This window comes from Ambystoma mexicanum, chromosome 5q, assembly GCF_040938575.1.
Source record: "Ambystoma mexicanum isolate Mex_15411 chromosome 5q, UKY_AmexF1_1, whole genome shotgun sequence".
In the NCBI taxonomy this organism is placed as follows: domain Eukaryota; kingdom Metazoa; phylum Chordata; class Amphibia; order Caudata; family Ambystomatidae; genus Ambystoma; species Ambystoma mexicanum.
In genome coordinates this window covers 317,709,620-317,781,708 of record NC_090933.1, presented here as the reverse complement: position 1 = coordinate 317,781,708, position 72,089 = coordinate 317,709,620, and positions in this window count along the sequence as shown.

The following is a 72,089-nucleotide window of genomic DNA, read 5'->3' as shown; positions in this document are numbered from 1 at the left end:
AACAAGTTACTTGCACTGAAATACATTGGCGTGTTCAACAGGACATATACACAAAGCAGACCAACAAACATATAATCATGCAACATACAAATGCACTGCCTGCGCGCGTTTGTTCTTTCCCTATTCCCATTACTGTCCCCGGTTTTTCTTCTTCCCTATTCTACCTACTATTTCGCATTCACTCCCCACCTTTTCACCTTTATTATGTCTCAAGATTTCTTACTTCCACGGAAAAAGAATATTCTAAAACTACTCTGAGTCTACTCAATATACGAGACCCCTACTATTTTCTCTTTATCTCTATTCTGCACTTGGTCGGGATGAATGCTACGCGGCGCCGCCTTCTACCCTGTACGGGCTAGGATACCACTTCTCTTCTTCTCACTTCTTACAACACCTAATGGCCATATAAAGGATAGATCAGAAAAGCCTGGCCGTCACTCACACAGACCCTATTCTTAACTACCTTCCCTTTGTTGCTAATTCCCTTCTTCCCGTATTTCCCCTTACCTTCCTTTGGGGTCTTTGCAACCGGGACTCCACGTGTTCAGTCAGGTACTCCGAGGGTCGCCGCTCACGGCCGGACCTCGCTCAGGTCCGTCCCCCAACCAAGCCGTGGCCTGCCTTGGCGAGCAGCCTTTTCGATCGGGTATTCGTCAACCGGGAACCCTTGACCCTTTCTTCTTGATGTGCACAGTCTGGTCAACCGCGGAGGCGATGGTCTTGCTGAGGGCATCCTGGATCTGGCTGCCGGGCAGTGCAGAACTCGAGGCACCTCTCTAAATCACGCCGCGGGGGTCACCAAAAATGTAGGTGCCGTTCCCCGGCTTACTACATGTAAGAGAAAATAAAATAACCAACACAACCCCTGTCAGGGAAGGAGGCACTGAGAAAAGGCTGCAAGAGTTCAAAGGATGGTTTATTTCTCCAGCTAGGAAATAACCCAAAAGAAACCTCCAACCATTTACATCATCGCTCATATATATATCAATTAAAGTAACTCTAACAAAAAATACTAAATGGACCCGATTGGCCAGGCGGTGTGGTGCTGTAGGTGTGGGTGGCATCTCTTCCTTCTGATTGTCTGAGTGGCTGACGAGATGATGGACGTCAAATATCTTGTGCTCCACGCAGGTCAGGGTCCGGTCACTGTGGTCACTACCTAAGCTAATATGTTGCATTCGTAAAACACTAAATAACAAATTATCTAAACATTTTATACTTCTTTTCATATTTCTACACAAATCACAGTATTTATTGTTAGTACAATTGGGTCATTCGTGGCTTTAATTGGAGGCCATGACCTTTATTGTGCATGTAAAAAAGTCAAGCTGTGTTTCACATATCTCTTAAGCTTTAGACCTATTAGTATAAGTAAAAACATATATTGTGGCAAAGTGCTTAAGGATAATAGCGGGTGTGTTGGGTGGGTTTCGCAGCACAGGTGAGGGTCTGGCACTTGAAAGAAATACCTTACAGGGAGCGCAGGGTCAGGATGGCAATAAATTACTCTAAATGGGGGTGGGTGGCTTACTTGTTTATAGGGACGAACAAGCAAAAAGTGCTTAGCTCATCCTGGTTCACATGCTGGTTTTCATGCTGGCAGTGACCTCAGAGGAAGAAAACTGTATCATATTGGTTGTTGCAACTTTCTCCAGCTTCAGCGTGAGAATGGGAGCGCAGTGCTTTCCTTCGCAGGGGGAGTGCAAGGGTGGGGGCCAGCCAGCTGCCTGCACACCTTGTGTGTGCCTCTGTCCTTGGCTGTTGCGGTGGAAGGCGGAGCTGAGCCTTGCTGTACTATCGCAGTGAGGCCTGTTTACCCAAGATGGAGTCGAAAGGGGGCACAAAAGATGGATGCCCCGTGTCCTGCCCAGTAGTCCCATCTATGTAGCGGTCAACCGTGGTTAACTTTACATAAGGGCAAGGGGCAACTCCACTACCGAAGGCACGTGGTCCAAGTCATGTACTGAGGAGTGTACGGCGCGAGGGGGCCTGGGGGCCCCTCACTCCCATACAGTTTTCTGGGGATATTTTTGTAAGCAATATTTCTTGTTCCATTATGGTATTATTAGCTTTTTCATAACCTCGTCCACTGCTATGTATGGCAATTGTATTTGTTTGCTTTTGTTTGTATGCTTCTTCATTAAAATATGGTTATGTGCTTGTAGTGTGACTCCACTCACCTCCACAGATATTTAAGAAGTTATTTCTGTTGACATTTCGTTTATTGAGAAGTCTTTTTTGTAATTTAGTCATTAGTTTTGTTAGTGGTTTCATTTTGTTTAACACTAAAATAAATAACTTTCTTTTGAGAAGGATTGCACTGTCTATCAAAGCTTCTAAGATTAATTTCCTACGATAGGTTTTAAGGGTTGTGCCTGATTTCTCTCCTGTTTTTATAAGATTTTGAAGGATTCTGTGACAGAACATTTTTGCTAAAATACTTTTTTTGGTATGCTTACTTGGCACTATATCAAGATTTATAGGAGCAGTTTTATCTGTAGTGGTAGCTGGATTTGTGTTAATTGTTTTCTGGTTTGTTTTACATTTTGATAGAGGAGGCAACGTTTCTGTACTTGAAGCTTGTTTTGTTTCGCTAAATGACTGTATTAGCTGTTTTGTTTGAACTTTTTTTACAAATTCTGCTATAGATGGATGCTTATTTTGGACACTTCTCTTTTCATTTGCTCTGCTTCTGCATTGCTTTCTACGGACTTGATTTTTGGTAGGCATTCTTTAGGGTCTGTTGAAAGAAATAAAGAAGGTATGGGTTGGGGTGTTCTGTAATGTATGTGTGCTGTGTGCATGAGTGTCTGAGTATGATGATAAAGATGTATGTGATGGTGTGTGATTGTGCATTGGGCAACTACAACTAGTTGGGATGGGTATTCTTGAATTTATGTGCTACTAAACTGGGGTTCAGATGACAGTAGAAAGTAAGCTAGTGGTATGGAGAAGCTCAAATAGTAAATCTAATGGTATACAATAAAAACAGTTGTTTGTTCTATAATATCAAAATTCTAGGGGCTGAGTTGGGTCATTTGTGCACAGAAAAATAGGAATGTGTGTGCCATTCTGCCTGTAGATCTCTGTTTAAGAAATGGGGATTTGTGGACAAAATGCTGCACAATCTCTCTTTTTAGGCGCAGAAATAGCATGAATTAACCTTACAGTGTGTTTGAGTAATAGTACAAATATTATGGTGGTATTTAACTTACTTTTTTTCTGGAATGAGCAGGTTTCTTCTTAGTTGTTCTTTGTACTTCAAATGTGGCTGCTTCTTTTCAGGAGAGTGGTCTTCACTGCAATTGTAAAGAAAACAAATTAGTAATTTTGTTTGTATACAGCACTGTTTTGAATTTAGACATTGATTTTTATGTTTTTGTACAAGTATTGTTGTTTGATATTTGAACATACTGTGTGCATGCAATTTTGTTTGAGTATGTTAACTCTTTGTATTGTACTTTAAATATGTTAGTTCAACATGCTTTGCAAATGTGTGTGTAAAAAGAAATTAAATAGCAGATAGGTTTGGAAGTGACAGATGATTATAGGAGATGGAAAAAATGACAGTAAGTTCATTTTATAGGTTATACAAGCTTAACGTCAGTTAATCTGTTTATATGAATCTATAAGAATTGTACATGTACTATACAGAAAATATGCATACCTATAGTTTCTGTTCATTCATATGGATATGCATGCAGCTGCAATTAGAAGTCTTGGAGACTTGTACAGTATTTCTTGTGGAAGGTGCTTTCCAATGATATGACACTTGTACTGAGAGAGATTAACAGTACATTTGAAGTGCTGATCTATGATGATGCAGTTAGATGTAGAGGTCTTGGATGTGATTGGTGGATGGTCGTGTGATTGCTTAGCTATATCCAATGAGGAAATGGCACAGAAAGTGAAATGGAAATGGTAGAAGGACTGTCCATGTTACGATATGTCCGCGGACATGGCGGTAGTCCGCGGACATCGTGTGTTACATCCAGGGATTTTGGGGTGGGGAGGCATGCAATTGAGAATGAGCAAAGCAAGGGATTGGTCAGTAAAGTTTAGTGGGTGTGTTGTGCCAGGAGAGAGTTTCTCAGATACTCGTTTTACTGAGAGAAGAACAGATAGCTATGGCTGTGTGTTTCAGAAAACAGATTGTTTGGATTTTGGGAGAATTGTGGATACATTGGTTGAAGGTGCATGCAGAAAGCTGTGGATTAGCTGTAGATCTTGGATTCCCACTTGTGGAAGTGCACTGGCATGGAGTACGTGTAATGAAGTGGTTGGACTTGCTACCTCTCTGTGCTACTTTGGAGACAGAGCAACATCCAGACATAATTGTAATTCATTGTGGAGGGAACAGTTTAGGGCATGTGTCTGGAATTTCTTTGCAATTTGCAATGAAAGAAGGACTTGGGAAGGTCATGGACATGTTTCCCAATTCTCAAGTAATTCTTTCACGGATTGCGCAGAGACAAATGTGGCTTCGTTCTTCTTCATTTGGTCCACAAATGGAGAAAGCAAGGCGCAATGTCAACAAGGCTGTTTGTGCCTTTCTAAGAGATTTTGGCATGTCCTCTTTTCACAATGAAAACATTATGTTTCGTAGCTCATACATTTTTTGCAGAGATGTAGTCCATCTTACTTATGCTGGCAATCAGATTTTTCTGAGAAATGTACAAAATGCATTGCGACCTTTTTTGGAATTACAGCATCCATTTTGTAGTAGGTGTTGAGCATTTCAAATTTTTCAAACACAGACAAACACCACCAAAAGGCTCTTTTCAGAGCCACCGCTTCCTCCCAGGCAAAACTGCAATGGTTATGAAAGGGCAGCACCCCAAAATTTTAGATGTATGATACACAGGGCCCTGCTTCATTTATTTTCACTTCTATTTTTAAACTGTGAAAGGCGGCTCTGAAAGGAGCCTTTTTTATTTTTGTTGTTTTATATTTTATTAGTTGTTTATACACGACACACTAGGAGAGGAGGGAAAAGGATGGTAAGGGGGGTACACCAACCACGGGGATAAGAAAGGGCAGGAGGAGAGAGGAAGATGTAGAGTGGATCTTACTTGGGTAGTGAGCAGATCTTCTCGTGCTCTGAGACTAGCGTCTCAAAAGCACTTTGAAGTCTCTCCCCCCTGCAGAATACTGCGTCACAGTACATACACACAACTGTGACCCTCGAAAGGTAAGGGTCATCAGTATTGCGTATGGCCTGTGAGGCAGTTTGAGGAATACGCTGTCACACAGGAGTGTTCCTTGTGGTGACAGGATTAGAAACGGGGGATGGAGTAGAGGAAGTCAACCTACTATGCTCCTCGCAAGGTACAACTTTGTGAATGGCCCCAGTGTGGAATGACTTTAGGTGTCGCTTCATGGTAGTTGTCCCAAAGCTGTACGAACCAGGCCTCCCGCGACTGAGTACCATTTTGCACTCTTTGCAGGTGACTCGGTTCGCACACGCCTTAGGTACATTACCATGAATGGTAAATAACCGCCACACCCAAGACTCACGCCGAGTGCTGGTAGTAGGGACCTCCACTACCTCATTCTCGTCATCCTCCTCATCCTCCTCTGCATCCTCACTCCTGTTCCCCTCTTCAGGCCCTTGGGGAGGTGGTGGTGGTGGAGGTGGTGGGGGTGGTGCTGAAGCAGATGTAGCACCAGGTGGCAGTACTGCAGCCATGAATGCCATCAGGTTTCAGATGAAAATCTGGAAAGTTGGCAGCAAAATGCACTGTGTTCTGTAAGATAGCCAGAAACACAATGAGAATGAGTTCTAGGGTGTGGCCTTTTATAGGGGTGCTTGTGCGCGGTTCGCGGACACACGCGCTGTCCACGGACAGATCGAACACCAAAAAAAGGTTAAAAAAGTCCCAAGAAGTATGTAGAAACTCAGAATTACTATGTGGGACTTGTGCTATGGTGAGTTATTATTGAAAAATATTGTGGATTGCTTGAAAAGGTAGTTTTAAATTGTTCGGGGACACGAACAGTGTTCGCAGTCAGAACACACGCTCAGCATGGGTGCGGTCATATGATAGCTTCACGAACATGTCCGCGAAGGAAGCGGGTGTCTGCAGGACATCAAATGCACTGAAACTGTTTTGTGCATTCGCGCTGGTGTTCTACGGACACTGTTCGGGTCCTGAAACTAATTAAAAGTGTGTCACAAGAGAAACAAACAGTTACGAACAGGCGTTTGTTCTTAGAACAGTTTCAACTCGCTTGCAAACAATACCGACAGGTATAGAATCCCCCATTTTGTTTATTTGCAAACATCCCGGGACACTTGATGTGTTCTTAGAACAGTTTGAACATGCTTACAAACAGCACAAACAGGTCTAGCGTCCTCAGGAAACCCCCATTTTGTTTATTTACAAATATTTTAGGACACCGTGTGTGTTCTTAGGACAGTTTCTGCTTGCCTTCGAACAATACGGACAGGCATAGCCTCCTCAGGACACCCCGATTTCGTTTATTTATGAACATTTCAGGATACTGCCTGTGTTCTTAGAACAGTTTCAACTCACCTGCAAAGAATAAGGACAGGTCTAGAGTCCTCAGGACACCCCCATTTTGTTTATTTACGAACATTTCAGGACACCGCATGTGGTAGTTTGATTGCGGACATCCCAAACACCAGGTGTGTTCTTAGAACAGTTTCAACTTGCATGCGAACAGTACGGACAGATATACAGGCCGATTCATGGAATAATTAGCGTGGTGCAAGTGGGCAAAAACGTGCGAATCGCAGTGGAATAGCGAAAATCGCAGTGCAAGTGCGAAAATCGCACGAAAAGCAGCGCACCTCGATTCATGGAAGTCCGTGCGCGAGAAAACCAGCGGATGTGCGATAAAAAAGTGCGCCGCGCACGTTGGCGCACAGGCCATCTAACAGCGTGCGCCAGGTCACAGCGAAAATCGCACAGGCCACAGCGAAATTCGCACATAGCGCGGCGCACGCAACAAAAGTAGGCGGAACACGGGCGTAACACTCGGAATGGGGAACAACTTGCCAAAACGTGGGCGTCACGGGAGAAGTACAGGGCACAAGTGCGCGGAACGCCCACACGCTCGCCTACAACACGTATTCATGGAATAGAATAGGGCAAAAAAGCGCACGCTCAAACCAGCGCACAGGCACAAACACGACCGCCACAAGAAAGCAGGCGGTAGCGTCTCTGCGGCTGTAAGAAATGTGCGCCAAAAGGTGCGCCAACAAATAGCACCTATATACTGCCATGATGAATGTCCCATACTGTGGCCTTCCAGGAAAAATGACGTGCAAAGGGGTACCCACAAACACGGACACCCGCTGACAAAAAATACATGTGCGTGTATACCGGGGTGCGCGGGAAGTCTAACACGCGATTTCAGCAGGGTACGTGCATCACAGGGGTTCGCGTGAAGTTATTCACGTGATCGGGCCTGGGGGAGCGGGCTACGTGTATTTCAGGGGTTCGCGTGAAGTTTCACACGCGATCGGGTCTGGGGGAGCCGGCTACGTGTATTACAGGGGTTCGCGTGAAGTTCCTCACGCGATCGGGCCTGGGGGAGCGTGCTACGTGTATATCAGGGGTTCGCATGAAGTTTCACACGCGATCGGGCCTGGGGGAGCGGGCTACGTGTATTACAGGGGTTCGCGTGAAGTTCCTCACGCGATCGGGCCTGGGGGAGCGGGCTACGTGTATTCCAGGGGTGCGCGGGAAGTTCCACACGCGAATAGCCTGGGGGCGCGTGTATTCCAGGGGTGCGCGTGAAGTTCCACACGCGAATAGCCTGGGCGCGTGTATTTCAGGGGTGCGCGGGAAGTTCCACACGCGAATAGCCTGGGCGCGTGTATTTCAGGGGTGCGCAGGAAGTTCCACACGCGAATAGCCTGGGGGCGCGTGTATTCCAGGGGTGCGCGTGAAGTTCCACACGCGAATAGCCTGGGCGCGTGTATTTCAGGGGTGCGCGGGAAGTTCCACACGCGAATAGCCTGGGGGCGCGTGTATTCCAGGGGTGCGCGTGAAGTTCCACAGGCGAATAGCCTGGGCGCGTGTATTTCAGGGGTGCGCGGGAAGTTCCACACGCGAATAGCCTGGCCGCGTGTATTTCAGGGGTGCGCGGGAAGTTCCACACGCGAATAGCCTGGGCGCGTGTATTTCAGGGGTGCGCGGGAAGTTCCACACGCAAATAGCCTGGGCGCGTGTATTTCAGGGGTGCGCGGGAAGTTCCACACGCGAATAGCCTGGCCGCGTGTATTTCAGGGGTGCGCGGGAAGTTCCACACGCGAATAGCCTGGGCGCGTGTATTTCAGGGGTGCGCGGGAAGTTCCACACGCAAATAGCCTGGGCGCGTGTATTTCAGGGGTGCGCGGGAAGTTCCACACGCGAATAGCCTGGGGGCGCGTGTATTTCAGGGGTGCGCGGGAAGTTCCACACGCGAATAGCCTGGGCGCGTGTATTTCAGGGGTGCGCGGGAAGTTCCACACGCGAATAGCCTGGGGGCGCGTGTATTTCAGGGGTGCGCGGGAAGTTCCACACGCGAATAGCCTGGGCGCGTGTATTTCAGGGGAGCGTGGGAAGTTCCACACGCGAATAGCCTGGGCGCGTGTATTTCAGGGGTGCGCGGGAAGTTCCACACGCGAATAGCCTGGGCGCGTGTATTTCAGGGGTGCGCGGGAAGTTCCACACGCGAATAGCCTGGGCGCGTGTATTTCAGGGGTGCGCGGGAAGTTCCACACGCGAATAGCCTGGGCGCGTGTATTTCAGGGGTGCGCGGGAAGTTCCACACGCGAATAGCCTGGGCGCGTGTATATCAGGGGTGCGCGGGAAGTTCCACATGTGATTTGACAGTGTGGGTCCTCCCAGGTGTACCCTGTACACCCTCCATGGCCCCTGCAGGCAGCCCACACCACAGGGGACTACCCTGCATCCCTGGTCATGTCCCGCAGGCAGCCCACCCACCATGGGCATGCCCCCCAGCAAAGGCACATGTCTCATTGAACTAATGAACACCAACTCATGTCCCCTTGCACCCCCACCCCCCAGCACTGTGGGGCACCTGCCAGCAGGCCCCCACCCATGTCCAACTCATGTCCCCCACCACCCCCACCCCCCAGCACTGTGGGGCACCTGCCAGCAGGCCCCCACCCATGTCCAACTCATGTCTCCCACCACCCCCACCCCCCAGCCACCAGGGTCACCCTCCACCAGGCCCCCACTCATGTCTCCCACCACCCCCACCCCCCAGCCACCAGGGGCACCCTCCAAAAGGCCCCCATTCATGTCTCCCATCACCCCCACACCCCAGCAGTGCAGGGTCACCCTCCACCAGGCCCCCACTCATGTCTCCCACCACCCCCACCCCCAGCCACCAGGGGCACCCTCCACCAGGCCCCCACTCATGTCACCCACCACCCCCACACCCCAGCAGTGCAGGGTCACCCTCCACCAGGCCCCCACTCATGTCTCCCACCACCCCCAAGCCACCAGGGGCACCCTCCACCAGGCCCCCGCTCATATCTCCCACCACCCCCAAACCCCAGCAGTGCAGGGTCACCCTCCACCAGGCCCCCACTCATGTCTCCCACCACCCCCACCCCCCAGCCACCAGGGGCACCCTCCACCAGGCCCCCACTCATGTCTCCCGCCACCCCCAAACCCCAGCAGTGCAGGGTCACCCTCCACCAGGCCCCCACTCATGTCACCCACCACCCCCACCCCCCAGCCACCAGGGGCACCCTCCACCAGGCCCCCACTCATGTCTCCCACCACCCCCACCCCCCAGCCACCAGGGTCAGCCTCCACCAGGCCCCCACTCATGTCTCCCACCACCCCCACCCCCCAGCCACCAGGGGCACCCTCCACCAGGCCCCCACTCATGTCTCCCACCACCCCCAAACCCCAGCAGTGCAGGGTCACCCTCCACCGGGCCCCCACTCATGTCACCCACCACCCCCACCCCCCAGCCACCAGGGGCACCCTCCACCAGGCCCCCACTCATGTCTCCCACCACCCCCACCCCCCAGCCACCAGGGTCACCCTCCACCAGGCCCCCACTCATGTCTCCCACCACCCCCACACCCCAGCAGTGCAGGGTCACCCTCCACCAGGCCCCCACTCATGTCACCCACCACCCCCACACCCCAGCAGTGCAGGGTCACCCTCCACCAGGCCCCCACTCATGTCACCCACCACCCCCACCCCCCAGCCACCAGGGGCACCCTCCACCAGGCCCCCACTCATGTCTCCCACCACCCCCAAACCCCAGCAGTGCAGGGTCACCCTCCACCAGGCCCCCACTCATGTCTCCCACCACCCCCACCCCCCAGCCACCAGTGGCACCCTCCACCAGGCCCCCACTCATGTCTCCTACCACCCCCAAACCCCAGCAGTGAGCCCCCACAGGGGCCTGCTACGGTGGGAGACTGTGAGGAGCCATCCAGTTTGGTGGTTTGCACAGAGGAGGAGGAGGCCGCCACTGGGGCACACATGGGGCCTGGTGGGGGCATCCCTGCTGGTGCAAGTGGTGCAGTCCAGGGCCAGGGGCAGGAGGCAGCACAGGTCACCGTGGAGGGGCCTGTGCATGTCGCTGTCCCTGACCCTGTCAGTGCACCACCATGCACCAGCAGGGAAGCCCCGTCCCAGGCCTGTCCGCAGGTAGAGGGGATGTCCATGTCACCTGACTCCCCTCCACCTGCGGACGTGGGAACCCCTGGCCGTGCGGAGAAGGTCCTGATTGGGGTCGCGATGCGCACGGCTGTGATTCGTGATGCCGTGCGTGCTTCCCGGGAGGAGCACGCACGTCATCACGAAGTGCACCGTGCCGACGTGGCCCAATTGGGATCGGCCATGTTCGGGGGTTTCCTGCATGTGTTGGCCAATGTGGCGGCCCTCTCCTCCTCTGTGCAGGCTATCCACCAGTCGTTCTCCTTGCCGTCTTCCAGCCCAGATGCCACCAGGGCCCCCTGTGGACCTGCCCCGATCAATGCAGCCAGCTCGGTGGGGATCCCATCCCTGCCACAGTCGGGAGTCAGAGATCCAGCAGGGGTGGACACCAGAGCAACTGGACCCCAGCAGATGGAGGATGTGACGGCATCATCGGGCAGGGCACGTGCACGACGGCGTCGGTGGTTTCCATCAGCCTGGATGCCGTCGTGCTGGCACAGGCAGTTGCGTTGGGGGCAGCAGCAGGTTCAACGTGGGAGGCATCATGGCTCGGGGCCATCAACATCAGGGGTGCAGGCATCGGCCGGAGGGCAGGAGAACCCTGGAATGGGAGTGGCTTCCGTGTGGGAGCGGTTGTGCCAGCGGATAGGTGCGGAGCGGGCAGAGGAGGAACGGCTCATGATGGTCAGGGCGGAGGACTCCATGCGGAGGGCGCTGAGGCGGGCTGAGTGCCTCGAGGGTCTTCGCAGGGAGTTTGAGCTTGACACTGCGTTATCCCTGCGGGACCTCAGGGCCAGGGAACATGCCCGCCTCCAAGCCATTGACCAGGAGTTCGATGATGCCCTGGCCCATGACAACAACCAGTGAGCCGTCCGAATAGCCCGCTGCCTTTGTATATAGTTGTATAGTTAGGGTTAGGTTTCCTTTGTTTTTTTGATTTTATTTTTGGTTGCGATTGGACAATGCACCACTTTTTTGTATATAGTTCAGTTTTTAGTTAGTAGTCATAGTTAGGTTTAATTTGGTTGGGCTCATGGACCCAGGATGATCTTCTTCATGGTTCTTCATTGGCTTATTTTAATTTTTCAGATTATTTTCTTGGACATTCATCTTGTTTTGTTTGATTTGCTTTGTGTTTTTTCTTATTTCATTTCCATTCTACTTGCTGTTCAATACATTTTATTTTTTTAATCTTCAATGTGTCGTATCATCTCATTGCTTTCAGGCATGTCATGTTGGGTGTTTTGTCATTCACTTGCAGCCATTGTGTGTGACAGACATGTGTTCAATTGCATTATTTAAATTGGGGGTGTAACATGTAATTGCCTTTGATATGTGGGTGGGTGTGATAGTTGGTTGGGCCTTTTGGCAGGGGAGGATGGGCATTACGGACATGATTGGGGAATGTTGGGACCCAGGTGCAGTGGCGCATGGATTGGACTGGTGGAGGGTGACCCTGCACTGCTGGGGTGTGGGGGTGGTGGGTGACATGAGTGGGGGCCTGGTGGAGGGTGACCCTGCACTGCTGGGGTGTGGGGGTGGTGGGAGACATGAGTGGGGGCCTGGTGGAGGGTGACCCTGGTGGCTGGGGGGTGGGGGTGGTGGGAGACATGAGTGGGGGCCTGGTGGAGGGTGCCCCTGGTGGCTGGGGGGTGGGGGTGGTGGGTGACATGAGTGGGGGCCTGGTGGAGGGTGACCCTGCACTGCTGGGGTGTGGGGGTGGTGGGTGACATGAGTGGGGGCCTGGTGGAGGGTGATCCTGCACTGCTGGGGTTTGGGGGTGGTGGGAGACATGAGTGGGGGCCTGGTGGAGGGTGCCCCTGGTGGCTGGGGGGTGGGGGTGGTGGGAGACATGAGTGGGGGCCTGGTGGAGGCTGACCCTGGTGGCTGGGTGGTGGGGGTGGTGGGAGACATGAGTGGGGGCCTGGTGGAGGGTGCCCCTGGTGGCTGGGGGGTGGGGGTGGTGGGTGACATGAGTGGGGGCCTGGTGGAGGGTGACCCTGCACTGCTGGGGTTTGGGGGTGGTGGGAGACATGAGTGGGGGCCTGGTGGAGGGTGCCCCTGGTGGCTTGGGGGTGGGGGTGGTGGGAGACATGAGTGGGGGCCTGGTGGAGGCTGACCCTGGTGGCTGGGGGGTGGGGGTGGTGGGGGACATGATTGGGGGCCTGGTGGAGGGTGCCCCTGGTGGCTGGGGGGTGGGGGTGGCGGGTGACATGAGTGGGGGCCTGGTGGAGGGTGACCCTGCACTGCTGGGGTTTGGGGGTGGTGGGAGACATGAGTTGGGGCCTGGTGGAGGGTGCCCCTGGTGGCTGGGGAGTGGGGGTGGTGGGAGACATGAGTGGGGGCCTGGTGGAGGGTGCCCCTGGTGGCTGAGGGGTGGGGGTGTGGGTGACATGAGTGGGGGCCTGGTGGAGGGTGACCCTGCACTGCTGGGGTGTGGGGGTGGTGGGTGACATGAGTGGGGGCCTGGTGGAGGGTGACACTGCACTGCTGGGGTTTGGGGGTGATGGGAGACATGAGTGGGGGCCTGGTGGAGGGTGCCCCTGGTGGCTGGGGGGTGGCGGTGGTGGGTGACATGAGTGGGGGACTGGTGGAGGGTGACCCTGTACTGCTGGGGTGTGGGGGTGGTGGGTGACATGAGTGGGGGCCTGGTGGAGGGTGACCCTGCACTGCTGGGGTGTGGGGGTGGTGGGAGACATGAGTGGGGGCCTGGTGGAGGGTGACCCTGGTGGCTGGGGGGTGGGGGTGGTGGGAGACATGAGTGGGGGCCTGGTGGAGGGTGCCCCTGGTGGCTGGGGGGTGGGGGTGGTGGGTGACATGAGTGGGGGCCTGGTGGAGGGTGACCCTGCACTGCTGGGGTGTGGGGGTGGTGGGTGACATGAGTGGGGGCCTGGTGGAGGGTGATCCTGCACTGCTGGGGTTTGGGGGTGGTGGGAGACATGAGTGGGGGCCTGGTGGAGGGTGCCCCTGGTGGCTGGGGGGTGGGGGTGGTGGGAGACATGAGTGGGGGCCTGGTGGAGGCTGACCCTGGTGGCTGGGGGGTGGGGGTGGTGGGAGACATGAGTGGGGGCCTGGTGGAGGGTGCCCCTGGTGGCTGGGGGGTGGGGGTGGTGGGTGACATGAGTGGGGGCCTGGTGGAGGGTGACCCTGCACTGCTGGGGTTTGGGGGTGGTGGGAGACATGAGTGGGGGCCTGGTGGAGGGTGCCCCTGGTGGCTGGGGGGTGGGGGTGGTGGGAGACATGAGTGGGGGCCTGGTGGAGGCTGACCCTGGTGGCTGGGGGGTGGGGGTGGTGGGGGACATGATTGGGGGCCTGGTGGAGGGTGCCCCTGGTGGCTGGGGGGTGGGGGTGGCGGGTGACATGAGTGGGGGCCTGGTGGAGGGTGACCCTGCACTGCTGGGGTTTGGGGGTGGTGGGAGACATGAGTGGGGGCCTGGTGGAGGGTGCCCCTGGTGGCTGGGGGGCGGGGGTGGTGGGAGACATGAGTGGGGGCCTGGTGGAGGCTGACCCTGGTGGCTGGGGGGTGGGGGTGGTGGGGGACATGATTGGGGGCCTGGTGGAGGGTGCCCCTGGTGGCTGGGGGGTGGCGGTGGTGGGTGACATGAGTGGGGGACTGGTGGAGGGTGACCCTGTACTGCTGGGGTGTGGGGGTGGTGGGTGACATGAGTGGGGGCCTGGTGGAGGGTGACCCTGCACTGCTGGGGTGTGGGGGTGGTGGGAGACATGAGTGGGGGCCTGGTGGAGGGTGACCCTGGTGGCTGGGGGGTGGGGGTGGTGGGAGACATGAGTGGGGGCCTGGTGGAGGGTGCCCCTGGTGGCTGGGGGGTGGGGGTGGTGGGTGACATGAGTGGGGGCCTGGTGGAGGGTGACCCTGCACTGCTGGGGTGTGGGGGTGGTGGGTGACATGAGTGGGGGCCTGGTGGAGGGTGATCCTGCACTGCTGGGGTTTGGGGGTGGTGGGAGACATGAGTGGGGGCCTGGTGGAGGGTGCCCCTGGTGGCTGGGGGGTGGGGGTGGTGGGAGACATGAGTGGGGGCCTGGTGGAGGCTGACCCTGGTGGCTGGGGGGTGGGGGTGGTGGGAGACATGAGTGGGGGCCTGGTGGAGGGTGCCCCTGGTGGCTGGGGGGTGGGGGTGGTGGGTGACATGAGTGGGGGCCTGGTGGAGGGTGACCCTGCACTGCTGGGGTTTGGGGGTGGTGGGAGACATGAGTGGGGGCCTGGTGGAGGGTGCCCCTGGTGGCTGGGGGGTGGGGGTGGTGGGAGACATGAGTGGGGGCCTGGTGGAGGCTGACCCTGGTGGCTGGGGGGTGGGGGTGGTGGGGGACATGATTGGGGGCCTGGTGGAGGGTGCCCCTGGTGGCTGGGGGGTGGGGGTGGCGGGTGACATGAGTGGGGGCCTGGTGGAGGGTGACCCTGCACTGCTGGGGTTTGGGGGTGGTGGGAGACATGAGTGGGGGCCTGGTGGAGGGTGCCCCTGGTGGCTGGGGGGCGGGGGTGGTGGGAGACATGAGTGGGGGCCTGGTGGAGGGTGCCCCTGGTGGCTGAGGGGTGGGGGTGGTGGGTGACATGAGTGGGGGCCTGGTGGAGGGTGACCCTGCACTGCTGGGGTGTGGGGGTGGTGGGTGACATGAGTGGGGGCCTGGTGGAGGGTGACCATGCACTGCTGGGGTGTGGGGGTGGTGGGAGACATGAGTGGGGGCCTGGTGGAGGGTGACCCTGGTGGCTGGGGGGTAGGGGTGGTGGGAGACATGAGTGGGGGCCTGGTGGAGGGTGCCCCTGGTGGCTGGGGGGTGGGGGTGGTGGGTGACATGAGTGGGGGCCTGGTGGAGGGTGACCCTGCACTGCTGGGGTTTGGGGGTGGTGGGAGACATGAGTGGGGGCCTGGTGGAGGGTGCCCCTGGTGGCTGGTGGGTGGGGGTGGTGGGAGACATGAGTGGGGGCCTGGTGGAGGCTGACCCTGGTGGCTGGGGGGTGGGGGTGGTGGGAGACATGAGTGGGGGCCTGGTGGAGGGTGCCCCTGGTGGCTGGGGGGTGGGGGTGGTGGGTGACATGAGTGGGGGCCTGGTGGAGGGTGACCCTGCACTGCTGGGGTTTGGGGGTGGTGGGAGACATGAGTGGGGGCCTGGTGGAGGGTGCCCCTGGTGGCTGGGGGGTGGGGGTGGTGGGAGACATGAGTGGGGGCCTGGTGGAGGCTGACCCTGGTGGCTGGGGGGTGGGGGTGGTGGGAGACATGAGTGGGGGCCTGGTGGAGGGTGCCCCTGGTGGCTGGGGGGTGGGGGTGGTGGGTGACATGAGTGGGGGCCTGGTGGAAGGTGACCCTGCACTTCTGGGGTGTGGGGGTTGTGGGAGACATGAGTGGGGGCCTGGTGGAGGGTGACCCTGGTGGCTGGAGGGTGGGGGTGGTGGGAGACATGAGTGGGGGCCTGGTGGAGGGTGCCCCTGGTGGCTGGGGGGTGGGGGTGGTGGGTGACATGAGTGGGGGCCTGGTGGAGGGTGACCCTGCACTGCTGGGGTGTGGGGGTGGTGGGTGACATGAGTGGGGGCCTGGTGGAGGGTGACCCTGCACTGCTGGGGTTTGGGGGTGGTGGGAGACATGAGTGGGGGCCTGGTGGAGGGTGCCCCTGGTGGCTGGGGGGTGGGGGTGGTGGGAGACATGAGTGGGGGCCTGGTGGAGGCTGACCCTGGTGGCTGGGGGGTGGGGGTGGTGGGAGACATGAGTGGGGGCCTGGTGGAGGGTGCCCCTGGTGGCTGGGGGGTGGGGGTGGTGGGTGACATGAGTGGGGGCCTGGTGGAGGGTGACCCTGCACTGCTGGGTTTTGGGGGTGGTGGGAGACATGAGTGGGGGCCTGGTGGAGGGTGCCCCTGGTGGCTGGGGGGTGGGGGTGGTGGGAGACATGAGTGGGGGCCTGGTGGAGGGTGACCCTGCACTGCTGGGGTTTGGGGGTGGTGGGAGACATGAGCGGGGGCCTGGTGGAGGGTGCCCCTGGTGGCTGGGGGGTGGGGGTGGTGGGAGACATGAGTGGGGGCCTGGTGGAGGGTGACCCTGCACTGCTGGGGTTTGGGGGTGGTGGGAGACATGAGTGGGGGCCTGGTGGAGGGTGCCCCTGGTGGCTTGGGGGTGGTGGGAGACATGAGTGGGGGCCTGGTGGATGGTGACCCTGCACTGCTGGGGTGTGGGGGTGGTGGGTGACATGAGTGGGGCCTGGTGGAGGGTGCCCCTGGTGGCTGGGGGGTGGAGGTGGTGGTAGACATGGGTGGGGGCCTGGTGGAGGGTGACCCTGGTGGCTGGGGGGTGGGGGTGGTGGTAGACATGGGTGGGGGCCTGGTGGAGGGTGCCCCTGGTGGCTGGGGGGTGGGGGTGGTGGGAGACATGAGTGGGGGCCTGGTGGAGGGTGACCCTGGTGGCTGGGGGGTGGGGGTGGTGGTAGACATGGGTGGGGGCCTGGTGGAGGGTGACCCTGGTGGCTGGGGGGTGGGGGTGGTGGTAGACATGGGAGGGGGCCTGGTGGAGGGTGCCCCTGGTGGCTGGGGGGTGGGGGTGGTGGGAGACATGAGTGGGGGCCTGGTGGAGGCTGACCCTGGTGGCTGGGGGGTGGGGGTGGTGGGAGACATGAGTGGGGGCCTGGTGGAGGGTGCCCCTGGTGGCTGGGGGGTGGGGGTGGTGGGAGACATGAGTGGGGGCCTGGTGGAGGGTGACCCTGCACTGCTGGGGTTTGGGGGTGGTGGGAGACATGAGTGGGGGCCTGGTGGAGGGTGCCCCTGGGGGGTGGGGGTGGTGGGAGACATGAGTGGGGGCCTGGTGGAGGGTGACCCTGGTGGCTGGGGGGTGGGGGTGGTGGTAGACATGGGTGGGGGCCTGGTGGAGGGTGACCCTGGTGGCTGGGGGGTGGGGGTGGTGGTAGACATGGGTGGGGGCCTGGTGGAGGGTGCCCCTGGTGGCTGGGAGGTGGGGGTGGTGGGAGACATGAGTGGGGGCCTGGTGGAGGCTGACCCTGGTGGCTGGGGGGTGGGGGTGGTGGGAGACATGAGTGGGGGCCTGGTGGAGGGTGCCCCTGGTGGCTGGGGGGTGGGGGTGGTGGGAGACATGAGTGGGGGCCTGGTGGAGGGTGACCCTGCACTGCTGGGGTTTGGGGGTGGTGGGAGACATGAGTGGGGGCCTGGTGGAGGGTGCCCCTGGTGGCTGGGGGGTGGGGGTGGTGGGAGACATGAGTGGTGGCCTGGTGGAGGGTGACCCTGCACTGCTGGGGTTTGGGGGTGGTGGGAGACATGAGTGGGGGCCTGGTGGAGGGTGCCCCTGGTGGCTGGGGGGTGGGGGTGGTGGGAGACATGAGTGGGGGCCTGGTGGAGGGTGACCCTGCACTGCTGGGGTTTGGGGGTGGTGGGAGACATGAGTGGGGGCCTGGTGGAGGGTGCCCCTGGTGGCTGGGGGGTGGGGGTGGTGGGAGACATGAGTGGGGGCCTGGTGGAGGGTGACCCTGCACTGCTGGGGTTTGGGGGTGGTGGGAGACATGAGTGGGGGCCTGGTGGAGGGTGCCCCTGGTGGCTGGGGGGTGGGGGTGGTGGGTGACATGAGTGGGGGCCTGGTGGAGGGTGACCCTGCACTGCTGGGGTGTGGGGGTGGTGGGAGACATGAGTGGGGGCCTGGTGGAGGCTGACCCTTGTGGCTGGGGGGTGGGGGTGGTGGTAGACATGAGTGGGGGCCTGGTGGAGGGTGCCCCTGGTGGCTGGGGGGTGGGGGTGGTGGGAGACATGAGTGGGGGCCTGGTGGAGGGTGCCCCTGGTGGCTTGGGGGTGGTGGGAGACATGAGTGGGGGCCTGGTGGAGGGTGACCCTGCACTGCTGGGGTGTGGGGGTGGTGGGTGACATGAGTGGGGGCCTGGTGGAGGGTGCCCCTGGTGGCTGGGGGGTGGGGGTGGTGGTAGACATGGGTGGGGGCCTGGTGGAGGGTGACCCTGGTGGCTGGGGGGTGGGGGTGGTGGTAGACATGGGTGGGGGCCTGGTGCAGGGTGCCCCTGGTGGCTGGGGGGTGGGGGTGCAGCGGGACATGAGCAGGTGTGCAGGGTAGTCCCCTGTTTTGTGGGCTGCCTGCAGGGGCCTTGGAGGCTGTACAGGGAACACCTGTGAGGACCCACCCAGCCTAATCGCGTGTGTAACTTCCCACGCACCCCTGTAATACACGTACCCAGCCAAATCGCGTGTGATAATTCCCGCGCACCCCCGTAATACACGTACCCAGCCAAATCGCGTGTGATAATTCCCGCGCACCCTTGTAATACACGTACCCAGCCAAATCGCGTGTAAAACTTCCCGTGTACCCCTGTAATACACCTACCCAGCCAAATCGCGTGTGATAATTCCCACGTACCCCTGTAATACACGTGCCCTGGCTAATCGCGTGTAAAACTTCACACGTACCCCTCTAATACACGTACCCTGGCCAATCGCGTGTTAAACTTCCCGCGTACCCCTGTAATACACGTACCCTGGCTAATCGCGTGTAAAACTTCCCGCGTACACCTGATATGAACGTTACCCGCTTTGCGTTCCTTGTTTGGCAGCCCTGTAAACTGGTCCAGGGTTAGCGCAGCCCTTTGCGATGATTTAGCGATTTTGATGGCTTTTCCTTGCGCGAGGGCGTTCTTGGGGGCGTTACTGGCGCTGCTGCAGGGTCGCTGCGATACTCTGCGCCACGGCTGGTTTGGGAGCCTAAAATCCATGAATACGCTGTGCGCGGAAATCGGTTTTAGCGCACGTGCCTGGCGCAGACAATCGCACGCGGACACTCTGCGCCAGCCGCTTGCGACACTTTTCTGCGAAATTCTATGAATTACCCTGATAGTGTCCTTAGGACGCCCCCATTTTTATTTCTTTACGGACATTCCGGACACCCGCGCAGTCCGCGGACACCTGAACTGCTTTTTAAAAAAAGACAAGAAATGAATTAGGACACAATATAATAATTTTACTTTATTTTATATGGATGTTAAGTTTATGACAGAGAAGGTAAGGCAGAAACTGAAACAAAAACAGGAGAATTGGGGGTTTCAATAGGATTTATATGAGTTGAAGAAGGGATGGAAGTCTCATCAAAACGTTTTGGTTCATGGAGATGGTTTGGGGATAATTGACTGGGATATGGTGAGGGGGGACAGGTATATGTGGGACAATGGTATCTAGTTTTTTGTTTCAAGTAATCCCCCACAAAGTTTTTTACATTTTTGAAATTTGCCATGAGTAGTTCCATTTTTTCTTCCATGTGCTGGAGAGTCTTATCCAATACTTCTTTTTCTTTATTATTTTCAATTTTTGTATGGTCTGTACAAAAAAAATGTATATGTTAAATGTATATAAAATAATATTTATTAATTGGTTCATATAGTAAGGTGTCTACCATTAAGGTTCACTATCTTCAGACATTTCCTCACGTGGGAAATGCTCCTCTAGCCATTCCAGAGTACTAGACATTTCTGTGAGAAAAAAAACACATCACTTTTTTTGTATCTAATGCAGAAAGTTTACAAATATATGAGTAAAATGTAGTACACTTACTAGCTTCTGGTAAGGTGCGTTCTTACTGCTCTGTAGATCTGCTGTTGCTCTTAGTTGTGGAGTTTCTGTGAGGTAATCATGTTGGAAGACTATCTTTCTTCTTTTGGTATATTCCATTTTAGAACATATTGTATTTAAATGAATGGTTAATGTGTTATATATATCCTGGGTGTCCTGAATGTTAGTCTTAGCAGTGTGTGGTGGTGCGAGGTATGCCTGCTTAGCTTACCATAACTGGTGAATTTCTGGGGCTTTTCGGTTTTACCTAGAACCATAACGTCCCTTTAACACATTTTTTTTAGTGAATTGCACAGGTTTTTAGTAGGGCAACTTAACCATAACGTCCCTTTAAAAAAGTGTTTTTTAGTGAATATATATATATGTGTGTGTGTGTGATGCATATGAAAATCTTGGAAGTAAATCATGCACATGATTCCTTAACTGAGTTGCATGTTAGCAGTTATGGGCACTGCTGCAAGGCCGCCCAAGGCAAGGCAGGGTAACTGATGTTACCATGTGGCAGGCCTGTGAGAGGGGCAGCCCCCACCCCCAACCTGCTTCTCTCCGCCCCACGGACACAGAGAGGGGAAGTCTCCAGCATACAAAAGCAAGGGAAGGGTGAGGTGTGAACAATCACCTCACCCTTCCACCAAGCAACAAGGTGCTAAGCAAAAGGAAGGTAGCTATGAGGCAAGGCACAGGGTCAACAACCTGCCCCCCCTCCTGGGGGCATAGACAGTCAGGTACACTGGCCTGGGTGATGGACTACAGCTCCCCCACTACGCACATCAAAGACACAGGGCTCCCCTGGGTCTTATAAATAAGAGAAGCATTCTCTAAGAAAACACTACTTGTTTGTGGACCCTGAACGGCGACCCAAACAAACAGGAGGTTCACTGTGCACTCAGCATCCTCCAATCTTTGTTTCTTTCCTTTACTTTAACACGTTTGCCGTGCACTCAGCATTGTGTATTTCTTGACTTCTGGTGTTTGCTGTACACGCGGCGTCACTTTCTCTCTTGAAACATTGTACTGTTTCAGTATATCCCTTGCGGCTCCCTCACTTCGCCGTTAGCGTGGATAAATAAAACTAACGTGAGTGGCCCAGCTGAGTGATCCAGGGAGTCGTGAAGCTGCAGCAGGAGTGGTCTGAGGAAGCGCGAAGGAAGGAACCCGGCGCCGTGGTGACTTTGCAACATTATTTCAAGTAAGTCGGCCGCGGCGCCGGGCAGAGGCAGCAGTGCCCGCCGCTCATGAAGAGCGGCTAAATGAAATAGACTAAGCCTCCGTTTGGAGGCAAGGAAACAAAACAAACAGGCCCGCTACACGGCCACCCTATCTAGACAGGGTGTGTGTGAATGCCACAATAAGGAGCTCCATTAATTTTGTTTCCAGTTGGAAGCAAGGCAACACATAGCAACATGGTCCGCAATAATGTTGACTGATTAGTAAATGCCAGAAAATAACATTTGTAGCCACCAGGTAATATAGTACAGAGGTGAAGTGTCCCACCTACAAACCTGATGACAGGGTTTTGAGCCTCACGGTTGGTGGCAAAGTATAATTTCACAGACGACACTCAATATTGCTCATTTTGGTACAAAATTATAACAAATCATAAAATTTAACAGGAGCACGGGGGGGGCGGCCAAAATAGAAACAGCAGGCCAACATTTGTTTGGGTAAAGGGGCACGGGGATGCTTATACTCTAAAGGGGTGTGTGGATAAAGCTGCAAAGTTGCAAAAACCATCTGCAGACCCACGTTGTCCATACCCAGTCAAGTGGCGCAGTGAGTCGAGCGCTAGCGTTCGACAGCCGTTCAGAGCCTGTTGATGCAGTTTTGAATCTTGGCAGGGCCTAACTCAGCCTTTTATCCCTCCAAGGTCAATAAATAAGCTCCACACCCCCTGGGCAATATTATTCATAACTGCTGAACCCATATGCATGCAAATTGTATGGGCCGAACCCTTACCCTCACCAGTAATAAGCAAGAGCACACATTTGTCAAGTGTTGGCAATAAAAGGCCGTAGGACTTTATTGTGCAGATATGGTTATGGAATAACAATAATCACATATCATAATAACATAATACTTTTGGGCACAGGGTCCAGAGGTTACCTCCTCTGGCCCGTGCCACCTTATTGTCCCATGACTTGTAGTGGTCACCGTACAGTGTCCTTGTTCGTTTTTTCTTTGTTCTTCTCCCTTCTTTGTAGGGTGGGTGGGTTTTGTGGCAAAGAAACAAAGATTGGAGGACGCTGAGTGCACAGCAATCCTCCTGTTTGTTTGGGTCCCCGTTCAGCGTCCACAAACAAGTAGTGTTTTCTTAGAGCATGCTGCTCTTATTTATAAGACTCAGGGGAGCCCTGGGTCTTTGATGTGCATAGTGGGGGAGCTGTAGTCCAGCCCCCAGGCCCATGTAGGTGAATGTCTATGCACCCAGGAGGGGGTGGCAGGTCGTTGAGCCTGCGCCCTGCCTGATAGCTACCTTACTGGTGCTTAGCACCTTGTTGCTTGGTGGAAGGGTGAGGTGATTATTCACACCTCATCCTTCCCTTGCTTTTGTATGCTGGAGAATGCGTGTCTCCATGTCCGTGGGGGGGAGAGGAGCAGGCTTGTGGGAGGGAGCTGCCCCTCCCCCAGGCCTCCCACATGGTAACATCAGTTACCCTGCCTCATCTTGGGCGGCCCTTCGGCATTGCCCATAACTGCTGAACCCATATGCTTGCAAATTGTATGGGCCGAACCCTTACCCTCACCAGTAATAAGCAATAGCACACATTTGTCAAGTGTTGGCAATAAAAGGCCGTAGGATTGTATTGTGCAGATATGGTTATGGAATAACAATAATCACATATCATAATAACATCCTACTTTTGGGCACCGGTTCCAGAGGTTACCCCCTCTGGCCTGTGCCGCCACACACGGTCAGGTTGCCGACTGACCGTGTTCCCCCGAAAGTATCTCTACTGGCAACCCCTGGAGGCTGGGGTAGATGTGATTTCTCGAAAGAAATGTTCCATGCCCTGGTTTGATAGGTGTGTGCTGTCTTTAGAAAACAGATCTGGGTCACCTAACATGATGGCGGGTGTTTCATGAAACTCAGACCTCGTGCTATACAACACTTTTCCAGCCCCCTGTTCATGTTTCGTCTAGAAATGTCTATGATTTGTAACAATTGGCTCCCCGCCATTTCTTTCTGGGCAGGATGGCCGGGAAGTAGATTTCTGTGTCGCTCCAGTCATGCGCAATGCCAGCTAAGGAGGTGAAAATTTCTTCCCGTAGTTTTCTCCTTCCTGCAGACACTAGGTCGTTGCCCCCTAGATGTATTATCAGGAATTCTGGCGAGTCTCTGTATGCGAACAGCTCTGCTAGTGTGTCGTGGATGTCGACCCAGAGAAGACCTCTGTATCCCCACCAGGAAGCTATGGTGTTCCTAAAGGGTATACCCTCTTTAGTTTCTTCTGCCCATCGGCCTGTCCTGAAGATGAATAGTGGACGACTATCCATGCTGATCAGAGTGGTCTCCTCTCCCTGGCACTTGTTTCTGGAGGGGTGGAGAGAAAGAGAACGGGGGGGCAGGGCTATATTAGCTGTGGTCTGTTGTATCTTTTGTAGCAATCTGACTTCCATCCCCCTATGTTTCTTAGTTGTTCTGGTGCCAGGCCTCCTTGCCATGCTGAGGTGGCAGCCCCGATTCTAAAGGAATGGGTGCCAAAATCTTTAGAGTCCCATCCTGCTTTACTGATTGCTTTCATCAGCACCCCTTTAAATTGATAGTGGCTTAGTGCCGAGGCATCCCTGTGGATTAAGAGCCTTTGAGCGTAGTATAGGTTGGTGATACACACCGGGCAGTTTTCTGCTTCATCAATACAGCAGATATTGATGGTTCTTTTGGCCCCTGTTTTGGACTGTTGGATGTCTATGCTGACGCTGTCTTGTCTGACCCTGGCCTCCATGATGCCTAACCCATTGTTGGCTTTTGTGCTGGAGGCGATGTGTTCCCCTACCCGGAAAGCCACAAAGTACGCTAGAAAAAATGTTGTTTTAAATAGCATGGTCTCATAGAGGTGCCAGCATATGGCCTCCAGTCGCTCTGCTGTTTTTACTAGTTTGTTAAAATCTAAGGGGCGGTCGGTGTCTACCTGGGGTCCCTCTGTTCTGCCCCAGCCTTTCATGGAGTAGGAGATCAGAGCATTCTGAGTGGGGTCTGAGTCTCCCCGTATTTTGAAAAAATATGAAATTGCTACCAGGTGTCTTTTTGCCCAGTCCCTCGTGAAACCCTGGTTGTGAGCCCATTTTAAAAATATTTCTATGTCTTTAATCGTTATTAATTCTACATGGTTTAAACCTGTAGCTTTGAATACTGTTTGTAGGCACTTACTGTATTGAGCTGCGGTAGTGTCTGCCAGTGCCTTCTCGGCCATCTCTGTTAGGAACCCTGTGTCAGGGTTTGTGTTTTCTGTGGATAGCGTGATGTTGGCACCCGTTTTTGAGGTGCCTGGTTCTTCTTGGGAATCTCGGCCTGGGCTCTCTGGCTCTGGCATTGATGCCGCTTTTCTTAGTTTCCCATTATTGACCAGCATTTCGCTGGTATTGCTGTCATCTTTTTTCGGGCGTGTGGTGCTAGCTCCTGGAACCTTGGCCACTGAAAGCGAGATAAAGCATCTGCAATATTATTGTCTGCTCCAGCGATGTGTTTTGCTTTGACCACAATGTGTTCCTGCAGTGTGACTGCTGTAATGGCTCGTAGTACTTTCAGCACTAAATGGCATTTGGTAGATCTTCTACCACCGCCATGTTGTCACACCAGACCAAGAGTTCTGTGTTAGCTAGCTGCCTGCCCCAGATGTGTATGGTTAGCCTAATGTGAAATATTTCTAAGAGTGTGATGTTTTTTGTCCACCCTGCCATTTGCCATGAATTGGGCCAGTGTCCTGCCCCCCATTCTGCGTCAAGTATGGCTCCAAACCCCCTGTTAGGCGGAAACCTGTGCAGTTCCCTCTGGGACCACTGCAAAAGATTTAGGACTACAGGTGTTTGGCAGTAAACCCACTTGGTAGCAGTCTGTACCACACAGATTCACTTGGTAGCTGTGGCTGAGCAGTCAGACTTCCCTCAAGAAGAGTTAGGCAGCATGTGGAGTATACAATATAGGGCAATCTACACAGTAGAACAAGCAAACACGGAATAAGGCTTCGGTGTAAAGATATAAAGGTATTTATTTGTAACAACACATCTATGGAAAACACTCTGGAACTAATACGGCAAACAACTTCAATCACAATTACTATACGAAGAAAAAGATCAATCCCCCTAACAATAGTTTGACAAGTCTAGGTTCACCGGCATCACTTATTTGCAGACAGAGGTGAATGCTTTAACCTAGATGGTACTTTAGTATTCGTTAGGACGGGAGAGAAAAATAAGGCAGGTTATGAAGTCAACTCGGTACCAATACTTTTCGGACAAATGCAAGGCAAGTAAGGCAGGGTCTACTGCAGATCACAAAGTTCAGAGGCCAGGCCCACTCGGAGAGAGGCAAGGCGATATGTCCCAAAAAGTGTCTCAGTAGAAATGCGCTTCGAGTCTTTATCGCAAAATTGTTATGGAAAGATTGGACCAGTTCAGAACAACACGTTAAAGAAAGCTTGGAGGCGACCCAATGGAAAGGCGAGGATTAAGACACCTCACTCGATCCGGCAGAAAGGGAAGCCAGGCGGACACGGTACCTTGTTTGTGGAGAGACAGCTCCGGCGGGGGCAGTTGTTCCTGGTGGTGGATGCACGTCGGGTCTTTGCCAAGAGTAGAGATGATCTCGTCGTCGAAGAAAAGTGAAGTACGTTGTACCACCAGGGAAGAGACCAGCCGCGGAGTGCTCCGTCAGAAGGCACCACCTTTTGGTCACGGTACAGGGGTAGTGGCTATCCGGTTGCTGAGGTGCTCTGCACGGGCAATTCGACCACTGCGTCCTGGAGCGACGAAAAAGCAAAGGGGACTAGTTGTTCCCACCAGTCAGGGGAAGAGACTCTCCGGCAGGGAGATCTCCTCTGTCGTCAGGAAGTGGTGAGTCGGTCCGCAGGGCTCAACTGGAGGTGTTGTCATTGCAGGTCGGCTCAGCTTTACCCTCGTCGGATTCTAAGGTTCTGTGGCAACTTCTGAAGATCCAGTCCCAAAAGCCCTGCTTTTATGCAGAAAACCCCCATTCATTCAGCCTAGCTGTCAATCAAAACACGCTAAGTGGTGAGCGGGGTGGCTCACCACTTGGGCCATTCACACCAGAGTGCGACTGGAGTTGGCAAGGCAACTCAGTCCAGGGTGCCTAAACCCCCTCCCACACCCCTGTGGTAACCCAGAAAGAATGGCACCACTTTGGAGGGCCTCTGTACAGAAGCCCGCCAAAAGTGGAACAAAGGGCTCAACCTTTGGTTTAGGAGTCACAGAGACGAACACAGACGCCATTTTAAAAATCGAGTTCTGGCAGAAAATACCATCCGATAGACTTATTTAAGATAAGTAAACCCGTGGTATGTTAGAGATTAACGAGGAAAAGTATCAATCTCCAACAATGGGACGAATCCCATAGGGTTATATTCGGGGTCAAACATAACAAGTAGTTTCCACTGACACCAGCCAAAACTCGACGAGGGGGGACGGGACAGTGCCCCCTCGAATAACAGACCCAGGAGTAATCTAATTACCCCTACTAGTATGTCCACAATAGGATGGTTTGTACTAGTTCTGTTAGTAAATTTAGGTCTAGTAAAGCCATTGGTGACTTTACATGCCCGGGGAGACAGTAGTCAGTCCCCGGGTATGGAGTCTATGATGGAGGTCCGCTAGGACGCCCCAGTGCTACGGCATGGAGGGTGCAGTGTAACACACATAGCAAAACATATGAGACCCTATGGAGTAAAAGACCCCATAGCCCATAGAACACATTGACATTCAAAGGAATTACACACACTCATGTCCAAGAGTGGGAGAAAAAGAGTCTCACTCTTGGCAGGATGGAAAAAAACAAACTCCAGAAATCCAGCAAAGCTGCTGGGGGACTCACTAGGTTAGGAAATTCAGCCTCAACAGAGAATTCTCCCTAACACCCCCTGCTCCCGGCTGCATCAGTAAAAAGGACCCTTTTTGTCCATTTATTCAATGGCGTGCGCCAAAGTGAGGTCCCGTTGAAGTTTCTGAGGAAATTCCCCAAAACTTCCAGATCTTGTTTGACTTCTTTGCCTAACCGGATGTGTAAAAGGGGTTTGGTGTATGATTTGTTTTTTAGTTCCAGACTTCTGGAGAATATCTTCCCCTGGGGGGGTTATTCTGGCTGCAAAGTTGAGGCTTCCAGCCAGTGACTAGATTTCTTTTACTGTGGCCTTGTCTTTTGTTGTCAGGCCTTGTATTTTTTCCAGTAGTTCTGCTATCTTAGTTTTTGGAATTCTCCATAGGCCCCGTGCAGAATCTATTTCAATACCCAGAAAGATTATGTTGGTGGCTGGTTTGGTCGTCTTCTCTGTTGCCAGGAGGATGCGCCACTGTGCAGCCATTTCCTCTAACTTGGCCAGAGCTCTACTGCATTCTTCAGAATTTGCTGGTCCCATTACCATGAAGCCATCAAGGTAGTGAACTATTTTGGCTCCTGGTCTTTGTTATTGGAATGCGCATTGGAAAAAAGATATGAACTGTTCAAATAGGGTGCAGGAAACTGGGCATCCCATGGGGAGGCATCTGTCTATATAGAATTTGTTTTTGAAAGTGAACCCTAGCCATTGTTGAGAGTCTGGGTGGACTGGCAGTAATCTGAAAGCCGATTCTACGTGCAATTTGGCCATAAGGGTGTTCGTACCACACTCCTGTATGAGTCTCACTGCTTCTTGAAAGTGTGTGTAGGATACCGCAGATTCTGAGTGCGGGATGCCATCTTTCGGTGATTGGCCTTTTGGGTAGAACAGGTGGTGGATTAGACTCATTTTTCCAGGTTCTTTTTTGGGGACCAAGCCTAGTGGGGAGACTATGAACTCCGCGAAGGGCATGTAGTCCGAGCGGCCTGCAATCCTGCCCAGCAGTAGTTCCTTCTCAATTTTGGTCTGTACCATTTCTGGGTTGTACATGGCTGATTTCAGGTTTTTGGGATTTTTTTTTGTCCCTGTCCCTTTGAAAGGGATGGTGAAACCATTGGTGAAGACTTGCAGGATAGCCCTGCTGGTTTCTTTATCTTAGCAGTTCCTCAGCACATCTCTAAAGTTGTTAGGATTGATGGGGGTTCTCCACGGTTCTAAAAAATGGGATTGGTGGGGGGAGTTTCTGCTAGGCTTTTGCATTTTTTGGCTGGGAGTTTGGTGCAATTGTTTGCTGGATGGTCACCGTTGCAGTTGGTGCACATGTGTTTGTACCAGCATTCCTTCCCCAAGTTGCACTGGTTTTTCCCTAAGTTCCTGCATGGGATATTGGCTTTGGCAAGGTGGTTTTTGTTCTGTTTGTGGGCATTAGACTTAGCCACCCCTGGCTGGTTCTTCTGAAAGGGCTGCTCTTCCTTCTTGTATTTTTCATTTTCAGAATTTCTGGGGCCCTGTGAATTTCAGTTGTTTTTGGGTATTGCTTGGTTGGCCTCATCCTCTCATGGAGGCTTGGCGTTTAGCATGTATAGATCATTCTGTACCTCATCTCATTCTATGGCTGGCCTCTCTGACATACTCCTCCTGAATCTAATATCATATGCTAGCCAGATTGTTCCCCTTTGTGCTATTTTTACTTCTCTGATCTTGTCCATGTATGCCCACAGTTTTCTACCATCCCTGGGGAATTTTTCCTCATAGATTGTTGCTAGGATGGCGAAAGATTGTAACCAGTTGTCCCAGTTCTGTTCTACCTGGGTGTTCCTAGCTATGGCTTTTTCCTCTATCTTTTTGGGATCCCCGAAAGCATCTCTCCCTTTGCGTTGGGCTTCTATAAGTGAAAAGATTTCGATGAACTCTTTTGTCCATATGGCTTCTTTGATTGTAATGTCAATGTTCCATGCCAGACATCTTTTGTATCTGTTCAGGATTTCTGTTTGGAAGGATTTCAGCTTTAGGTCTAGTTGGGCACTGCTGATCATTAACATGTCTGCTGGGTTGTTGCTGTTTCCCCCCGTCTGCCACGGTGTGTTTGCACTGGGGTTTGCCCATGCTTTCAGTGCACCTGTCGTATCTGGTGATGCTGCTGTTGGCGCAAGTGGACCTGTAATGGCTGCTGTTGGTGTTGTCATTGTGAACGGCAAGGGCGCTGTTAAAGTTGGTGACATCGGTGTTGTTCATATTTTTGTGGGCGGTGGGGTGTCTATAATGATGTTGGGTTCAAGTGGAGTGGTGGGGCTTGGGGAAACAGTCCCGCTTGGGGGAGGTGGCTGTTGACCCCTGATTTCAAGCAATAATTGTCACATTTCACTCATGTTTACACATAATTGAGCCAGTTTTTTGTTTTTTTTTACCTTTTCCCATGCCTTCTGTCGGCTTTCTTTTCTTTGTTGGGGGTGGGTCATTCTCCAGGCCTGGTGGCAAACTTACCCCTTCTTTAGGTAGGCCGTATATGTTTTCCCCGACCCAGGCCCAGCCATAATGCTCGGCTGCTTCTATTGCCGCCAACAAATGGGGTGATTTGGGCTTCTGTGGTGGTGTTGTGGGTTCTTGTGGTTTTCGCTTGGGAGCCATTATTCTTTGCCTTTTTAAGTAAAAGAATTGCAAATACTTTATTCCCTTTTGAACTTTGTGCGGTTACCTAACTGCCTTTGTGAACACGTGACTAATCATTCACCATTCAATTTGTTTGTTTGTGTCACAAAATTCTGTATGCACAAAATTGTCTGTGCTTCTGCATGCTTTGGGTAGCTGGCTGTTGTTAGTCCTGTATCGTCCAACTTTGTGCACTTTATCTGCTATCCAGTTTCAGTATTATGGAAAACCCCCTTCAAGAAATATCAAATGGCTTCTGTAATGTTCATTGGATTGTGGGCAATGCCACAGCGCCGCCCAAGGCGAGGCAGGGTAACTGATGTTACCATGTGGCAGGCCTGGGAGAGGGGCAGCCCTCACCCCCAAGCCTGCTCCTACCCCCCATGAACACAGAGACACGCAGTCTACAGCATACAAAAGCAAGGGAAGGGTGAGGTGTAAACAATCACCTCACCCTTCCACCAAGCAACAAGGTGCTAAGCACCAGGAAGGTAGCTATCAGGCAGGGCGCAGGGTCAATGACCTGCCCCCCCTCCTGGGTGCATAGACAGTTGGCTATACTGGCCTGGGAGCTGGACTACAGCTCCCCCACTATGCACATCAAAGACCCAGGGCTCCGCTGTTCCTTATAAATAAGAGCAGTACGCTCTAAGAAAACACTACTTGTTTGTGGACCCTGAACGGGGACCCAAACAAACAGGACTTTCGCTATGCACTCAGCGTCCTCCAATATTTGTTTCTTTACCACAAAACCCACCCACCCTACAAAAGAAGGGAGAACAACAAAGAAAAAATGAAGAAGGACACTGTACAGTGACCACTACAAGTCGTGCAACAATAAGGCGGCACGGGCCAGAGGGGGTAACCTCTGGACCCGGTGCCCAAAAGTATGATGTTATTATGATATGTGATTATTGTTATTCCATAACCATATCTGCACAATAAAATCCTACGTCCTTTTATTGCCAGCACTTGACAAATGTGTGCTCTTGCTTATTACTGGTGAGGGTAAAGGTTTGGCCCATACAATTTGCATGCATATAGGTTCAGCAGTTATCCCCATGGAAGGTTCAGATGGACTTCGTGGCAAAGTGCATTCCCAGGCCAGGTCGTCCTTATTAAACAATTGATAGAAACAGGGTAGCACATATTTTAATGAAGTGGGAGCCCAGATCCAGGCCACCCACCCCTTAAGCACATCCCAGATCAGCATTTCATTAAGCAGACTGGGTGCCAGGACAAATTCCAGGCCTGTACCCCAATCCCTAAATGAACTTTTCCTTTTGAAGTGGTAACAAATAAGCTGGCAGCAGGGCTCAGTATTCGTGCCTTGTTTAATGTTGCCGCAGGATACGAGAAGGGCTGGGCTGCTGCTTCGCTGCCGCGGAGATGTGAGACTCCGTCGCACTTGGTGTTCTAAAGCGGCCATCTCGCTCTCTGGTGGCCCCCCGCGTTGTAATCTCACTTGGGAAGATTGGAGATCTAAGCAGATGCAAAAACCACATTGCATTGCTTCTGATAAGCCCGTCCCTTCCGAAAGAGAGGCCTGTGGGCTCTGCACGTGTTTTAAAAACCTATTTGGATTTATAAGGGACTGCTTAAACGCATAGGCTGTTGCCCGTTCATATGTGTCCCCTCGGGGTTCGTCGTTATTGTCCCCATATATACATTGGGCTTTAAACCTGAATGAGAGCTGCCTAAAGCTCCCCGTTCTGCGTTTTCCGCCGCCATTCGTCGTGCCCCTTAAGACTTCACACATTTATAATTAAGTGTAACTTCATAAACGGCTAAACACCATTTACCCCTGTTCTCCTGCGTGTAGCTGTCTTGTAGACTCTCATGTCGTTCCGGTCCAATTTTCAACGGGAGCGTGTGCTGATATGGGGTGTAGCAAATCTAATCTTACGGTTTTATTGTGGGCCGCCCCAGAGGGTCCTGTTCTAAGCTCTTGCATCCTGTCCCCGGTGAATGGCGGCGGCACTGATGCCCCGCTGGTGGCCTGAATCGCCTCAATTTGTTCTGGCAATCAGCGGCATCTGCTCCTTGTGAAAGGGCCGCAGACCAGCGAGCCGAGAGTCCGGCCTGACCCCCGACTGAATGTGAACGGCTGAGCCCTTTCTGCTGGGCCGTTCGAGCATGTGCAAACAGATTTGCTGAAGGACAAAATGCTCCAGTGATTTAAAGCAAGTTCTCTCCCTTTCTCTCTAGCTCGCCCGCTCTCTTTTCCATGTTAGAATGGAATCGGGATAGAAGGCAGTCTGGGCGCAATCTTAGCAACATCTGTTGCCTTTCACGCGAGCCTTCGCCGAGCACAATATCTTTTGAAGGAAGTAGTGACATTTTCGTGAAAGGGAAAATAGGGTTTCAATAGGAGCGGCATTTGGGCATGTTTCCCAACACACACAGTTGGGGCTTTTTGTGGCCGTCAATCAGCATTCTTTTATATGCATTTTTTTTTTCTTTTCTGGTGAAATTGTTTGAAAACAAATCTTTAAACTATTACCGAGCTTAATGGACTCGAGTCAGATCGGAGCAGTTCTGTGGTTCCCTCTCTTTATTTCCTAATTGTATTCGAAATACCGAGAGTTCTGACAGCAGAAGCGAAGAAGTTAATAGCAAGTGTGGAGGAATGTATGCTTGGCATTGTGTTGCATCTTTTTTTTTATTATTCGCTCAATTGGCCCCTTTGCCTGTATACGGAGTAGCTATGGCCACAAACAGTTGTTTAATACTTAAACACGTTGTGATGAATGACGCATATTCAGTTAACTGTAGGGCGCAAGAGCATGTATTCAGTGTCACCATGGAAGTCCAGCAGTGTGTGCAGTGTTCATGTATGCATGCAGGCCTACAAACATGTAGTCTATGCGTGCGTTGCCAAGTAATTTACTGTCTGTGACCGTGTGTGCATGGATGTCTGGATATGTGTTGTTTGTGTGTGCAGTGTATATGCATGGATCCCGGGATATGAGTGTGTTTATGTGTGTGCATGCGTTTGTGTGTGTGTGTGTGGGTGATTGCATATTTGCGAACGATATGCGTTTGCTGTGTTTGCCTAGATGGCTTAGAAGGTGTAGGTCATGTGTGCACCAGTGCTTGAATGTGTGGGTAAATGCTAAGTGGGAAATCAGTTGCTTGTAGTCAACTTCTGACTAGTGGTAGAACATAAATATATCACCCCTACCCCAGTGCTTTCCACAGCACCACAATACACCAAACAACAGACACGAGTGGTCTCTCCACGCCATGAATTCAATTCGCTCCTCTCTAAGCAATGGAAACTTGAACTTGTGATAACTAGCATACTTTAATAGCCAAATACTGGCTTGGCTAACTTGTATTACATGTATTTGTAACCCTGCAAGCGATGGGAGATTGTTGAAGCATTGTTATTGAAATTCTTAATGGGAAAGTTAACGAGTCCTGAGTTTCACAGAAGCATATTGTGCTGTTAAAAATCCTGTGTGAAAACTAGAATATACTCTCCTTTGGCGTGGCAGTGAATTGGGGGTCATTAGGAGTTGGGTGGTCATGGCAAATCTGTCAGAATTGCTGTTCACCCAATTCTGTGTTGGAAGGTATATCCACCTGTGTTGGTATTCGAGGGAATACCAGCAGTGGTAAAAAGGCAGAATTGCATGCAGAAAATCTATTTATTTTTACCCCCACCACAGAGGTAGAAAACAAAAAGCTAAATTTGACCCAACCATTACAGTTATGGTTAAGTTGCTCAACCTATAGGTAGAACAGTTTTTGGGCGGCTTAAACCTTTGGTGCTGTTTGACAAATCCTCAATAAACTTTGCAAAAAAAGTATATGGCGACCTCTGAATGATTTTGCACAGTTCGGTGCGGTTTCGTGAAAGGGGGGCAAAGTTATAGGCAGCATCCCAAAACATTTGAAATCCGGACAGATATGCATTGAAAATGTTTTATGCTGATGCCTAAATGGCTAGACGGATTTGCACCAAACATGCGCAAGGAGCGGTGGCCTGGTCTCAAAAGCATTCTTTAGCAAGTTTAATGTAAATCCATCAAGTAGATTTTTTTAAATGAGCAAAAAGTAGGTAAAAAGGAATTAATTATATCTCTGTACGGTCCTCAGACTCATTTCCTGATTCGGAGTCTGCAAACGCCTCTGAACCACTGAAGGTGATGCGTGACGTTCACGGAGGTCAAACGTGCATGCTGATTGGTTATTAAAAAATGTGAGCTGTGGCAAACTTTATGAAACGGTCTCCACATTGGATCTGTGAACCATGGCCTTAGGCCACAGACCGCACAGCATAGAACACCTCTGGAAAAACATTTGGGGTTATTTGCCTGGGAAGTGCAGGGCAGTGGAAAAAAGTTACAATGGAGCTGTTTTCATTGGCACCAAAGGGTCAAGGGGGTGCCACCCAGTCCTCAGTCAATTTTACTGGCTGTGGCCATATTTTGAGCAGCAAACATGAACATCTGTCCGCAGAAATATTTTTGACTGGGAGTTAATCTGATTCTTGCTATATTACTTCTGAAACAATCAAGGAGGGGTGTGCTGCTTACTGACATCAAACATGCATGCTGGTTGGTTACTGAAAACATGAACTGCATCAAACTTTCTGAAATGGTTGCCATATTGGATCCTTGAACCACAGCCTTAGTCTGCAGACAGCACGGCCAAAAAAAAGCTCTGCAAAATACATTTGTGGTTATTTTGTGCATGGAAGAGGGTACGGGAAGGCGAGGTGATAATAATTTAACATGGACCCATTTTTGTAGGTGGGAAATGGTTGTTGTATGCCACTGAGTCCACAGTCATTTTTTCTGTCCGCAGCCATATTCTGTGCTGTGAACACGTACATCTGTCCACTGACATCATTTCAATTAGGAGGTGTTATGTGTCTTGCTATATTTATAAATATTTCATGAAAGTAATGAGTGTGAGTAATATAATAAGAATATATATTTTAGTGGCTATTGAGGTGTCTACGGTGTTGGGACACTGGTAATGGCCACAGTAAGATGTGCACAGTAATTATGGCTATTATAGGGTTGTACAGTATTGGTAACATGGTTGATAGATATGGCCACAATAGTATGTGTTCAGTGATTATAACCACAGTAATATGCAGAGATTGAAGGGTATTAATGAAGTGAATGTAGTGTATAATGCTCTGAAAAATCTGGACACTGGCTATGTCAACAATAATTTCTCCTCAGCCATTATAGCCACAGTATAAGGTCCACACTAATTGATACTGGTCACGGACACATATTTCAATATGGTAAGAAGGCTGCATTCTAAAAATGTGGACACTGGCCATGGCCTTAATAATTTCTCCTCAGACATTACGGATACAGTAATATGCCCATAGTAATTGATACTGGCATGGACGCATAGTTAAATATGGTAAGAAGGCTGCAATCTGTGTTTGTTTCTCTGTAAAGAAAACAAACTATCATTTGATATAGAACATACTTTAACAAATGTAATTTGTTACAGTTGTTTATATATATTTAGATTTGTGCCCCTCATAAGTAGTACATTGTATGTACTATGTTTGGTACAACATGTGTGTTCGGTACACTGTCGTAGTATTAACATGTAGTAATCTTTGGGTCATTGGGAAAAATACATGGTGGATTGAAAAAAAACATTCTATACAGTTACCATTTTTGGTATTTACATGGTTTTGAACCTTTCCTGTTTCACAATCTATGGGCCTCATTACGATTGTGGCGGTAGGCAACAACGGCGCCGGTAGTGCTACCGGCACCGTTGTTACCATACCACCACATTATGAGTTCTGCGCGCGGGTGCCGCTCTGCACGCCTGGTCAGAACAGGCGTGCAGAGAAGCACCCGCGAGCAGAACGGGATGGTAGCAACAGTACCATTATGAACGGGATGGTACCACTGCTACCATCCTCCCCATTCCCATTGAGTCCTATGGGGACTCAAATGGGAATGGGGAGGTACCGGCTCCGGGTCCCGTGCAAGGGGAATTACCAGGCCTGTCGAGGTCAGAATGGCCCAGTAATTCCCCTTTTGTGGGACCCGGAGATGGACCCGAGTTTGGGGGTAACCATGCCGGTAAAAATGGCATGGCTACCTCCAACCTCGCAATGAGGCCCTATGTGTCTTAGAAGCAGTTAGATACCCATTGGTGTATTCTAACTGTATTGAATTTTCAAAGTACTATTGTGCTACAATGGATGCATTATGTAATTATAAGTGTAATGGCTTGTTTTAAGTGTATTGTAATTAAGGGCGTGTTTAAAGTAATTAGATACCCATCAGCGTATTCTATCTGTAGATTGTAGTCATTAAGATTTGTCAGTGTACTTTAGTGACTGAATTTCGGTTTAAGGAATATTAAGTAGACATTTGTTAGATTTGGTGTTAACCTATTTTATTGGAGTAACACAATATAGTGGCCTGAAGTATTTGTGGCACCAGTGTGGTATATTATGCCTACTGTTGTGAAGGTTCTTTTGCCAAAAAATACCTGGCCGTGTGTAAAGCTACTGCGCTTACAGTTATTTTTGGTACCATCTGCTTTGGACCTTAAAAACATTAGTATTGCATATTGCCTTGTGAATCTATTTGTATAGTGGCTCGATTGTCTGAATTACAAAAAGAGCATAATATGCATGATTTGTATTTTGCAGAAGCTGTTGAAATGGAATGGATTCAAAATTTGGTATGGCTAGATACACAACTAGTTCATTAGGGAGGGGGTTGGGCTCTTGTGAAACATGGTTGCAGAGTGTATGTGTGTTTTCACATGTATGACATCTGGAAGATTTCTTTTATAGGGATGTTCATTGTTTCTAGTACTTGTAGTATGTACATTAGGATTTCTAGTGCATCTTCCTGTGTGTTTTTGGTGAATTTAATCATTCCTATCTAGTAGTCCAATTCTTGCCTTATACCTAAGAAACTGTGGGCACTGTCAGGATTATTTGTGGCATTTAGGTGAAGGGTGATCATTTACAAATACAACTGGTCTAGCCCTTTCAAGTAAATGTTCTGAACAATTGGTGGCAGTAGGAAGAGATGATTGATTGCTACATTTGCATAGCAATTTTCTCCAGTTGTGTTGCAGAATTTAAACGTGCCAGAGAAGTTTGCGTCAGTATTTTTTGATGGGCCTGCAGTTGTTCTTTGCTTTTTGAGGGGATTACAGGGAGATTTGCTATGGCTTCTGTTTTTTTCTAGTTGTATTTTTAAAGGTTTTCTTTTTTGGGGTACAGGTATGTATCTAGATTTTGGAGTGTACAGTGAACACAGCCTGTTGAATTTTAGGATGGAAGGAATGTCAGCATTGACTTTGGTTGCATCAAAGTTAATTAAGAATAGACCATTGTGTGTACACAGATGTGAAAGAGCTACGTAATTCATTTCTTCTCTGAAGATTGTGCTGTCCATGTCAATTAGTGCGTGGTCAAGGGTTAGACCTTGTGACTTGTGAATGGTGACAGCATAGGCAAGAGACAGAGAGATTTGTTCTTAAGTACATTCATGTATTTAAAAATGAGGGAACATGCTGTCGTGCAGAGGATTTGATTAGTTTCTGAAACATTGTCAATGTGGATGTTAACAAACTGGAAACTATTTTAATGTGCATATGTTTGGAAGCTAAGAACTCAACCAATTGCACCATTGACTAAACCTTGTTCTACGTCAAGGTTACATTTTAGTATTACTCTGCAGTTGAGACAGAGGGGGTAATTCATAGAATTCAGTGCAGAAGTAGTGCATGCGGGCAGCGCGGAGAGGGAGCGTGCGCCAGCCATGTGCACTAAAGAGCATTCTGTCGCACTGCGTATTCATGGATTTCCCATGCCATTTGCAGCCATGGTGCAGCGAACATCCCGCAGCACCAGTTACGCCCCCAAGAACCCCCCTTGCGCAAGGAAAATCATAGAAATCCCCAATACGGCACAAAGGGCTGAGCTATCCCTGGACCAGTTTACAGGTCCCCTACACTGTAATTGTGCAAAAAACTATGCGTTCCCCCGCTCGCGGCAGACAAAAAGCATGAAAATATACTCGCACACCCCCTTGAATACGTGTACCATGCTCGCGGCAGCCAAAAGGCGTGAAAATCTCCTCCACCCCCCCTTCAATACACGTACCCCGCCAGCCAAAATGCATGATACCTCGCTCACAGCAGCCAAAACGCATGAAAATCAATTCCTGCACCCCCTTCAATATGCATACTCCATCTGAGTCAGGCAAATTGTGTGCAAAAAGTCCCCCCTGTGGTGTGGGCTGCCTACAGGTCATGGTCAGGGAGGATGGCTGCTTGCGGGTCATGGTCAGGGTGGATGGGCTGCCTGCTTGGCATGCCCAGGGGTGTATGGTGGTCCCCCGTGGTGTGGGCTGCCTGCAGAGCATGGTCAGAGTGGATGGGCTACCTGCGGATCATGGTCAGGCTGGATGGGCTGCCTGCGGGGCATGTCCAGGGGTGTATGGTGGTCCCCTGTGGTGTGGGCTGCCTGCAGGTCATGATCAGGGCTGATGGGATGCCTGTGGGTCATGGTCAGGGTGGATGGGCTGCCTGCGGGGCATGCCCAGGGGTGTATGTTGGACCCCCGTGGAGTGGGCTGCCTGTAGGGCATGGTCAGGGATGATGGAATGCCTGCGGGGCATGTCCAGGGGTGTATGGTGGTCACCCGTGGTGTGAGCTGCTGCAGGGCATGGTCAGGGGTGATGGCCTGCCTGCGGGTCATGGTCATGGTGGACAGGCTGCCTGCGAGTCATGGTCAGAGTGAATGGGCTGCCTGCAGGGCATGGCCAGGGGTGTATGGTGGTCTCCCATGATGTAGGCTGCCTGCAGGGCATGGTCAGGGTTTAGGTGCTGCCTGCAGGGCATGCCCAGGGGTCTATGGGGGTCCCCCTTGATGTGGGCCGCCTGGAGGGCATGGTCAGGAGTGATGGGCTGCCTGCGGTCATGGTGAGGGTGGATGGGCTGCCTGTGGGTCATGGTAAGGGGTGTAGTGGGGGGCCTGTGGTGTGGGCTGCCTGCAGGGGGTGAATGTGGCTCCCCACCACACTGGTGTGCGAATTTGGGGGTACGCGAGTGAGCTGTCCATGCGATTCAACTGGCGGAAGTGGGGTATGTGTATTTCGGGGTAGACAAGTGAACTGTCCGCGTGAGTACACTTGTGCGAGCGGGTTACGTGTATTCTGGGGTACGCGAATGAGCTATCCATGCGATTTTGCTGGCGCGAGCAGGGTACGTGTATTCTGGGGTACACGAGTGAGCTGTCCACGTGATTTCGCTGGCGGGAGCAGGGTACATCTATTCCGGGGTATGCGAGTGACCTGTCCACACGATTTCACTGGTGCGAGCAGGGTACGTGTATTCAGGGGTATGCGAGTGAGCTATCCACGCAATTTCACTGGCGCGAGCGGGGTGCGTGTATTCCGGGGTATGCGAGTGAGCTGTAGACATGATTTCGCTGGCGCGACCGGGGTAGCTGTATTGTGGGGTATGCGAGTGAGCTGTCCACGCGATTCCGCTGGCAGGAGTGGGGTACTTGTATTTCGAGGTACGTGAGTGAGCTGTCCACACAATTTCAATGGCACGAGCGGGGTACATGTATTCCGGGGTACGAGTGAGCTGTCCACGTGATTTCGCTGGCACGAGCGGATTACGTGTATTCCGGCTACACAAGCGAGCTTTACACGCAATTGGCAGTGCGGCCCCTCCTGGGTGTTCTCCCCCCTCCCCATGCCCCACAGGCATCCCACACCACAGGGGGTCACCCTAGACCCCTGGGCATGACCCACAGGTAGCATATACACGCTGACTATGCCCTGCAGGCAGCCCATCACTCCTGACCATGACTCACAGGCAGCCCATCCTCCCTGACCATGCCCTGCAGGTAGCCCACACCATGGGGGACCACCATACACCCCTCGTCATGCCCCACAGGCACCCCACACCACATGGGGGCGCCCCTGCAAACCCTGACCATGCCCTGCAGGCCGGCAACATGGCACCATGCACTTGTGAGTCCCAACACCAGTCCCCCCACCAGTGACGGGCAGGCCCTGACTCATGTCCCTCCACCCCACCTCTTGTCCCAGTGGGGGTGGTTGCAGCAACTGGACTGCTGATGTTCAGGCACCAAATAGCACGGCACTCGGCCAGAAGGTAGGCAGACAGCAGCAGATGGCTCGTAGGAGGCGTCTCGGGGCTCTGGGAGGCAGGAAAATGGCCTTCTGGGCAGGAGCGTGCTCTTCCATGTGTTGTCGCATGGCCAGCTTGAAGCAGAGTGAATCCGCACATGAAAAAACAGCACGTAAGCGTGTCATTTGAGGAAAGGGCCTTAGCGCGTAAGCATGTAAGTGACGTGACACACGCAGGGGTTTCCCTCGGCACGGGTGCATAGTGAATCCGCATGTGCAAAAACAGCACTTCCGCATGTGAATGCGTGTAATTCGAGGAAAGGCCCTTAGGGCTTAAGCGTGTAAGTGATGTGGCACGCATAGGCGTTTCTGTGGGCCAGGGTTAAAGGTCTGCGTAGGACGCCATTTTCTTATGTGTGCTTTTGTGGAGAGCGAGCAGGTGATTCTTGTACTTCTTGTCGGTTCACACGCGATTACTTCACAACGGTTGCAGTGCGTACTCCTTGTTTACTGAGGCAGAGCTCAATTCTTCTTTTGGCAGAGGTGTTGCCAACGTGCAGATGCGCATCTTTTTCACGTTCATTTTCCAGGCAGACGGTGAGTAGCACACATATTTTTTCACTGTGGTTGCCCCCGTGTGTCGTGTACCCATTCAGAGGTCAATGTAGCCTACGTGTACCATGCGCATGCATTTGCAAGAGGTGGCCACGGTAGGGGATGTGGCCAGGATGAACAGGGTGGCAAAGGTGTCAGTGGTGGCCAACGTGGGCAGGGTGGCCCAAGAGGGCAGTGTGTCCAGGACCATTCAGGGACACCCCTAACCCCCCCCCCTCTCAAGTGGGTCAGGGAGATGCAGCTGACACCATCCCAGCTCAGGCCCCACTAACCCAGCCCGGATTGGTCACCGAACTGGCACAGGATGACTCACAGGCTGACCTCTGTGTCACGAAGTTGCTGTCACCAGGCCACATGGATCTTGAGCAGCAATGTCATCTGCTTCCCCAAGTAGCCAGGGTGAGGAGGCTGCAGAGTCACCCAGCCAGGACAGTGTTGGTCCTGGACCCTCACACCAAGAGTGCCGCTTGGTCCTGCAACAGCACCCAGCAGCCAATGCCTGCAGTGAGACCTTTGGTCATCGAGCCATTGCCTGCTTCCAGTGGCCAGTCCACCTGCGCTTCAGCCCCTACAGACCAGAGCGGCGTAAGCCAATCAGGGTCTGCACCACCTCTCAAGAGGAAGAAGCGTTTTATTGCGGACCAGGCTGGGACCCCAGACACGGCTCGCCCCTCCGGCATGTCAAGGAAGCAGAGTTTCAATGATGTGGAATTAGATGCGCTTGTGGGCTACATGTCGGCACATGGCCACGACATGCTGGTGACAGCAGGGTGCAAGACTATGACTGCTCAGCGTAGGGCCCACTGGCAGTGCATCGCAGACCAGATTAGTTCCCTTGGATTTGTAAAGCACATAACGGATGATTGCTCAAAGTGTTGGAATGACCTCAAACACAGAGCAAAAAACAAGCTGGCTTCCAATTACGCCTCTACTCTGGTGACTGGCAGTGAAGCACCACCAAAGGAGGATGAACTCACAGAACATGAGGCAATCAATCCCTGGAGGGTTCATCGCAGTGGATCAGATCCAAGGCGTGGGAAACCTACCAGATCATGGGACATAGCCCAGTGAGTGCCCCTGCGTGTGTGTCCAGACCATGTGTATGTTGCCTGGGTGATGTGTTCTGATTGAGTGCCATGTCAGGCTGTGTAGTCATGACTGCTATATGTGACTCATGTAGTGTCTCCAACCCACCTCCCACCCTTGGGTTTGGTGTTCACTCTATCCCCATTTACCGCTGCAAACACTTTGCACTTGATGACTGCACTTGCCCTTAAACTGCCATCATGCCACGCCATTGTTAATACAGTTTTTCTCTTTATTCAGCCTGGTTGATGGAATCATTTGTGTGATAAACGCCTATTTGTATGCCGTTATGCCTCAAAATCACCATACTTCAGACAGGGATTTTACCCCAGAAAGCCCCACATATGTTCACTTTTTACGCAAATGATTTAATCAATCAGGCTGATTGACTGCTGTGCACCTACACATGCACTGCACCCCATCACTTCTGAGCCCTGTTTGAATGTTCAACATGAGAATTGACTTGTGTCATGTCCAAGTGACCTACCATTGATGTATCTGTGTGCTTCCCATCACTGTATTTTAACACACTGGAGCTGTTTCAGTGTGTGACTCATGTGTGTTTTGTCCCACTCTTTTGCATGTACTGTTTGATATGCTTTTGACATGGATGGGGGACAGTAGTGATTAACTCCCATCTGGGTGTCCTTGTCAGTTCTGGCATGGCTATGCTATGTGCCATCTGTGTGCTGGCATGTGTCATGTTTGTGGATGGTCCATCCCACTCACAGGCTAATGTGTGATGCAGGTGCTATGCACCATGCAGCAAATGTGTTGCTTTTCCATTTTACAGTCATCAGTGTCTGCTTCCAGGGTCCCGTTCCACTTCATTGCCACTGCATGCATGGCTGAGTTTGTGTCATGTGTGACATGTCTGTTTTGGATGTGTACATTGTGATTCCTATGTGTGTCGGCTATGCTGTTCATGCGTGTCTTCATTACTTTTCTTTTCATTTTGTGCAGGTGATGAGGCACTAGATGCTGTGGAGGAGGAGAAGGTGGCACAGGGGCAGGAGAAAACAGAGCCCTAACCAAGCTCCACTGGAGGACGTGGGGTGGTGGTGCATGAAAATCTATTAGTCCTATAGACCATCCTGTCCACGGGTGTCTCTGGGTACACCTCCGATGATCTCTATAGCTCAGGTGCTGAATCAGACATTGAGACAAATGTCCTGCCACAGGTGAGTGTTTCTGGCAGGGATGCTCTTCTGTCCAACACACCTGCACTGGAGGTAGACCCCTCAATGGCTCATTCAGTGTTGGAATGTCCACCTGGGGCAGTTACAGATGCAGGGCCACAATCCACAATATTTTCTCCTGTTCCTGGGGTAGAAGATCAAAAGAGGAATGCAGTCCTGCAGCCTCAGGCTTTGCCAGCACAGTAAGGTGCACATCACCTTGGGGCCAACATGTGTCGTGTCCGGCAACATGGTGGCCGTGCGCCACTCGGAAATACTGTGTGGGAGAACTCCATTTATGCAATTGCAGCACAACAGGGGGCATCATGTGAGATGATGGCTCAGGCCGTGGATAGGGTGGCCACTTCCATTCTCCCCCCCGAAAGGCAGGTGGAGCCCTAGCAGCAGGCAATGGAGTCCACGTGCCGCTCACACAGGGAGGACATGTTGGCCGCCAACAGGGACTGATGGGCTGAACTGGAGGCTCTGCACACAGCCATATCTGCAGAGGCACGGGCCCACAGGGATACCCTAAGGAAAGAACACAGCTCCCCCAGAGCTACTCTGGGTACACTGGATGTGTCCCAGAGTACAAGGTCAGAACACCAGCTGGAGCAGCTAACATGCACAACCTCAGCTGAGCTCCAGGCAACTCGTGAGGAGATCTGGGCATCACGTGAGGCCTTGCAGGCAGAAGTCCATGCTACACGTGAGGTGCTGCATGGGGATCTCCGGACCATCATCCTGCAATACCAAACCTTTCACACCCACATGCTTGCTGCCATGGAGGAGCATGTCAGGGCTTTGCATGGTCTGCCTCCCATAATACTCACACCTTCTAATGTAGCACCAGAGGGTGACAACCGTGACGGCATGGCAGTTCTCCCACTATCGGGTAGCCGTGCAGGCCATGCGCCCATGGAGGGTATTTTTTTTTTCTCAATATCCTGCATGCGGGTGTTGGGGTTCAGCCTGCACCTCCTCCCTCCTGGGTGGTTCCCCCCCCCCCTTGTTCGACCCATGGCAATTTTTGATTTTCTTTTCTTTTATTGTCTATTGTGCATTCATGTTGCAGTGTGTTGCTTTGAGTGGCACCCGTAGGCATCCACTGTGTTTCCCAGCTGGGCCCATGCAGGCTTGTCATGTGTTTGTGTTTGAAGCTTGGGGTACAGATGCATATGCCATTTCTGCTTCCCCTTTCCATGGGCTCGCAAGGGTGTCCCAGTGTGACAGTAACTGACACAGAGGCATTGGGCTTCCATCAGTTGTGTGGCCAGTCTATAGTCCAAACTGTGTATACACCCCTAGTGGGGATTACTAATGATTTCTCCACTGCATGGTTGATTTGTATATTGTATTCCATATTGCTCATTATGCATATTTACATGTAACTTCTTCATGCCTTACCTTGCCTGTCTCCATTGCAGATGCATTTCATGTTGTATGCAGTACCCTGCCACATTTACTTACCAGCAACACACTGGAGATGCAAGGGGTCGATGTGCTGCCTTTGTCAGGTTGTGACACTTGCAATATTGATATTGGTTACTGTCAGACATTGCCACTGTTGGGTCCTGTATTCATGTTTTGTCCTGCTTGTAAGTATATGTTCATATGTGCTGTTTCTTTTTCATAGGTGAGAGGGAATTGTCTTTGGCTTATTTCCATTTGTGACAGTATACTTTGTGACAGTTGTGCCATGTGTTGTGCATTCATTTGGTTGCTTTCAAATTTCATGCAATGCCATGGTGTTTTGGGCAGGTGAGATGGGGTTTGGGAGGGGTTGGGTGACATACCAGTATTTGGGTGTGCTGTTTTGCTATGGGGTAGTCCTTCGTACAGCATGAATGTGTGCCTTTCACTGACATAGCATTGAGTCTGCTTAAGTAGCTAGGGATGCACACAATGTAGCACTTCCAGGGAAACAATATCAGGGTGGTATGGTTGTGACAGTCTCTTTTGTCATCATCAATTGTCAGCTGGTATATGCCAGGCCTGTGTGCACTCCACAGGGGTGGGATTTTAGGTGAAAAAGCTGGGTATGGGCTGCCTCACAACGTGCCATTTCCCCTTCCAAGCGCAACAGCTGCGCATGTGGTTGGGGATGTGGGGGCACCACCATGTCCACCAGCATGCTCCGCCGGGTTGCAACGGTGTGCAGGACACATGCTGCCACGATAATCCTGCACACTACTCGGGGCGCATATATCAGCTAGCTGCCAGAGCGGTCAAATGAGCGGAAACGTGACTTCAGCACTCTGAATGTGTGCTCCTCTATGCCCCGGGTTGCAATATGGGCTGCATTGTATCTTACATCGGGTGGTGTGGTGGGGTTCCGTAATGGCGTCATCATGTAGGTACTCAGAGGGTAGGCACTGTCCCCTGGGGAGGTGATAATGGTTGTCATTAGTTGGATTTTGCCATTACTCTGTGTCTGACATGCATGCATGTGCAGAGGCATTTGTACTCACCAATGAGCCATGTGTCGCCATGCCTCCCAGCTTCTGGTCCCGGTTTAGGGGTGTCATTCTGAATATAAAACTATCATGGCTGGACCCCGGATAGTTGGCATATACAGAGGTGATGATTCCCTTGGCATCACATACAACCTGCACGTTGATGGAATGCCAGTGCTTGTGGTTGCGATAGATGGATGGATAGGAGGACGTAGAGCCACATGGGTGCAATCAATGGCACCAAGCACTTTGGAAAAGTGTGCCACCCCGTAAAAGTCATTGACCACGGCTTGGCTTTCTGTAGGTGTTCTGGGCATGTATATGTGCCTGCGGACTGAGGGGCGAGCGGTCATGATCGCCAACACCTGGTGTAGGCAGCGTGACTGCGTGGCCTGTGATATGCCCCCAACTATGGCACTTGTCCACTGAAATGACCCAGTAGCCAAGAAATGTAGACCACTACTTTTCCAAGGGGCTCAGTGCTTGGGAGCACAGGGTGGGTGATGTGAGGTCATCCTTCCACTCAGCAACCAGTTGTAGGATGATATGGATGGAAACCTGTACCTGCCATAGACCTGGTCATCAGGCTTTCCAAAAAGGCTGGTCCTGGGTAAACAAAATGCAGGGCCTGGCTATCCTCCTCCTCCTGTGGTGTCCCACGACCACTGCTGCGAGGAACATCGTATTCATCGTAGGGTAGGAGCTTCTTTGTTGTTTGCGCACACTTTTAAGCTGTGCGGGGCCGCTAACATCTGCTTACGCCTGGCGTACGTGTTTCCGGATTAGCACGTAGTGTGGCGCGCGGGTTTCCCCAGTTCGATTCCATGAATACGTGTTGTTAGCGTGCTTGTGGGAGTTGCGAAGATTTAGCAGCGATACTTTTCCCATAACGCCCACATTTTCATGTGTTGTTCCCCATTCCGCATGTTCCGCCCCCTTTTTAGGTGTGTGCGCTGCCCTGTGTGCACCTTCACTTGCTGTCTCACGCACAGCCTTTGGGATGTTGCAATGATGCATGCACCACATGTGGTTTCAGTGCAGATCTCAGGTAAACCACACGCAGCGCCTTCCATGATTCGACAAACGGCTGCGCGTGTCACTTTCACACGCGTGTGCTGCGATTTTCACGCTTGCGCCCCCGTTTTCAGCGCACATTAATTCCGTGAATTACCCTCAGAGAGATTACAGCTTTTCTAATCCAGCTGGGTTTTCTGGGCTATTTAATCATGCTGTTGCTTGTTGACACACTGCATTTCTAGTTTGTTTGTGGAACTGATATGCATTAAGGTTTGCATTTCTTTAGCATTCAGCAAGTGCATTTTAGATTTTGTTGAGTAAATTGTTCCATCACATCAGGGGCAGATGTGTTTTTTCCATAGAGCTCATGTATTAGTTTAGTTTCTAAGGTGAATTTTGCATCTTCTGTAAGCAGACCAGTTCTAAAGCTTTTTAAAATGTGAGCATATGTTAGATGTGCAAACTTTAGCATATTGGGGTCAGTTTGCTGTAGTGAAAATTACATCTCAAATTGACATTGCCAATGCTGCTGAGTGTATTGCTGCATATTGTGTGTCCTAATGTTTGGAATATGCGTAGGCTTTTCACTGGTTTTAACTGTAGGCGGTCTCCAGAAACAATAACATGTTTTTCTCCAAATAGTTATTTGTTTTTGGGACTTTCTGCATTCTTAGATGAATTAAAGCTAGCATGAGGTTGGAAATCATGCTTACTTCATCTACTAGGAGGCCATCATTTGTCGTAGAATTTTGTGAACTTCCGCAGCAGCTAGTAGTGACAATTTGTGATCATCTAATTTGTTTTTGTGTTCTACTGGGAGAAGCAGTTATTGTAAAGCTACACCTCCCATGTTAGACTTAGTGTGACCTGTGGGGGCTGTTCCAACAGCTGAAAGGTTGTAATGTTTTACTTCTTCTACCAATGTATTGAATATTTTAATTAGTAAAGTTTTGACAGAACCAGCTTCACCATTGACATGCAAGAGCAGTGGTTTATAATGTGTACAGCTACAAGTTTTTGTTTAATGTTTTAGTCCATGTTAATTTCTTCAGTAACTTCTAGGTAAATGATGAGTTGTGCATCATGTAGCTGTGATTTGAGCACTGACACATCTTCTTCAGATTGCTTAGATTGATACATGGTATTTTCTACCTCAGTCATGGCTATTGACTGCCTCCAGGACTTTCTTTCTGTTGTAGAGTTTCAAATTCGGCCCTTTTTGGCATTCATTGTACAACATTTGTTTGTTATCTTTAAAATGGACATTTGTTATACTGCTTTCATTTGCTTTGAATGCAGCTTCATATGTGTCATGGTCACCTACAAATTCTTTCCGCTTTTCTCCAAGGTTTGAATAGTTGTAGTAGGGCCATGTAATACAGTTATCTATGCTGTGGACAGTTAGAATCCACCTTTGCATGATTAATTAGGTTGGGCTTGGTAAATTCTACTAGGCTCGTTTCACAAATTGAGACTGAATATTTGCTGGTTGTCTCATCTGGAATAACATGATTTTTGTAGAATTAGTTTTGTGCTATGTCGTTCAGGCCAATATTTTCCAAAGCAGTACTTCAAAGATTGTTCTATTGATCGTCCAACTCCTAGAGTTTCTACATTTTCTTTAAGATCTAATGGCAAATTTACTACTTTGCCATGGATGCCTTTGAGTAACTCAGATGGAAACAAATGGGCAGTTTTGGAATAAAGATGTATTATAGCTCGAAATGGATGTACTGTTTGAATTATGATGCACTCATATAAGTAAAGTTGTAGGAGAGCTTTTGGGATTGGGATGATTTCTAAGTTATTACTGATTGCCTTGATTGCATTTGGCTATTGTCAAGTTTGCATTGCAGTACGTGCAAACTATTGAGGGGTCAGTCATTTTGTATTTATTGTCTGCTGTTAGATACAGAGCCAATTGGAACATTTTAGATTCCTCATTGTCTTGTATTTTGTAGGCCATATCTACTATTTTGTAGTCTTTTTATGAAAAGTTCTACGGCAACAGACACATACTTTGGTATTTCAGCAGATGTGTTCTGCAACTTTGCTATTTCTTTTGTGTATGTGTTTGTAAGGAGGTTGCTTTTGGTGAGATGTTGGCTAATGTTTTCTAAAGTCATTGAATTTTCTAAGTCAACTTCATTTGCAAAATATTTATTTTGGATGTGTTCTATTCCTCAGAGGAGTTCGTCGGCTCTTCCATTTAGGAGAGTGGTACTTAATTTTTGGAGTTGTCGAGCAGGACTTTTTGCATAGTACAATCTGTGGACAAGTTTCACACAGCAGAATGGTGTGTTGCTAACATTTTGTTGTGATGGAAGGTGCTTTTACATAAAGGTCCTGAAATGCATGCTAGTGAATGTACCAAGTAAGTGTGATTAGCTAAATAACGAAACCAAGGCAAGACAGAACCAGAAAAAACAAAAGAAGAATGAGAAGCCAAAAGTAAAGTGTGATCCATCATGTCGAAAGCAGCCGACAGATCAAGTAGAATATGAAGAGAAGGTTGTTTAGAATAGCGAGCAGAAAGAAGAGTATCACAAACTGAAAGAAGAACAGTTTCTGTAGAATGAAGAGGACAGTGTTACGCTCACCTGACTCCCACGGAGGCGCTGGCCTGGTTCGCGCTGCTGTGACCTCTTCTAAGGTGATGCGCAGGGTTCGGAAGACGGACTGGACCGGGCCCCCAAATCTGGCTTGTCTGGCTCGCAGAAGTATCCTTCTGTAGGCAAAAATAGGGGATTAACTGTCTGGGGGTAATGCAATCGGCCTCCCACTTTCCCCTCTCACCCTCCTTGAAACCCTTCTGTGATTTCTCGTAGCGTCTCACCTTAGGGTCTGGAAGGACGAGCTCTCCATCCTGCTTCTGATGCAGGGGCGCGTTGGTATCCAGTTACTTCACTGGATTTTCGGATTGGTGAGAACCAAACTTGCTTGGCTTCCAGGTAAGTTTTTTGATAAGAGGTTCCCCTTGTGTCCATGCATTAATGTACTAATGCTAGTGTCTTTTTCCCCATAGGGGCCGGGGTACGGAATGCCGGGGAACAGGCACCGACCCGAGATGAGAGGTGAAATCCTTGTAGAAATCAGGTAAGTCTTTAATGAGCATTTTTTGGTAATGTCTTTTCACTCGCTCATTAACGCTGATGTCTCTGTTTCCCCTTACGGGCCGGGGTCCGGAAATGCCAGGATGCAGCACGGACCCGAAATGAAGAGGGAATGAATCAACAGGTAAGTCTTAACATGGAGATTTAGCTTTCCTTATTCCCTTCTCTCTCTCATCTTTTGTTCTGGTGTTTTTCTCCCTAGGCGCTGGGGCGTGACTGCAAATCTGGATGATCGCTGCTGAACATGGAGGCGCCTTGTAAAGGTGAGTGGAATGCGGTGCTGCAGCGATCGACGCGATGAGCTTTTAAATTAAAGTCTTCCTTTTCAGGATTGTCGGCGAGATGTCTCTGGGATGCGGATTTAGCAGGTAAGGACTTTTCCTTCTTCTGTTCTCTTCTTCTCTTCCTTTGCAGGTGATCCAGGATGCTGGCAGGCGTGGCAGAAGTCAGGATGCAGGAGCAGACACGGTGAGCGTCCAGCTGCTAGATGCAGACCAACGCGAAGCACGTGTGGCTGTTCGGGTGGGGTTTAAATAGCCTTGGAAGAAGTTCCAGGTATGTATCCTTCCTCCAATCAGGTATGTATCCTTCCCCGACCACGCCCGGATGGTAAATTAGTCCCACAGGTAAAGTAGTTCCTTTCAGGCCTCAAGGAGGCCGGGATCCTGCAGCATGGTCTGCATCAGGTAAGTGCACCCAAGCATTCCCATAATGAGCCTGGCGCCTATGGCGCCAGGACTGATGTCTTTTATGAGCCTGGCGCCATAGGCGGCAGGACACTGTCCAAAGGGCCCCTATATGGGGTTGATGGGTCCTTCCTTGGGGACTGGATGTCCGCTTTCGGGGATGCCGGGCTTGAACCGGCTCCCCGGGAGCGGGCATCATGACAGACAGAACCTGACTGGAACCAAGGAAGGACAGCATTTTCTGTAACAAAAACAGAGACCTGAAATAAAATGATGTTCAATCAACTTAGACAGGAAAGGAAGAAGTGAAAAGGGACAAATATATGCAGGCAAGCAAGAGTAGAGAAGGTTTTTTTCAGAATAAGAAGAATAGTAGCACACTTAAAAGAAGAATGAAATGCAGATGTAAGGAAGGAGATATTACAAACAGCAATTAGATAATAAATAAGCAAAGGATAGACTGTTGATATGAGTGAAGAAGGAATATGAGAAGCAGTAGGATGAGCACAAGCTAAAATAGACAAGGTATCAGAGTTAGTGATAGGTACTAATAACTAAATAGTTGATTGGAGGAGAAACTAAGAAAAACGAGGATGAAGAAGGAGAAGAGGATAGATAAATAGCAACTCAAAGAGTTGTTACGTTCAAAGAATGAGGGAACATGCTGTCGTGCAGAGGATTTGATTAGTTTCTGAAACATTGTCAATGTGGATGTTAACAAACTGGAAACTATTTTAATGTGCATATGTTTGGAAGCTAAGAACTCAACCAATTGCACCATTGACTAAACCTTGTTCTACGTCAAGGTTACATTTTAGTATTACTCTGCAGTTGAGACAGAGGGGGTAATTCATAGAATTCACTGCAGAAGTAGTGCATGCGGGCAGCGCGGAGAGGGAGCGTGCGCCAGCCATGTGCACTAAAGAGCATTCTGTCGCACTGCGTATTCATGGATTTCCCATGCCATTTGCAGCCATGGTGCAGCGAACATCCCGCAGCACCAGTTACGCCCCCAAGAACCCCCCTTGCGCAAGGAAAATCATAGAAATCCCCAATACGGCACAAAGGGCTGAGCTATCCCTGGACCAGTTTACAGGTCCCCTACACTGTAATTGTGCAAAAAACTATGCGTTCCCCCGCTCGCGGCAGACAAAAAGCATGAAAATATACTCGCACACCCCCTTGAATACGTGTACCATGCTCGCGGCAGCCAAAAGGCGTGAAAATCTCCTCCACCCCCCCTTCAATACACGTACCCCGCCAGCCAAAATGCATGATACCTCGCTCACAGCAGCCAAAACGCATGAAAATCAATTCCTGCACCCCCTTCAATATGCATACTCCATCTGAGTCAGGCAAATTGTGTGCAAAAAGTCCCCCCTGTGGTGTGGGCTGCCTACAGGTCATGGTCAGGGAGGATGGCTGCTTGCGGGTCATGGTCAGGGTGGATGGGCTGCCTGCTTGGCATGCCCAGGGGTGTATGGTGGTCCCCCGTGGTGTGGGCTGCCTGCAGAGCATGGTCAGAGTGGATGGGCTACCTGCGGATCATGGTCAGGCTGGATGGGCTGCCTGCGGGGCATGTCCAGGGGTGTATGGTGGTCCCCTGTGGTGTGGGCTGCCTGCAGGTCATGATCAGGGCTGATGGGATGCCTGTGGGTCATGGTCAGGGTGGATGGGCTGCCTGCGGGGCATGCCCAGGGGTGTATGTTGGACCCCCGTGGAGTGGGCTGCCTGTAGGGCATGGTCAGGGATGATGGAATGCCTGCGGGGCATGTCCAGGGGTGTATGGTGGTCACCCGTGGTGTGAGCTGCTGCAGGGCATGGTCAGGGGTGATGGCCTGCCTGCGGGTCATGGTCATGGTGGACAGGCTGCCTGCGAGTCATGGTCAGAGTGAATGGGCTGCCTGCAGGGCATGGCCAGGGGTGTATGGTGGTCTCCCATGATGTAGGCTGCCTGCAGGGCATGGTCAGGGTTTAGGTGCTGCCTGCAGGGCATGCCCAGGGGTCTATGGGGGTCCCCCTTGATGTGGGCCGCCTGGAGGGCATGGTCAGGAGTGATGGGCTGCCTGCGGTCATGGTGAGGGTGGATGGGCTGCCTGTGGGTCATGGTAAGGGGTGTAGTGGGGGGCCTGTGGTGTGGGCTGCCTGCAGGGGGTGAATGTGGCTCCCCACCACACTGGTGTGCGAATTTGGGGGTACGCGAGTGAGCTGTCCATGCGATTCAACTGGCGGAAGTGGGGTATGTGTATTTCGGGGTAGACAAGTGAACTGTCCGCGTGAGTACACTTGTGCGAGCGGGTTACGTGTATTCTGGGGTACGCGAATGAGCTATCCATGCGATTTTGCTGGCGCGAGCAGGGTACGTGTATTCTGGGGTACACGAGTGAGCTGTCCACGTGATTTCGCTGGCGGGAGCAGGGTACATCTATTCCGGGGTATGCGAGTGACCTGTCCACACGATTTCACTGGTGCGAGCAGGGTACGTGTATTCAGGGGTATGCGAGTGAGCTATCCACGCAATTTCACTGGCGCGAGCGGGGTGCGTGTATTCCGGGGTATGCGAGTGAGCTGTAGACATGATTTCGCTGGCGCGACCGGGGTAGCTGTATTGTGGGGTATGCGAGTGAGCTGTCCACGCGATTCCGCTGGCAGGAGTGGGGTACTTGTATTTCGAGGTACGTGAGTGAGCTGTCCACACAATTTCAATGGCACGAGCGGGGTACATGTATTCCGGGGTACGAGTGAGCTGTCCACGTGATTTCGCTGGCACGAGCGGATTACGTGTATTCCGGCTACACAAGCGAGCTTTACACGCAATTGGCAGTGCGGCCCCTCCTGGGTGTTCTCCCCCCTCCCCATGCCCCACAGGCATCCCACACCACAGGGGGTCACCCTAGACCCCTGGGCATGACCCACAGGTAGCATATACACGCTGACTATGCCCTGCAGGCAGCCCATCACTCCTGACCATGACTCACAGGCAGCCCATCCTCCCTGACCATGCCCTGCAGGTAGCCCACACCATGGGGGACCACCATACACCCCTCGTCATGCCCCACAGGCACCCCACACCACATGGGGGCGCCCCTGCAAACCCTGACCATGCCCTGCAGGCCGGCAACATGGCACCATGCACTTGTGAGTCCCAACACCAGTCCCCCCACCAGTGACGGGCAGGCCCTGACTCATGTCCCTCCACCCCACCTCTTGTCCCAGTGGGGGTGGTTGCAGCAACTGGACTGCTGATGTTCAGGCACCAAATAGCACGGCACTCGGCCAGAAGGTAGGCAGACAGCAGCAGATGGCTCGTAGGAGGCGTCTCGGGGCTCTGGGAGGCAGGAAAATGGCCTTCTGGGCAGGAGCGTGCTCTTCCATGTGTTGTCGCATGGCCAGCTTGAAGCAGAGTGAATCCGCACATGAAAAAACAGCACGTAAGCGTGTCATTTGAGGAAAGGGCCTTAGCGCGTAAGCATGTAAGTGACGTGACACACGCAGGGGTTTCCCTCGGCACGGGTGCATAGTGAATCCGCATGTGCAAAAACAGCACTTCCGCATGTGAATGCGTGTAATTCGAGGAAAGGCCCTTAGGGCTTAAGCGTGTAAGTGATGTGGCACGCATAGGCGTTTCTGTGGGCCAGGGTTAAAGGTCTGCGTAGGACGCCATTTTCTTATGTGTGCTTTTGTGGAGAGCGAGCAGGTGATTCTTGTACTTCTTGTCGGTTCACACGCGATTACTTCACAACGGTTGCAGTGCGTACTCCTTGTTTACTGAGGCAGAGCTCAATTCTTCTTTTGGCAGAGGTGTTGCCAACGTGCAGATGCGCATCTTTTTCACGTTCATTTTCCAGGCAGACGGTGAGTAGCACACATATTTTTTCACTGTGGTTGCCCCCGTGTGTCGTGTACCCATTCAGAGGTCAATGTAGCCTACGTGTACCATGCGCATGCATTTGCAAGAGGTGGCCACGGTAGGGGATGTGGCCAGGATGAACAGGGTGGCAAAGGTGTCAGTGGTGGCCAACGTGGGCAGGGTGGCCCAAGAGGGCAGTGTGTCCAGGACCATTCAGGGACACCCCTAACCCCCCCCCCTCTCAAGTGGGTCAGGGAGATGCAGCTGACACCATCCCAGCTCAGGCCCCACTAACCCAGCCCGGATTGGTCACCGAACTGGCACAGGATGACTCACAGGCTGACCTCTGTGTCACGAAGTTGCTGTCACCAGGCCACATGGATCTTGAGCAGCAATGTCATCTGCTTCCCCAAGTAGCCAGGGTGAGGAGGCTGCAGAGTCACCCAGCCAGGACAGTGTTGGTCCTGGACCCTCACACCAAGAGTGCCGCTTGGTCCTGCAACAGCACCCAGCAGCCAATGCCTGCAGTGAGACCTTTGGTCATCGAGCCATTGCCTGCTTCCAGTGGCCAGTCCACCTGCGCTTCAGCCCCTACAGACCAGAGCGGCGTAAGCCAATCAGGGTCTGCACCACCTCTCAAGAGGAAGAAGCGTTTTATTGCGGACCAGGCTGGGACCCCAGACACGGCTCGCCCCTCCGGCATGTCAAGGAAGCAGAGTTTCAATGATGTGGAATTAGATGCGCTTGTGGGCTACATGTCGGCACATGGCCACGACATGCTGGTGACAGCAGGGTGCAAGACTATGACTGCTCAGCGTAGGGCCCACTGGCAGTGCATCGCAGACCAGATTAGTTCCCTTGGATTTGTAAAGCACATAACGGATGATTGCTCAAAGTGTTGGAATGACCTCAAACACAGAGCAAAAAACAAGCTGGCTTCCAATTACGCCTCTACTCTGGTGACTGGCAGTGAAGCACCACCAAAGGAGGATGAACTCACAGAACATGAGGCAATCAATCCCTGGAGGGTTCATCGCAGTGGATCAGATCCAAGGCGTGGGAAACCTACCAGATCATGGGACATAGCCCAGTGAGTGCCCCTGCGTGTGTGTCCAGACCATGTGTATGTTGCCTGGGTGATGTGTTCTGATTGAGTGCCATGTCAGGCTGTGTAGTCATGACTGCTATATGTGACTCATGTAGTGTCTCCAACCCACCTCCCACCCTTGGGTTTGGTGTTCACTCTATCCCCATTTACCGCTGCAAACACTTTGCACTTGATGACTGCACTTGCCCTTAAACTGCCATCATGCCACGCCATTGTTAATACAGTTTTTCTCTTTATTCAGCCTGGTTGATGGAATCATTTGTGTGATAAACGCCTATTTGTATGCCGTTATGCCTCAAAATCACCATACTTCAGACAGGGATTTTACCCCAGAAAGCCCCACATATGTTCACTTTTTACGCAAATGATTTAATCAATCAGGCTGATTGACTGCTGTGCACCTACACATGCACTGCACCCCATCACTTCTGAGCCCTGTTTGAATGTTCAACATGAGAATTGACTTGTGTCATGTCCAAGTGACCTACCATTGATGTATCTGTGTGCTTCCCATCACTGTATTTTAACACACTGGAGCTGTTTCAGTGTGTGACTCATGTGTGTTTTGTCCCACTCTTTTGCATGTACTGTTTGATATGCTTTTGACATGGATGGGGGACAGTAGTGATTAACTCCCATCTGGGTGTCCTTGTCAGTTCTGGCATGGCTATGCTATGTGCCATCTGTGTGCTGGCATGTGTCATGTTTGTGGATGGTCCATCCCACTCACAGGCTAATGTGTGATGCAGGTGCTATGCACCATGCAGCAAATGTGTTGCTTTTCCATTTTACAGTCATCAGTGTCTGCTTCCAGGGTCCCGTTCCACTTCATTGCCACTGCATGCATGGCTGAGTTTGTGTCATGTGTGACATGTCTGTTTTGGATGTGTACATTGTGATTCCTATGTGTGTCGGCTATGCTGTTCATGCGTGTCTTCATTACTTTTCTTTTCATTTTGTGCAGGTGATGAGGCACTAGATGCTGTGGAGGAGGAGAAGGTGGCACAGGGGCAGGAGAAAACAGAGCCCTAACCAAGCTCCACTGGAGGACGTGGGGTGGTGGTGCATGAAAATCTATTAGTCCTATAGACCATCCTGTCCACGGGTGTCTCTGGGTACACCTCCGATGATCTCTATAGCTCAGGTGCTGAATCAGACATTGAGACAAATGTCCTGCCACAGGTGAGTGTTTCTGGCAGGGATGCTCTTCTGTCCAACACACCTGCACTGGAGGTAGACCCCTCAATGGCTCATTCAGTGTTGGAATGTCCACCTGGGGCAGTTACAGATGCAGGGCCACAATCCACAATATTTTCTCCTGTTCCTGGGGTAGAAGATCAAAAGAGGAATGCAGTCCTGCAGCCTCAGGCTTTGCCAGCACAGTAAGGTGCACATCACCTTGGGGCCAACATGTGTCGTGTCCGGCAACATGGTGGCCGTGCGCCACTCGGAAATACTGTGTGGGAGAACTCCATTTATGCAATTGCAGCACAACAGGGGGCATCATGTGAGATGATGGCTCAGGCCGTGGATAGGGTGGCCACTTCCATTCTCCCCCCCGAAAGGCAGGTGGAGCCCTAGCAGCAGGCAATGGAGTCCACGTGCCGCTCACACAGGGAGGACATGTTGGCCGCCAACAGGGACTGATGGGCTGAACTGGAGGCTCTGCACACAGCCATATCTGCAGAGGCACGGGCCCACAGGGATACCCTAAGGAAAGAACACAGCTCCCCCAGAGCTACTCTGGGTACACTGGATGTGTCCCAGAGTACAAGGTCAGAACACCAGCTGGAGCAGCTAACATGCACAACCTCAGCTGAGCTCCAGGCAACTCGTGAGGAGATCTGGGCATCACGTGAGGCCTTGCAGGCAGAAGTCCATGCTACACGTGAGGTGCTGCATGGGGATCTCCGGACCATCATCCTGCAATACCAAACCTTTCACACCCACATGCTTGCTGCCATGGAGGAGCATGCCAGGGCTTTGCATGGTCTGCCTCCCATAATACTCACACCTTCTAATGTAGCACCAGAGGGTGACAACCGTGACGGCATGGCAGTTCTCCCACTATCGGGTAGCCGTGCAGGCCATGCGCCCATGGAGGGTATTTTTTTTTTCTCAATATCCTGCATGCGGGTGTTGGGGTTCAGCCTGCACCTCCTCCCTCCTGGGTGGTTCCCCCCCCCCCTTGTTCGACCCATGGCAATTTTTGATTTTCTTTTCTTTTATTGTCTATTGTGCATTCATGTTGCAGTGTGTTGCTTTGAGTGGCACCCGTAGGCATCCACTGTGTTTCCCAGCTGGGCCCATGCAGGCTTGTCATGTGTTTGTGTTTGAAGCTTGGGGTACAGATGCATATGCCATTTCTGCTTCCCCTTTCCATGGGCTCGCAAGGGTGTCCCAGTGTGACAGTAACTGACACAGAGGCATTGGGCTTCCATCAGTTGTGTGGCCAGTCTATAGTCCAAACTGTGTATACACCCCTAGTGGGGATTACTAATGATTTCTCCACTGCATGGTTGATTTGTATATTGTATTCCATATTGCTCATTATGCATATTTACATGTAACTTCTTCATGCCTTACCTTGCCTGTCTCCATTGCAGATGCATTTCATGTTGTATGCAGTACCCTGCCACATTTACTTACCAGCAACACACTGGAGATGCAAGGGGTCGATGTGCTGCCTTTGTCAGGTTGTGACACTTGCAATATTGATATTGGTTACTGTCAGACATTGCCACTGTTGGGTCCTGTATTCATGTTTTGTCCTGCTTGTAAGTATATGTTCATATGTGCTGTTTCTTTTTCATAGGTGAGAGGGAATTGTCTTTGGCTTATTTCCATTTGTGACAGTATACTTTGTGACAGTTGTGCCATGTGTTGTGCATTCATTTGGTTGCTTTCAAATTTCATGCAATGCCATGGTGTTTTGGGCAGGTGAGATGGGGTTTGGGAGGGGTTGGGTGACATACCAGTATTTGGGTGTGCTGTTTTGCTATGGGGTAGTCCTTCGTACAGCATGAATGTGTGCCTTTCACTGACATAGCATTGAGTCTGCTTAAGTAGCTAGGGATGCACACAATGTAGCACTTCCAGGGAAACAATATCAGGGTGGTATGGTTGTGACAGTCTCTTTTGTCATCATCAATTGTCAGCTGGTATATGCCAGGCCTGTGTGCACTCCACAGGGGTGGGATTTTAGGTGAAAAAGCTGGGTATGGGCTGCCTCACAACGTGCCATTTCCCCTTCCAAGCGCAACAGCTGCGCATGTGGTTGGGGATGTGGGGGCACCACCATGTCCACCAGCATGCTCCGCCGGGTTGCAACGGTGTGCAGGACACATGCTGCCACGATAATCCTGCACACTACTCGGGGCGCATATATCAGCTAGCTGCCAGAGCGGTCAAATGAGCGGAAACGTGACTTCAGCACTCTGAATGTGTGCTCCTCTATGCCCCGGGTTGCAATATGGGCTGCATTGTATCTTACATCGGGTGGTGTGGTGGGGTTCCGTAATGGCGTCATCATGTAGGTACTCAGAGGGTAGGCACTGTCCCCTGGGGAGGTGATAATGGTTGTCATTAGTTGGATTTTGCCATTACTCTGTGTCTGACATGCATGCATGTGCAGAGGCATTTGTACTCACCAATGAGCCATGTGTCGCCATGCCTCCCAGCTTCTGGTCCCGGTTTAGGGGTGTCATTCTGAATATAAAACTATCATGGCTGGACCCCGGATAGTTGGCATATACAGAGGTGATGATTCCCTTGGCATCACATACAACCTGCACGTTGATGGAATGCCAGTGCTTGTGGTTGCGATAGATGGATGGATAGGAGGACGTAGAGCCACATGGGTGCAATCAATGGCACCAAGCACTTTGGAAAAGTGTGCCACCCCGTAAAAGTCATTGACCACGGCTTGGCTTTCTGTAGGTGTTCTGGGCATGTATATGTGCCTGCGGACTGAGGGGCGAGCGGTCATGATCGCCAACACCTGGTGTAGGCAGCGTGACTGCGTGGCCTGTGATATGCCCCCAACTATGGCACTTGTCCACTGAAATGACCCAGTAGCCAAGAAATGTAGACCACTACTTTTCCAAGGGGCTCAGTGCTTGGGAGCACAGGGTGGGTGATGTGAGGTCATCCTTCCACTCAGCAACCAGTTGTAGGATGATATGGATGGAAACCTGTACCTGCCATAGACCTGGTCATCAGGCTTTCCAAAAAGGCTGGTCCTGGGTAAACAAAATGCAGGGCCTGGCTATCCTCCTCCTCCTGTGGTGTCCCACGACCACTGCTGCGAGGAACATCGTATTCATCGTAGGGTAGGAGCTTCTTTGTTGTTTGCGCACACTTTTAAGCTGTGCGGGGCCGCTAACATCTGCTTACGCCTGGCGTACGTGTTTCCGGATTAGCACGTAGTGTGGCGCGCGGGTTTCCCCAGTTCGATTCCATGAATACGTGTTGTTAGCGTGCTTGTGGGAGTTGCGAAGATTTAGCAGCGATACTTTTCCCATAACGCCCACATTTTCATGTGTTGTTCCCCATTCCGCATGTTCCGCCCCCTTTTTAGGTGTGTGCGCTGCCCTGTGTGCACCTTCACTTGCTGTCTCACGCACAGCCTTTGGGATGTTGCAATGATGCATGCACCACATGTGGTTTCAGTGCAGATCTCAGGTAAACCACACGCAGCGCCTTCCATGATTCGACAAACGGCTGCGCGTGTCACTTTCACACGCGTGTGCTGCGATTTTCACGCTTGCGCCCCCGTTTTCAGCGCACATTAATTCCGTGAATTACCCTCAGAGAGATTACAGCTTTTCTAATCCAGCTGGGTTTTCTGGGCTATTTAATCATGCTGTTGCTTGTTGACACACTGCATTTCTAGTTTGTTTGTGGAACTGATATGCATTAAGGTTTGCATTTCTTTAGCATTCAGCAAGTGCATTTTAGATTTTGTTGAGTAAATTGTTCCATCACATCAGGGGCTGATGTGTTTTTTCCATAGAGCTCATGTATTAGTTTAGTTTCTAAGGTGAATTTTGCATCTTCTGTAAGCAGACCAGTTCTAAAGCTTTTTAAAATGTGAGCATATGTTAGATGTGCAAACTTTAGCATATTGGGGTCAGTTTGCTGTAGTGAAAATTACATCTCAAATTGACATTGCCAATGCTGCTGAGTGTATTGCTGCATATTGTGTGTCCTAATGTTTGGAATATGCGTAGGCTTTTCACTGGTTTTAACTGTAGGCGGTCTCCAGAAACAATAACATGTTTTTCTCCAAATAGTTATTTGTTTTTGGGACTTTCTGCATTCTTAGATGAATTAAAGCTAGCATGAGGTTGGAAATCATGCTTACTTCATCTACTAGGAGGCCATCATTTGTCGTAGAATTTTGTGAACTTCCGCAGCAGCTAGTAGTGACAATTTGTGATCATCTAATTTGTTTTTGTGTTCTACTGGGAGAAGCAGTTATTGTAAAGCTACACCTCCCATGTTAGACTTAGTGTGACCTGTGGGGGCTGTTCCAACAGCTGAAAGGTTGTAATGTTTTACTTCTTCTACCAATGTATTGAATATTTTAATTAGTAAAGTTTTGACAGAACCAGCTTCACCATTGACATGCAAGAGCAGTGGTTTATAATGTGTACAGCTACAAGTTTTTGTTTAATGTTTTAGTCCATGTTAATTTCTTCAGTAACTTCTAGGTAAATGATGAGTTGTGCATCATGTAGCTGTGATTTGAGCACTGACACATCTTCTTCAGATTGCTTAGATTGATACATGGTATTTTCTACCTCAGTCATGGCTATTGACTGCCTCCAGGACTTTCTTTCTGTTGTAGAGTTTCAAATTCGGCCCTTTTTGGCATTCATTGTACAACATTTGTTTGTTATCTTTAAAATGGACATTTGTTATACTGCTTTCATTTGCTTTGAATGCAGCTTCATATGTGTCATGGTCACCTACAAATTCTTTCCGCTTTTCTCCAAGGTTTGAATAGTTGTAGTAGGGCCATGTAATACAGTTATCTATGCTGTGGACAGTTAGAATCCACCTTTGCATGATTAATTAGGTTGGGCTTGGTAAATTCTACTAGGCTCGTTTCACAAATTGAGACTGAATATTTGCTGGTTGTCTCATCTGGAATAACATGATTTTTGTAGAATTAGTTTTGTGCTATGTCGTTCAGGCCAATATTTTCCAAAGCAGTACTTCAAAGATTGTTCTATTGATCGTCCAACTCCTAGAGTTTCTACATTTTCTTTAAGATCTAATGGCAAATTTACTACTTTGCCATGGATGCCTTTGAGTAACTCAGATGGAAACAAATGGGCAGTTTTGGAATAAAGATGTATTATAGCTCGAAATGGATGTACTGTTTGAATTATGATGCACTCATATAAGTAAAGTTGTAGGAGAGCTTTTGGGATTGGGATGATTTCTAAGTTATTACTGATTGCCTTGATTGCATTTGGCTATTGTCAAGTTTGCATTGCAGTACGTGCAAACTATTGAGGGGTCAGTCATTTTGTATTTATTGTCTGCTGTTAGATACAGAGCCAATTGGAACATTTTAGATTCCTCATTGTCTTGTATTTTGTAGGCCATATCTACTATTTTGTAGTCTTTTTATGAAAAGTTCTACGGCAACAGACACATACTTTGGTATTTCAGCAGATGTGTTCTGCAACTTTGCTATTTCTTTTGTGTATGTGTTTGTAAGGAGGTTGCTTTTGGTGAGATGTTGGCTAATGTTTTCTAAAGTCATTGAATTTTCTAAGTCAACTTCATTTGCAAAATATTTATTTTGGATGTGTTCTATTCCTCAGAGGAGTTCGTCGGCTCTTCCATTTAGGAGAGTGGTACTTAATTTTTGGAGTTGTCGAGCAGGACTTTTTGCATAGTACAATCTGTGGACAAGTTTCACACAGCAGAATGGTGTGTTGCTAACATTTTGTTGTGATGGAAGGTGCTTTTACATAAAGGTCCTGAAATGCATGCTAGTGAATGTACCAAGTAAGTGTGATTAGCTAAATAACGAAACCAAGGCAAGACAGAACCAGAAAAAACAAAAGAAGAATGAGAAGCCAAAAGTAAAGTGTGATCCATCATGTCGAAAGCAGCCGACAGATCAAGTAGAATATGAAGAGAAGGTTGTTTAGAATAGCGAGCAGAAAGAAGAGTATCACAAACTGAAAGAAGAACAGTTTCTGTAGAATGAAGAGGACAGTGTTACGCTCACCTGACTCCCACGGAGGCGCTGGCCTGGTTCGCGCTGCTGTGACCTCTTCTAAGGTGATGCGCAGGGTTCGGAAGACGGACTGGACCGGGCCCCCAAATCTGGCTTGTCTGGCTCGCAGAAGTATCCTTCTGTAGGCAAAAATAGGGGATTAACTGTCTGGGGGTAATGCAATCGGCCTCCCACTTTCCCCTCTCACCCTCCTTGAAACCCTTCTGTGATTTCTCGTAGCGTCTCACCTTAGGGTCTGGAAGGACGAGCTCTCCATCCTGCTTCTGATGCAGGGGCGCGTTGGTATCCAGTTACTTCACTGGATTTTCGGATTGGTGAGAACCAAACTTGCTTGGCTTCCAGGTAAGTTTTTTGATAAGAGGTTCCCCTTGTGTCCATGCATTAATGTACTAATGCTAGTGTCTTTTTCCCCATAGGGGCCGGGGTACGGAATGCCGGGGAACAGGCACCGACCCGAGATGAGAGGTGAAATCCTTGTAGAAATCAGGTAAGTCTTTAATGAGCATTTTTTGGTAATGTCTTTTCACTCGCTCATTAACGCTGATGTCTCTGTTTCCCCTTACGGGCCGGGGTCCGGAAATGCCAGGATGCAGCACGGACCCGAAATGAAGAGGGAATGAATCAACAGGTAAGTCTTAACATGGAGATTTAGCTTTCCTTATTCCCTTCTCTCTCTCATCTTTTGTTCTGGTGTTTTTCTCCCTAGGCGCTGGGGCGTGACTGCAAATCTGGATGATCGCTGCTGAACATGGAGGCGCCTTGTAAAGGTGAGTGGAATGCGGTGCTGCAGCGATCGACGCGATGAGCTTTTAAATTAAAGTCTTCCTTTTCAGGATTGTCGGCGAGATGTCTCTGGGATGCGGATTTAGCAGGTAAGGACTTTTCCTTCTTCTGTTCTCTTCTTCTCTTCCTTTGCAGGTGATCCAGGATGCTGGCAGGCGTGGCAGAAGTCAGGATGCAGGAGCAGACACGGTGAGCGTCCAGCTGCTAGATGCAGACCAACGCGAAGCACGTGTGGCTGTTCGGGTGGGGTTTAAATAGCCTTGGAAGAAGTTCCAGGTATGTATCCTTCCTCCAATCAGGTATGTATCCTTCCCCGACCACGCCCGGATGGTAAATTAGTCCCACAGGTAAAGTAGTTCCTTTCAGGCCTCAAGGAGGCCGGGATCCTGCAGCATGGTCTGCATCAGGTAAGTGCACCCAAGCATTCCCATAATGAGCCTGGCGCCTATGGCGCCAGGACTGATGTCTTTTATGAGCCTGGCGCCATAGGCGGCAGGACACTGTCCAAAGGGCCCCTATATGGGGTTGATGGGTCCTTCCTTGGGGACTGGATGTCCGCTTTCGGGGATGCCGGGCTTGAACCGGCTCCCCGGGAGCGGGCATCATGACAGACAGAACCTGACTGGAACCAAGGAAGGACAGCATTTTCTGTAACAAAAACAGAGACCTGAAATAAAATGATGTTCAATCAACTTAGACAGGAAAGGAAGAAGTGAAAAGGGACAAATATATGCAGGCAAGCAAGAGTAGAGAAGGTTTTTTTCAGAATAAGAAGAATAGTAGCACACTTAAAAGAAGAATGAAATGCAGATGTAAGGAAGGAGATATTACAAACAGCAATTAGATAATAAATAAGCAAAGGATAGACTGTTGATATGAGTGAAGAAGGAATATGAGAAGCAGTAGGATGAGCACAAGCTAAAATAGACAAGGTATCAGAGTTAGTGATAGGTACTAATAACTAAATAGTTGATTGGAGGAGAAACTAAGAAAAACGAGGATGAAGAAGGAGAAGAGGATAGATAAATAGCAACTCAAAGAGTTGTTACGTTCAAAGAAAAATAAGAATCCAAATCCGATGCAGTCCCTGCCTATGTTATAATATAACATATACTATGTTGTTCTGAGGCAGTTAAAGTAGAGTTAAGAGAGCAGTCAGGCAGAGGAGGCGAAAAAAGACTGGACAGTGACTGGAACAAATGCTGATGATGAGCAGATTGAGCATATAGAAGATCAGAATACTCAGAACGTTTGACTACGAGAAGAGCCTCATCTTATAGTGTGTGATAGGAAGAAAAAGAAGAAAGATCGGAATCAAATTAAGTTTCACACCAGTGCCTTTCAAGACAGCGAAGGGCACAATGCATAGAGCGTAGATAAGGTGTGAGCCATGGCTGAGGAGGCTTCCGAGATGGGGAAAAAGAAGAAATTGGGTAAAGAGAATCAAGAGAAGAGGTGAGTGAAGAAGCAAGAACAATGGCTTCCTTATCAGCAGATAAAGCCCCCAAAACAAAGAATGGTGGGGAGATTAGAGAAACAAGAGTAGGCAAAAAGGAAAGTATTAAAAGCACAAAGGTCCGGACGAAAGTCAGCATGGACGTAGGACATGGGGGGAACAGGGAGCACAAATCCCCACACAACTTAAAGTGGGGGGATACAATGGCATTTATCGCCCCCAGAACATATAAGTGTTGTGCGCAGTGCCCACGATTTTTGTGATTTCTGTAACCCGTTTGCAATGCACAGAGGAGGTTGCTGTCAGACACCTTTGTGGTGACTTTTCAAATTTAAGGGCCCGATTAATGGATTTTTTTGCACCGTTCAAAGTGACTGCACTGCTGAAAAGTGACTTTACACTGCCAACCCAAACCCTGATTCATGGAACTGGGAAACTGTATTTTTGCAGTACAAAGCGAGTGCTAAGCAATTTTGTACTGCAAAAATGGCTTTGCACTGACTTTGTACTGCAAAAATACACTTTGCACAGTCCCATGAATCAGGGTTTGTATCGGAAGTGCAAAGTCACTTTGAAATGGGCCACAAATTCCATGAATCGGCGGCCAATCACTAAGTGCATCACCTGGCGTTGGCTTGTAACACGAGGCTCTCGTGACCATCTCTAGGCATCAGACAGGATGCGACAGCCAATGCTCTATTGGTGTAATCAAAATGTTGTAACCAAGTTCATGCTCAGCCAGTCGATTTATAAGCACTATGTGTGTCCTTCACTGAAGTCCTGGTAAAAACAAACATTGGAAAAGCCAGAAGTTTTGGATTGTGTACAAGTATTAGGCATTTGCCAAGCACTGCTGTTAGATGCCCAAGTACTCTCACTAGAAGTGACTTTTCTGACTCAAAAGCCCAAACTTTTGGCATTGTCAATGCTTGTTCTTTTTCAAATCAATTAGGATAAAATCAATAGAAAAAGATATTGTGTGAGCACATGCACTCTATTGGTGAAAGTAAGATGCAAGCACTTAGACGTTGGACTTTAAAATATAGTTATTGATAGTAGAATAAACATCTGCAAAAAAAAATCCTTATAATAAAAGAAGCTTAATATATTGTGGGATAGGGGAGGCAGGTATAGGGGTACCTGAGGCTGAACAGAGCAGTTCCTGTATATGGGGAGCCCTCACAGCCCTATGTTATGTGACGCTAAGCAGGTTTTGGCTAATGGGTGGGCTGATGCATTCTGCTCACGGGTGTTGGCAACAAGAGGCCTGGAGTGTAGGGAATTGCATTATCCTGGACTATGTATTGTGTTTGCCTTGAGCCCGCTAGCACAGGAACTGAGATTGAAACCACTGCAGTTTGGTGGTGCTCAGGAACCTCAAATAGGAAGGGGACTTTTATTGTTATATAGGAGCGCAGCCTTTTGTTATTTTGTGGACATAGAATACCCTAAAAGGTCAGGACTCTGCATTTGACAACCTTCTAAGAAGGACTTGGAATGAGGGAACCATATGAGCTCAAGCAATGACAAAAACACATACCTCCTCTTTGTACATATATTTGAGGGATGCCTCACATGCACTTTGACCACCTCTGAAGGTTCCACACCGTATACATCAAAAAAATCCCCTGCCTGGCAAGCCTCAGCCTCATCTCCCAGCAACCATCAATCCCAGACTTCCATGAACTTGTATGGAGATTGGTGCAATCAACTCACTCTTTCATGGATTGCCTCCTTCTTGTCCACATCACTTGGACTCGCCATTTGCACCGCATCCATCAGGCAGCGCTTAACACTTTCCACCACCCCATTACTTTGTGGAGGTACAGCCTGCCCTCCTGTGTTTTATATAATGTTGGCGGAGATACCTTTCTACCACCTTAGTTACAAACGGTGGACCTTTGTTACACAGTGCAATGGCTGGCTGGGTTGGGCTGTCACCCAAAGCACACAGAGCTTTCACTCCAACAGCCTGCTGCACGCCCTGCTCCGCTATACAGGAGAGAGGGCTTTTCAACTTAATGCTGCTGCATGGCCCAGTGCCACACCCAATATAGACTGTGCCAGGCGAAGGAATGCCTTCCGTCCTACCCCAATAGTTTGATTCTAACTGCAGTGCATGCTGTTAATGGCCTCTGGCATTCACTACGCCATGCTTAGAGCACGGAGGGCCTGATTGAAAAAAATGTTGTAACATTGGGTGTCTGTCTTGAGCCACCTCTCCAATAAATTCACTTTGCACATTATGGCTCAGAAACGACTCAATCATGATTGTATGTGCAATATACACAAAGATATAATGGATCTGGTTGACATAGAAACAATATTAACAGAATGTATCATGCGTACTGAACGCCGGAAAAAAATATTACTTATTTTAAAAAAATGCTCATGATCATCACACTCTACAAAATAATTGGTAGATCATTTTACTCTGTGGTTTGTGTCTGCAGCAAAGTAAGCATTTTGACTTGAAATGGTCACATTTTTACCTGAAATAAGCCTTCTGAATTGAGGCGCCAAATTGAAGGATTTTATACTCTGAACTGCTTTTCTTTTTCTTAATTTTCTTGTTTTCTTTTCTTCTTTTCTCTTGTTTTATACAGTGATTATATATGTAATGTAATACATACTGCTATTTTAATTTAAATATTGTGAAAAGTCAAGTTATTTGACTAAAACACAATAAATAAAAAATAAAAAAATCCTCAAGGTGTCCCCTGCACCCCCACACAGATTGTATGTGTCTCCTTCACCCCTGAAAGACAGCACCAGGAAATTTAGCCTAAGAAGCAGAAGGAAAAAAGGAAAGAAGATACAAGATCATGGTCGGATGAGTATATAGGTTGGTCTGAAACAGAAGAAGTATATAGTAGTGATACAAATATAAGATTCAGACATGACCCGGGTACATGAGATGGAGGGGTAAGGAGAGCAGAGAGATAGTATGATTGAAGAACAGCAAGAAATTGAAGGGAGCAGTGCTTAGGCGCAAGATGTAAATTAAAATCGCCAGGAAGCAAAAAACAGAGTCGGACAAGGTAAAATGGCAGATAGTAAAGCATCAATGTCAATGCAAAATGTTGTCACAGGGCCTGGAGGATGAAAGACAAGTAAAAAGTCAAAGTGTAGGGTCGAGAAAAAGTAGTCAGGGAATATTCAAAAGAAAGAAAAGTCAGAAGAGACAAAGTAGTAGGACTCGTAGTAAACAATGAATGAAAAATAGTACCATTTCCTCCCCCTCTGTCAACGGCACGAGGAGTGTGCAAAAAGGAAGTAGCAGGAGTAGAAAGAGAAGCCGACTAGCTGTGTTAACTGACATAAACCAGTTACCTAGTAATACCTAGAAAGTGCAGATTTAAGCGAAGGAAAATATCCAGGACTGAAAGGGATTTATTACTTATACTGGCAAAATCCCCCAATGGAGCCCTATTGGACTCCATGGAATGGGTATTTAGTGTTTAAACCGGCACTTGTAATCCACCAGCAATATTGACAGAAACATTACGGTAATGGTATCAGCGTTTGCCAGTATCCTGCCAGAATGACCGGTTGGATACCAGCACACTTGTTATGATGCCCTTTTTTAGTACTATGTGTTGCACAGTAGTGGTGTTAATGAATATGGTAGTGGTGGTGTTATTGAATACAGAGGAATATTGGGATCAGAAACATAGCGTTAGCTATAATGTTGTGACTGTGTATAATATAATGTAGTGTTGTGACAGTGTATAAGTATGAGGGTTGTGTGGTTGTAATTGTAAAGGGATGAGGAATAGTGTGTATGTGTGGTAATGTATGCTGTGTTAGTGGTGTTGAATGGTATGAGTGTGAATGTTGTTGGATCTGATTTCAGCAATGGATGAGGCTAGAGATATGCAAGAATACAGAAATAATATTGTGCTAGAGGTTTATGAGATAAAGTTGTGGTGTTAGTTAATAAGGGACTGGAGGTCTATTGAAAAAGGGGAAATGTTGAGAAGGATGGGAAATACTGGTTCAATGGAAGGAGTTAAAGTGTAATGCAATACCGTTGAGTGGAAAACAATGCTTTAGGCTAATAAATATTAGCACCCTGGTGGGGGGAGCCAGCAAACTAGATGGCTAGGAACTAATGTGCCCATCTGCTTCTAGAAAAGGGGCAAAACGAAAACAAACAAAAAAATCAAACAAGGGTGTTTTGGGTGGAGGTGGGGGGACACTAAACCACCAGTGAATATATGGAATGAAAAGGGGGGTGGCCCTTCCCCCTCACCCCAAGTGGATAGGGGACACCTTATGTAGCCCTCCCTGGGGGCAGATTTCTGCCCGTATTTGCTCCCAGGGAGGGCTACATGAGATGCCACCCATTCATTTGGGGTGGGGGAGGACCACCAGAAACCTTGGCACAGGCCCCCCCAAGCATGGAGAAGTATGTTCTGCCCACCCTGGGGCCAGATGGGAACAGTAATATGGCCATCTGCTGCTCAAGTACGTGCAAAACAAAAACAAAATATCAAAAACAAAAAAAGTTAAGCCCAGGCTGCCCTCTGGCCGTGCTGCATTACAGATGTCACCGCCTGGGAGGAATGGGGATCCTGCTGGGGCTCCCGGATCTGCTGCTGGACTTGGGAATGGTCAACCCACATGGGAGACAAGACGCCCAAGGCATCATCTCCAACCATCCTGGAGTTCTGGCTGGCCTGCGTCACAGCTTTTCCCTCTGGGAAAGGATAGGGACCCTGCTGGGGCACCCTGGAACTGTTGCTGCACTTGGGGATGGTCAACCCACATGGGAGACAGCCACCCAAGTCGGTGACATAACCCCCCAACTATCCTGAAGATCTGGTGGGCCTGCGGTATAGCTTCTCCCTCTGGGAAAAGATTGGGACCCTGCCAGTGCTCCCTGGAACTACCGCTGTAATTGGAGATGGTAGACCCACATGGGAGATGGATGCCCAAGGCCAGGGACATCACCTCCAACCGTCCAGGAGTTCTGGCTGGGCTGCGCTACATCTGAAGCGAAGGGCAGACAAAGAAAAGGGCGATTCCTTTTTGGAGCTGTTCAGACCAGGAGGACCCAGGGCCCGAACCCCTGCTCAGACAGCAGATAAGTGTGCACCAACATGCGTTTACTCCCTCTTTCCCCACAGGCCATCCCCACTGACCTCTGGTCCTCAGTGATGTTCCATATGCACCCCCTTCATGCACACAGTTGTTGTCTGTTTTTTCTTGATTCTTCTACCCTGCTCCCCGCCCCCTCCAGCCTACTTGTGAAGGAGTCTGTCCTGATACATTCTGGTTTCACCATGACCGTCTTGAGGCCAATGCTGGATTTTACTTTTATGGACTTCATTGATTCACGGTGCGTCACACTTTCTCAACTCTCATGCTGAACTTCTTTTGCATCTTGTGCTCATGTTGGCCTTGAATCATGCTGTTCCCATCTTCATCTTGTATCCTGGCTTACAACATTATGTGTTACTTCTGACTTCAGCAGTTGTGTACGCTTTCCCCTCTTACTTCTCCACTCTTTTTGACTGCTTACTCTCTGTTCTCTCCCACTCTCCCTTTCTCCCTTTTCCTACCTCCCCCCACCCTTCTTTCTATGCACTTACTCTATCAGAATTGTCCCTAGACCTAGTATGATAGCAAACCCATCTGTCTCTTCCCCCCTCCCCTTACTTGTCCCCCCTTCCAGCACTATCTGAATTGTCATTAGGCCTAGTACGATAGTCACTTGTTTTTTGCCTCCCCTCCCTTTCTGCACCCCTCTCACTCACCTTTTGTTTTTATCTGGCACTACCAGAAATGTTGCCAGGCCTAGTACGGTAGTCGCCTGTCCATTGCAGAAAGTTCAAGAAGAATAAGGATAGATTATGGCTTGGAATGACGAGCAGACAGAAGACAAGCAATAGGGTAGTCTCTGTGGAATTAGAAGGACGAAAACCAGATTGAAAAGATGAGAGAAGAGAATGACGATTTAAATAGCTAGCAACTAGAGCATGTGCAGCCTACTCTTGGACTTTTACAGAGGAAAGGAAGAAGCGATATGGGTGAAAATGGCCAGGGATCGAGCACAGGCTTCTTCAGAATTTGGAGAATAACTTCATGCCTTAAAGTTATAGCAAAGCAGGGATTTGAGAAAGAATAATTAACAATGTTGTTTCACTGAATTTCATAAGTTTTTACCAGTGCACCCTTAATTTGCTACAAGTTCCTTATATTATATTCAATCCCAGTGTAGCAGCTGTAGAGTCTGCAGACCGTGCAGTAGTCCTTAGACATAAAATAGTATTCACACAGCCCAGAAGCAAAGGGGAAAGGAGAAAATGTGCTACCCATCAACCAACAAAAAGATATACATAAAACAACATTACTTATATGTACTGCATGCAAATATACCTTTTTGTACAAATGATTACTTGAAAATATACATTTTTCTTCATTTATAACACAACAAAATGGAATGCACCAAGCATAAACCATAACTGTACACTTCATATCACTTCAATACTATGCTTCTTAGAGACTCATATACACCAAGCGCTTATTGAAAGACAATCTCTCACTAAACAATAAGTACAGTGTATTTATTTCTTTATTTTTCCATTCATTATGTAGAGATTTCTTATAAGCAAATATTACTATTTTTTTCAATTTTAACAGAAATGGCAAACTCACTTGAGTAGTTGGAATAAAACTTCCAAACAGAAGAAATGAGTGATGATAACATCTCTACTGATAAACAATACATTTTTTAACATAAACAAATAATACGACTTCTGCAGACCTCAGTGAAATCCTAGTTTCTCTTTTTCCTATACTACATAGTTTACATGAAGAAACAACACCCGCATTTAATTATGGAGAATCCCAACAATCGCAAAGAGAAGCCATATGCCCAAATGTACATAATGAAATCATAATGTTGTCTGCAACAATGGATACATTTAGTAATGATTTTAATGAACTTTGAAATTATGTTAAATGTTAAAGATCATATTATTAAATATCTTCATTATCGCTGTCCTTTTTGCACCTTTTCCCCTTGTCCCCAGCAATCATCCCCATCAAAGTCCCAATTTTAAATGAAAGGCATTTTGATAATACTGCACTCCGTTCCTCCCCATATCCTTATTGTACAGAAATACCAAATTATCCCATTTATCTTTCCCATTCCGATACCCCATCCCTTTCATAATTACATTTATTTGTTATACTATAAATATCTTGAATATTGTTCTGTCATATTTATTTTATAAACCCCAGTTAATAGTCCATTGGCCACACGACTGTTTGTGGAGTCCACTCACAAAAAAGAGGTGTCCATGGACAGTGTGCCATGTCTGGATATGTCCGTTCTCGCATTAGGCAATTTTAATTAGTCCACAGACAGCAGGCTATTTCTATGGACACCCACGCGCATGTGCCCTGCGAGCCCCCGCCC